At 37.6% G+C, this 72,089-nt stretch overlaps 4 protein-coding genes and 1 long non-coding RNA gene across 5 annotated transcripts in view; 4 read left to right on the top strand and 1 right to left on the bottom strand.

Moving 5' to 3' along the window:
- Positions 1-13,798, bottom strand: part of LOC140514536 (uncharacterized) — a 14,216-nt gene extending 418 nt beyond the window's left edge. Inside the window, exons 1-2 of the long non-coding RNA XR_011970716.1 lie at positions 13,607-13,798; positions 10,916-11,087 (exon numbers count right to left, since the gene is read on the bottom strand). This is a non-coding gene — a long non-coding RNA (uncharacterized lncRNA). The remainder of the gene's footprint in view (positions 1-10,915; positions 11,088-13,606) is intronic.
- On the top strand, positions 4,368-5,321 carry LOC140514297 (olfactory receptor 11G2-like). The gene has a single exon (XM_072624478.1). The coding sequence runs from the start codon at positions 4,383-4,385 to the stop codon at positions 5,319-5,321; it is 939 nt and encodes a 312-aa protein (XP_072480579.1). The 5' UTR covers positions 4,368-4,382.
- A 7,551-nt stretch (positions 13,799-21,349) lies between the features above and the next one.
- Positions 21,350-22,318, top strand: LOC140514570 (olfactory receptor 11G2-like). Its single transcript, XM_072625056.1, has one exon. It carries the CDS (start codon positions 21,380-21,382, stop codon positions 22,316-22,318), a length of 939 nt encoding a protein of 312 aa, XP_072481157.1. The 5' UTR covers positions 21,350-21,379.
- Positions 22,319-42,891: 20,573 nt separating this feature from the next.
- LOC140513553 (olfactory receptor 11G2-like) lies at positions 42,892-43,833 on the top strand. Its single transcript, XM_072623306.1, has one exon. The coding sequence runs from the start codon at positions 42,892-42,894 to the stop codon at positions 43,831-43,833; it is 942 nt and encodes a 313-aa protein (XP_072479407.1).
- Positions 43,834-63,563: 19,730 nt separating this feature from the next.
- On the top strand, positions 63,564-64,514 carry LOC140514891 (olfactory receptor 11G2-like). Its single transcript, XM_072625361.1, has one exon. It carries the CDS (start codon positions 63,564-63,566, stop codon positions 64,512-64,514), a length of 951 nt encoding a protein of 316 aa, XP_072481462.1.
- Positions 64,515-72,089: the final 7,575 nt, after the last annotated feature.

Below are 72,089 nucleotides of genomic sequence, written 5' to 3'. Positions count from 1 at the left end.
GCCATTATTGCAACAAATTCCCAAATGGCCTCCTTGTTCCAACCACTCTCCTTCTGTACCACCTATACTACACACTGCTGCCAAATGGATTTCTTTAAAGTACCACTAATCTATTATGACATTGATCAAAATCCTTTATTGATTCTCCATTATTTTCAAGATAAATATATACTTTCTTATAATGATATAAAGGTCTTCCTTAAAAGGTCTTAATTCTATCTTTCTACCTATATTTGTATAGAAAAAAAACTCTGGATTAGAGACCTGTTTATTCCACTGACTGTTGTTTTTATTGTTTTAGAGATACTTCTGCCTAGAACTTCAACTCTGCCCCATTTTCTGGAACCCTTGCCCCCTCCCCATCAAAAGTGTTCTGTGTCTGGAAACAATTAGGTTAAAAACTTCTCACTTCCTACCTGATTAGCACTCCCCAGCATATGATTTTGTAGGTAGGAAATCAATAAGATTCACCTGAATGAGACTCCACCGCTCACTATAAAGTACTTGGCCCTCGTCCACTTTGCTATTTAATCACGTTATTTAAAACAGGCATCTCTCAGCAAGGACATGGAGGAGTCACCAAGAACCTGGCATACACTAATAGTAAGATAGTGGAGTGATTTTTACACAGATCATCAATTTCCTTCTTCCTTCTACCTGAGAATGGTTGTACCTAAGAATAAGTACTTCAACATCCTCCCCTTCCTTCCACCTAACCACATAATAATGCATCGCAGATGTTGCATGTTTCTTTCCCTTGTGTAAAGTAAACTATGCCTATAATTTTAAGAAGTCTAATGCTTTTTTAGCACTATTGGTTGGCATATTTCTTTTTTGGGAATATCTCAATTCTCCGGAAAGGAACTGCAAAAACTTGAAATATGATTCCCTACTCCTCATCTAGGCCAACTATATTAGTTTACTTACTATCCCCTTAATTTATCAGGTGCATTTTGACTCCATATCACTTGTTTGGAAGAAGAAAGACCATGGGTCTTTAAGTCAAGATGCACAGGAAACTCACATTTCAATCCCAGGCCTGCCATTTACTATTTGACCTTGGGCAAGTCATTTCCATCCTCTGGGCCTTAATTTTGTCATCAATAAATAAAATGAGGAAATTTGACAACATGATCTCTTGGGTCCCTCCCAGCTTTGATGTTCTCTGATCCCCTGTGATTCTATACTGGAGGACTGGGATGGAGAAAACGAAGAAAGGAGGGGGTGGTTTCTTGTAATGCTGATTGAAGTTCTATTGTTTTCTTTATTACTACTCAATGAAAATAAAATCTACCTACCCAAGAGAGCAATCAGTAATTTCTCCTGGTGCTCCTCTGGAGAAGTCCCTAAAGGGTAAAAGCAAGTAGGAAGAGGAAGGAAGAACTATCATAAGAAAGCAAGAACTTCCAGAGAACACAGTCTTCTTAGAGCAATCAATGGTGCCTCTTCTAATAAAAGTCAGATGTTGGTACTGCTTTAGGTGGCTGGAGCATAGGAAGGTGGTATCTAACACTGGATATAGATTGCTGGGGTAAGTAGTGATAAGGCTCTATATCTCAATGCCAAATTCTGAAACATGCAAAGGCTATGGGAAAAGACAGCTCTACTTTAGGGAAACACTTTGATGTAGTGGGGAAAATATCTGATTATAAATAGACTCAGAGAATATGGCATCATATAACAGATCTTCCACTTAGTACCTGTGTGACCTTGACTGTGAACCTAACACTTTTGGTCTTAGTTAAAAGATCTGTAAAGGGATGGGAGTTGGACTAGATAGTTTCTATCAATAAATATATGGTCCTTATTCATTTCACATAATTAAGAAAGGAATGGGAAATACCTCTTGAAACTAGAAGGCTAACAAAGATGGCATGATCCCTGTCCCCATACCAAAAAAAATTATGAAACATATGACACCTAGGTTTTTCAACCCTCCTGTTCTACCACTGGCAGCTTTCCAATTCAATCCAAATGAAACTCTGATTTTGGAATTAATGATGAGTCTTATAAAATTGCATCAAAAATCATAACAGGACATATGCCTCATTCAGGTTGCATATGAATAAATGAAGGAATTTCCTTTGTCTTTATTGTAGTTTCACTTGCATGGAGTTACCATGGAAACCAACATTTCTTCACTCTCATAAATATTCCATCCAAACAAAGAAGCTGACCTTTCTCCAGGCACTTATATTTCTCCTGGACTTCAGCTTTCTCTCTTGCCAAGCCTTTCACCTCATTATCAAACACAGGCTTTACTTGAATGTCACAATATTCTTGGTCCTCAGTTCCTGCCATGCTCAGTCTATTACACATGAAACTACTAGTCCTCTTAATGCCCATTTTTTTTTTATTAGATTCCATTTATAAAGACTACCCACTCCACATTTGTTGCATCGGCTTATGTGCGGGGATATTATGGCTTAAGACATTGTTAATCCATAAGATCATGACTCTAGAGCTGCAAGAGATCTCAGAGATGATTTAGCATTACCTTTTCACTTTACAGATAAGGATACTGAGGCCCAAAGAAGTTAAGTCAATTACCTAAAGTCATCTAGATTGTAATCATTAATGATCACGAGTATATGAACTAAGACGAAATTATTGATTACCTGTCCTTATTCTTAGCACATCTCACCTTCTCTTATGCCAGACATTGATCCAAAGGATTTTAAATACACAAAGGAAGAGGCACAAGGCATTCTCTGTGTAACTACAGAGAGCACTTTGATTAAAAATAAAGAAAACAATGCAGAGTGCTAAAGAGAGTTGCCCTTATACCAATTAAACCTGAGTTGAAAGGGTTGTAGTGAAAGTGATTGTCTATACTGGTAATGGAATGAAAATGGAAAACTGCCTCTGGGAATTCCCTCTGGCAGTGAAATTGAAAGTCAACCTCTATTCTTTATTCTCCTTCAGACTTTCATCTAACTTAGATGGCCTAACACCTTGATGAAATCTGTTACCCAAGAGAAAGAAAAGTTTGTTTGGGAAATGGGATAATTTAACTTGAAGAAAACACATGAGAAAGTGGAAAGGGCTCAGGCTCAAGTGACAGGGGAATAGATTCAAATTTGTATTTAACTTTTTAATTGCCCAAATGTAATTTTGAGCAAATCACAACTTCCCTGGGCTTCACTTGTTTCATCGATAAAATGAAAGGTTTGGGGACCTCTGAGGTATTTTCTAGTTCGTGATCTATGGTTACCAGTCTTTATACTTTAACATAAAACTTGAGTCTTATCATTAATAATGCTACAGGAATGAATCTTTTCTTCTCTGATGATTGGAATGAGAGACTCAAGTGACCTCAGCATTCCCCCTGTTACTCAAACACTGTTGCTAACTTTCTCTGACATGCTAGCTATTCTAGAGAATGAGTTCTTTCACTTGGAAATAAGTAGATTCTCATTCAATCACCATGTGCTCTTTTGAAAGACGGAGCATTTGAAATAACAGAATTGTTGTTGTGTTTGTCCTTCCTGCTTGAAGAGGACCATGACATCAAGATGATGACATGACTTGCAGATGACTTTGATTTGAGTGAGGGAGAGCTGTGCAAGGTCACCAACCTCACATTCTTCTCCTGAGGCATTGGGATCCAGTGGACTGATATTCATCAGGATGGCTAGAGATGGCCCAGGATGCAATGTTAGACCCTAACCCTTTCAGACTAAGGCCTTATAGCATTCTTACTTTGGGTGAGATATACCTATTCAATGAATAGTCTTCTTTAAATAGTTGCTCAAGGGATGGCCTCTTTAATTAAAAAAAGAAATCAAACTAAGAGGAGAAGACTCAGGGTTCCTGGGTAAAAGAGAAACAATTACTATTAAAGAACTCCAGGGAAGCCCTTCTTCTGTGATGCATTGTGGCATGAAGATGATCCTGAATTCTGATAGATAAGACCAGTACAGCAAAAGTCCTGGGTATTCCCATCAACCTGGAAATGTTCTTTCTTTATAAACATACACACACACATACATACACACATATTTTCATATATACATGCATACATATGCACATGCACATATGTACACACACAAATTGTGCATGTATATTTGCATGTACATGTGTATATACAAAAAAAATGTCACATTGCTTCTCTGAGGACACATTTTGTGAAATATAAAAATACGTGTTTCACAAAACACTGGGAACAGAGAGGTTGAGATAGATAGACAGACAGACAGACACGCAGATGAATGGATAGATGAACAGATAGATAGATAGATAGATAGATAGATAGATAGATAGATAGATAGATAGATAGACGGACAGATATCTAGATAGGCTGATACATACATATATATATACATATATGAATACTAATGATAGTCAAATAAATCTATGTCCATTTAAAAGGTGATGAAGAAATGACAATCTTAGGTATTCAAAACCTGTCTGGGACTGTAAGCGAATTCATCCTCCTGGGCTTTTCATGCAGCCAAGAAATAGAAATCCTTCTCTTTGTGCTGTTCTCCATTACATATACACTTACTCTGATGGGGAATGGGACAATTGTCTATGCTGTGTGGTGGGACCAGCAGCTCCACACTCCCATGTACATCTTACTGGCCAACTTTTCCTTCCTTGAGATCTGCTACATCAACTCCAATGTACCCAACATGCTAGTCAACCTCCTCTCTGAGACCAAGACAATCTCCTACAATGGCTGCATTCTCCAATTCTACATCTTCTTTTCTCTGTGTGCAACAGAACTCTTCTTCCTAGCCCTCATGGCATTTGATCGTTACATCGCCATCTGCTACCCACTCCACTATCCCACCATTATGACTGGGAAGCTCTGTGCCACTCTGGTGTCTGCCTGCTGGGTGGGTGGTTTCCTATGGTTACTGACCCCTGTCATTCTACTCTCCCAAGTGCCCTTCTGTGGTCCAAATATCATTGACCACTATTTATGTGATCTAGGGGCAATGCTGGCCTTATCATGTACACCTGTCCCTAAAACTACTCTAACCTGTGGAGTTGTCAGTACCCTTATCACCTTTATCACTTTAATTTACATCCTTGGGTCCTACACCCAGGTGCTAAGAGTTGTGCTGCGAGTGCCAAAGGGCTCTGGAAGACAGAAAGCCTTCTCCACATGTGCTTCCCACCTAGCTGTGGTCTCATTATTCTATGGCTCACTCATGATAATGTATGTGAGCCCAGGATCAGGCAGCCAACCTGAGATGCAGAAATTCATCACCCTGTTCTACTCAGTTGCCACTCCACTCTTCAATCCCATGATCTATAGCTTCCGTAATAAGGAAATTAAGGCTGCTGTGAAAAAAGTCCTGGGGAGAATTTGAATATCATCTTGACATATGAGGGATGCTTGATTCTGCACTCCTTGATCTCTGTTTACAAGGTATGTTATAGTAGGGATTGCTGTTGTATGTGGATTAAATAAGATGACCTCTGAGTTCGCTGCCAATACTAGGAATCTATGATGTATGTGAAAGTGGGTAAAAGGATGGGGGGAGGGGGCGGGAACAAGGGAAGGAAGAAGCATTTATGTGTCTATTGTGTGCTAGGAAGTGTGTTAATTTAACTTTGAAATTATTAATTACATTTGATCTTTGCAATGGCCCGGGGAGGTGGATGCTATTGTCCTGTTTTACATTTCAGGAAACTGTGATGGGTGTAAGATAAATGACTGCCTATATTGTACCCATCTAGTGAGTGTTCAGAGATTGAATTTAAACTCAGGTAAACATGTCTATAGATCCAAAGCTCTATCCACTGTACCACGTAGCTGCCTCTGCTTCTTATGGGATAACTCCTATTCACCAGTGAAACACAAAGAAACCTCATGGTTATGTTTAAGGAAAGATGTTATCTGCACCAGAGTCAGGAATCAAATACAGAGGCAAACCCAGTCCCACCAAAATGGGGCTCTGACCAGGTATGAGCATCATTCCTGTTTTCTCTACTATACTTACTTTTTTTACAAGGTAAGTGGGCTATTCAGTCCCTCCCATGTTTAAACTCTGCTGAAACACTTTTCTCCCTTTCACCATGTAAATATACATCAGTGCCTGAGGTCGATTTCAATTTAGCAACACATCAAGGATATATATGCTCCATTACTGACTGGACATTTATCAGAGAGGGACATAACTGTCTTTGTCCCTCTTCCTGCATATATGCTTTTTACAGTGAAGAGGGGGATGGTATAATTTAGCGCTAGGTGGAACAGGGCAGAAAGAGTGGCACACATCTCTTCTGTGACTATATATTCCCACACCGGCATAAAGCATGAAACATCTATAAGGAAAGATGATGCCCACAATGACTCAATCTTCCTGACTTTCTATGTTCAAAGCTCCCTTCCGAGGTTGTTTTCTCTGCTTCTTCACTTTTCAGTCTCCAGTTTGGACTTTTTTGAATTTTAATTATTTAGGATAAGTGGGGCTCTCTCTTTGCTTCACTTCTGTCTTCACATTGAGTGTTTGGGGCCATATTAATTGATTGAAGGAGCAGTGGAGTCTGGTTCTGCTTTGCCTGTTTTCACAAGTTATCCCACAAAGCTCACATATCAAGCATCACTTTTGTAATCCCTGAAGTAGGCATTATGCAATATTGTTGTCCTTGAACTTGGGTTCAAGGACTCCCAGAAGGATAGATGGAGAGATTTCAGGTTTATGGAAAGCAAACTATATATTTATTTACACTTAACCTCTCATTGAAATTTAGCATTGCCCTCAATTATTTAAAAACAGTTCCCTGAGAAAGGTCCCTAAGTACCAGACTGCCAAATGGATATATGGCACCCCAAAAGGTTAAGAGCCCTGGTCTAATACTTCTACAGAATTCTATGTGGTGGGCACCCTGTAGAAATTATAAAATTCGCAAGTACAACAAGGAAACAAAAGTGTTAGACATGTATGTTTATCTCTCTTGTATGCATGGGTACTATTTAATTTCAGCATTTTGTTTTTAGTTAAAATCACTTAAGGGTCATATTTTTAGTTATATGACATGAATATTACCAAAACTCATGAATAATAGTCACTTATTTGAGCTTCTCCAAGATGATTTCTCAGTGGAGATCTTCCTGTAGGGTAGACATTGTTGAAAACCAATGGAAACTCTGTATAAAAGAGTTTTGCTTGTTACTGTTAACCACCCCCCCCCCCCCAAAAAAAATCTGTGAGCCTTGAGTCTGGATTTCACTCTATACTATGCCAAAGTACTTACGTAAAAAAAAGAGATTTTATATGAAAGCTATCCTAGTTAAATAATTTCAAACACCTTCTATGATAGGGCAAATGTCACTCAATTAACTCTAGTGCTTAATTGTCTCATCCTAATGTTGACATTGCACAAGGATTTCCTACTCGAGTATTATCTTCTGTGTGTGGTTTAAGTCTGGGGTCTTGTTTCAACTGCTGGTGTTGTGGGTGTTCATTGAAAATAAAATATCAATCTCTTCATGTTCATTGTGTCTTTCTTGAGGCTATCAGCTCCTTTCAGACCAAAACCATATTGTCTTTTTCTTTAATACTATACCATATCACAGCATAGTGTATCTTACATTTTTGATGATTTTAATATTGAATGAATAAATGAAGGAAGGAAGGAAGAATGGAAAAAAGAAAGGAAGAAACAAAGAAAGGAAACTGTTTACTGTGTGCAAAACACTGTGCTAAGAGCTAAAGATACAAATAGAAAAGTAGAAAAGTCTAGCAGTATTAAAGTAGAATAATAGAATAGTCTAGTTCTCAAGAAGCTCATATTTTAATGGAGGAAACAACATACATATGTTTGCAACTACAAGTCATATGGAAATGTTTAACTGTCCTTAGGGTACAGCAGTAAATAGTAAGGCCTCTTATTTAATGTCATTTCGAAGGGAAAAAAATCACATCTGTTTCTGATGTTGAAATACAAAAATAATGGAAGGTTCCCATAATGTTTCATTAGTAGCTCATCCAAAGTATTACCTGATTCAGTGTAATAATATATCTGTATACCCCTCTTCACTCTTGGTTGACTTTTAATGTTACCTCAATTTTAAAGCGTATTTTGCACATGGCTTCTGCATCCACTCAATTCCATTGTTCATAAGCCTGCACTGATGTGTTTCTTTCACCAACCAACCAGAGAGCACATTTCATAAAAGCAAAAGCCATCCAATTAACTAACAAGATAAGTGTTCAAAAAGGTTTCCTCTATACATATAAGGATACATTCTTCCATGAATACTCCCTTCTCCAAAGGGGGTGACATGACATATGCCAAAGTACACGACTAAAGAATATGATCAGTGAGAACACATCTGGGGACCACTTGTGGTAAGGTAAAAATGTCACCAACTGAGTTGCATTCACTACTGAGATTCTTTGCTCTACAGTTCTCTGTGCTATACAGATTGCTGTTGACTACCTCCACTGACAGATATCACTGATCTAGGATATATCCTGACTGCTGTATGGAGGGTGCCATCAAACTCTGGAAGAAATAAGGTTTCTCAACATGTGCTTCCCATTTCACTGCTGTTTCTCTATTCTATGTGTCAGTCATGGTGATGTATGTGAGTCCAGGATCTGGGAACCAGTCTGGAATGTTAAAGCTTGCAAACTTGTTCTACTCCATTCTTCAACCCTCTGAACCTTCAGAAGAAAGATATGAAGAAAGCTGTAAACAAACTCTTTGGTGGCTTGTTACAGAGATTCCCTAAAGTACACAAGAAGTAATATTTTATTCCATAAGTTTTTTACCATAACAGAGAATTATGGGACAAAGTAGGAATTAAAAAAAAAACCCTTCAAATATAAGTTGGCTGAAATATAGATAACATTATATAGAGCTATAAGACCTTCAATGGACTTTACATTTGTTATCTCACTCACAAACAATGATAGTGTGATTACCATAAAATAAAATTAGAAAGTTACCCTTGGGATTCAGGCTATGAAGGGCTGAAACAGAAGCTGTAGAAAATTTTTGTCTTATTATAGAGTCAACAGAGAATCAGAGAAGGTTTTTGAGCAAAGAATATTATTTTAGCAACTATGGGAAGGATGGATGAGAGAGTAGATTGTAAAAATGGGGGAGCTGGACTTACTATAGTCCAAATAATAGGTGATGAGTTCCTGAATTGGGTTTATGACTCTGTCTGGAGAGCAGAGAGATACAAGGGATATGACTTAGAATGAATCAGTAGGACACAAGAAACGTTCCCAACAAATACAGAAGTACAGCAAAAATGCCTATTATCCCCACTGTTGTTTGATAAAACTCTCTATTTGATTAAAAACTTCTGGGAAAAATGCAAAACATTCATTCAGAAATTAGGCTTAGACTGACACCTTATTCCATTTTCCATAGCGCATTCCAAATGAATTCATGACCATAATGATGTGGATACAAGGGTGCCTTAAAGGTTGAACTACCCTTTCCTGAATCATCCTCTGGAAGCACCCTAAAGACTCTTGATACAAAGGCACCCTAAGACTTGAGTTGCTCTTTTCCTGGCACCTGAAAAATCTCCCCTTTCATTTGGAATACCATGAAACTTCCCTCTTATCCTGGATCATGGAATTCCTTGTCCCCACCCCATCTTTATCTCCCTTATCTTGTGTCCTTCATAGTCCTCATCCAGTGTCTTTATCTTGCAAGACTTCTTTATCTTGCAAGACTTACCCTAGGTCTCTGACCCCCATAAGGAAACCCTAAAATCATCCTATATAAGTTTGATCCTTTTTCTCTGTCACTGCCTTTGTTGAGCTCCTTGTTAAATCTCAGGCCTGATGCTTTTGCATCAATAAAGCTCCTTTTGGCTAAAGAGGTCTAAGTTAAGTCATTCACATTTGAACTAGTTCTCTGAATTCTCCCTTCAACATTATGCTGCAGAAACCCAGGAGTCCAAATATTAATTGGTCTGTGATAATCTTCTCCTAGATACTGGGATAAGAAGTAAGTTCCCTTTGTCCTTTTCCCCAGACCTTTCTGCTCCTGCTGTCTCCCTAGCAGTGAGACCCCTAGAGTTCTCAGTCACTGCCAATGGTGTCTGAAGCTCCATTGACTTCTGGGCAGTCAGTCAGACTGTGAACCGTCTTATAAGAGGACTTCCTTGTACTGGGTGGATCACATTTTTTTTCTCCTGTCTTCCTGGATCCTGGGAAAAGTGTCAAGAGGTTGCTTGGAGAATGCTGGGAGGGGAATTTGGGAAGATCTTAAGGAAAACATGTTGTGTTCTTTTAGAACACAGCCTGACCTCAATACAATCTGCAAAAGTAATTTGGAAGGGAGTTTCTAAACAAAACAAGCTGAGTAAGAAATCTGGTATCCAAAACTTAAAGAAAAGGCACCTTTCTCTGCTTGAGCAGACTTTTTACACTGTTGTTCCCCCTACACCTTGGTTTACCCTGTTGTTTTTCTTTCCCCTCCCCCATGGGAAGTTAGGGGAGGTGGATAGGTGGGCCACTGAACCTGATTTTCTTTGGGTGTTTCTGCATCCCAGTTTCAGCATCTCCATGCCCTGTGTTGTTCCCCTCCCCTGTGGGATGTTGGGGAGGTGGTTAGGTGGTCCTCGGAGCCTGAAAAAGCTGCCTAGATGTAAGCCTTCTCTCTCTCCCTATGCTTTTCTTCCCCTCCCCTGAGAAATATGCGTTTTCTAGTCTGATGAGTCTCAAAAGTAAAGAGACAAGGAACTGCAGGTCCAGTCAACACTGGAAAGTATATAAGCCTCCCCTCCCTTCCTAACACTTTCTCTCCCTGCAGTAGGGGTCCTGCTCCAAGCATTGAGGAAGGCTTGGAGGTGCCTTTTGGACCTGACCTCTCAGGTCCCATTAGAGCAGACAGTTACAAAGCAGTTTCCCACTTGTCCTGACACTCCCAGGCTCTGGGTTCAGCAATTGGAGGTCCATGGACCTGGGCACATCTTCAAAAGTCTTACCTGGAAGACGAAGTCCAATTCTTTCAATTCTCTTGTCATTAGGAAATTGGCAGAACTCTGGGGGCTCCCTTCCTTCTGCACCCCAATACTTCCTGTCCCCACACCCATGCCTTCAGGATCATCCTTGTCTTCTGACCTTTTGGCCACCAGATCTCTTTGCAGCAGGACTTCCCTGAGAGTTGCCCATAGGTAAGTAAAAACAAAAAGTGTGAATTTATGGATAATAACCTTTTCCTTTAAAGTGCTAAGAATATTGGGACTTAGAAAATGAAATGTTATCACTAGTGGTTATGAATTCAGATTTGATTTGCTCATTCAACTATGTTACATCTGATTAGTAATTAATTGGTTCTGTTTCAAGTTTTAAATATGTGACAATTGCTTGTGTTATAATTATATTTCTAAATTTTCTCATATTGTATAATTTGGTTAATGATTGTATTACCTATATTGTTAGAAACACAATTTCTCTTAAAGTCCAGATGTTGTTAGATTAAGAAGTGTACTATCATAGAGGGGGGAGTAGAAGGACAGACCTGTAGCTCTCCCCCCACAGCTCATGAAATACCTGTAAAAAAATGACTCTAAACAAATTCTAGAGCAGCAGAAGCCACAAAACAGTGAGTGAAAGAGATTTCCAGCCCAAGACCACCTGAAAGGCTGAAAGGAAAGGTCTATTGCACTGGGCTCAGGTGTAGCTCAGCCCACAGAGCACAGCACAGCCTTGGCCTTTCAGCATGGCAGGGACAGGACTAGAGCATGCTTCAGGACACAGAATCCTGGGTAGCAGCTGCAGTTCCCAGATTACTCAACCCACAAATGCCAAAGACAGCTTCAAAGGACAGTGAGAAAGCTCTTTCACCTGGGTGAGAAGGGAAAAGGTTCCTGCCTTAGGCCCGGCCTCAGGCGACTGCAACATCCATTTTTGGAACCCTCCACCTAAAGACCCTGGAGGAATTGAGCCACTAATCTGGATCTCAGCCCTGAATAGCAGTCCTGGGGTGACAAGGAGTACTGGCTGATGGAGCTGTTGGAAGCTCTGGAGACAGAATCCTACTCACAGATCCTGGGCAAAAAGGAATACTTGTGATTGCACACAGGCCAGAGCACAGGCCAGAGCACAGGCCAGGAGAGGAGTAAACTACTCTCTCTTGATTGTGCCACCTTGGAGAAACTGAGAACTTACACCTTCCTACTGTATACCCTCCACTTGACAAAGGACTCAAAGTCAAGTAACTGGCTGAGAAAATGCCCAAAAAAGGGGAAAAAAAGGATTATAGAAGGTTATTTCCTTGGAGAATAGGTATTTTCTTCCATCTTTTCAGACAAGAAAGAATAATGCATACTATCAGAGGAAGTCGTAAAAGTCAAGGCTTCTGCATTCCAAAAATAAATATGCAATGGTCTCAGACCATGGAAGAATTGAAATGGATTTTGAAAATCAAGTAAGAGAGGTGGAGGAAAAATTGGGAAGAGAAATGAGAACGATGCAATAAAATCATGAAAAGTGAGTCAACAACTTGCTAAAGGAGACCAGAAAAAATGTTGAAGAAAATAACACTTTTAAAAATGGACAAAGTCCAACAAAGCCAATGAGAAGAAGAATGCTTTAAAAAAGCAGAATAACCCAAATGGAAAAGGAGGTTCCAAAGCTCACTGAAGAAAATAGTTCCTTAAAAATGAGAATGGAGAAGATGAATGGTAATGACTTTATGAGAAACCAAGAAGTTATGAAACAAAACCAAAAGAAAGAAAAAATAGAAGACAATGTGAAATATCTCACTGGAAAAACAACTGATCTGGAAAACGGAACCAGGAGAGAAATTTTAAAATTATGAGACTAACTGAAAGCCATAATAAAAATGAGACACTAGACATCATCTTTCATGAAATTATCAAGGAAAACTGCCCTGATATTCTAGAACCAGAGGGTAAAATAAATATCAAAAGAATCCACTGATCACCTCCTGAAAGAGATGCAAAGAGAGAAACTCCAAGGAATATTGTACCTAAAGTCCAGAGTTCTCAGGTTAAGGAGAAAATATTGCAAGCAGCTAGAAAGACACAATTTGAGTATTGTGGAAATAAAATCAGGATAACACAAGATGTAGCAGCTTCTATATTAAGGAATCAAAGGGCTTGAAATATGATATTCCAGAAGTCAAAGGAACAAAGATTAAAACCAAAAATCACCTACCCAGCAAAACTGAGGGAAAAAATGGTCATTCAATGAAATAGAGGACTTCCAAGCATTCTTGATGAAAAGGCCAGAGCTGAATAGAAAATTTGACTTTCCAACACATGAATCAAGAGAAACATGGAAAGATAAACAGGAAAGACACATCATAAGGGACTTACTAAAGTTGAACTGTTTACATTCCTACATGGAAAGATAATATGTGTAATTCTTGAAACTTTTCTCAGTATGTGGGTAGTTGGAGGGATTACACACATACACACACACACACACACACACACACACACACACACATACATAGACAGAGGGCACAGGGTGATTTGAATAAGAAGGGATGATATTCAAAAAAGTAAAATTAAGGGTTGAGAGAGAAATATATTGGGAGGAGAAAGGGAGAAATGGAATAGGGGAAATTATCTCTCATAAAAAGGCAAGAAAAAGCTTTTTCAAAGGAGAGGAAAAGGGGAGTGGTGAGAGACAAAAGTAAAGCTTACCCTCATCATATTTAGCTTAAGGAGAGAACAACCTGTGCACTCAATTTGGTATGAAAATCTATCTTACACTACAGGAAAGTGGGAGAAGGGAATAAGTGAGGTGAGGGGGGATGATACAAGGAAGGGCAAATGGGAAAAAAGAGGGGGCATTTAGAAGTAAACACTTCAGGGGAGTCTAATTAGACTTTCTGATAAGAGTTTAGTATCTGAGATATATCAGCTATATACATATGTGCGTGTGTATAATATGTACGCATAAATATGGATGACATCATCAAAACGATTATGACAGAACATAATACAGAACCCTGAGAAACATCCACACTTATCATTTTGAAGGAAAATGAAGACTCAGCAAAGGAATCCAAGAAAGATGGGTACGAAGAAAGCCAGAAAAATACAGTCTCAAAAACCAAAAAGACAGTATCTAGGAGGCTTACTGATAGGAAGTGTTTGGTCAGACAAGACTCTGGGCAGCTGCTAAAGAGCCTCCCAGCTTTGAAACCCAAGATGTTGGTGCTTCTCTCTCTGGTAACCAATCACTCCAATATGTGCTGTTTTCATACCTTATTTACTTAGTGAATATTATGGATGAGAAAGAACCATCTTGAGTAACAGAATATTTTTGAAAAGAAAAATAGGAAGATGAGAAAAAGAAATCAGTGTAATCGATCAACATATTTTAAAAGTCTGAAAATGCAATGTTCTACACCCATAAACCTCTCGTATCTGCAACTTCATTGAACATGAGTTATCTTCCCTTCAGCAGAATATCAACTTCTTGAACATTGTACACAGTTACAGTCACATTATGTGACAACTAACTTTGATAAATGTGGATCTTCTCAGCCCTGCAAGATTGTAAGACAACTCCAAAAGACTCATAACGGATAATGCTATCTACATCCAGAGAAAGAATTACAGTCTGAATGAAGATTGAAGTATATTATTTGCCCTCTCTGTTTTTTGTTTAGTTTCTTCTTTCTTGTGGTTCATTCCATTAGATATAATTCTTTGCAACACACCTAATATGAAAATAGGTTTAATATGAATGTATATGTAGAGCCCATATTGAATTTCATGCTGTCTTGGGGAAGGGCAGAGGAGGGAGGGTAGGAAGGAAGAGAAAATTTGGAATTTAAAAGAAATTGAATGTTGTAAACTAAAAACAAACAAACTAACTAACTAACAAATAAATAATATTAAAAGAATAACTCCTTGAAGATGGAGACAGAATTTTTTGCTAACCTTTCTATCCCCAATACTTTGCACAGTACCTGTTACATAATGTGATAAATGATGCTTGCTTTCCAATCTCCATTGCAATCCTCATCTTTCTGCTTACTGCCTGTATGGTTGGAATTAAATGACTTCACCTCTAAAAAAAAAAAAAAAAAAAAAAAAAAAAAAAAAAACAGCATCCAGGAAGCAAAAACAAATTCTGCAGAGATGTGAGAGAAGTTATCCTGCAGACTGAAAAAGACTATCACCTTACTAATTAAAGAGTGATTTGGTGACCTTAAAGGAAACAGCTCCATTAGTATTGGATCAGAAGTCAAACTACAAGGGGCTCAAGAGTGAATGAGTGCTTGTGATGTCATAGAAATGAAAATTTATTCTAAGCAGTAAATGACTTTACTTTTACCCTTTACTGTAGTTGACCCAATGGATCAATTAATCAATATTATCTCACTGATCTAACCATGGAGTCTTCCTCCACCTGCACAGTTGCAAAGGGAACTTGCAATCTTGCAAACAATCTTTCTGATTGTTTCTTTCTAAAAGGGAAGAGTGAGGGGGACAGAGCCAAGAGGGCAGAGCAGAAGCAGAGACCTGCTGTAGATCTTCCCCAAAACCCCCCAATAAAACTGTAAAAAATGATTCCAAACAAATTCTAGAGCAGCAGAAGCCACAAAATGACTGACTGAAGCAATTTCCAGCCCAAGACAATCCGGAAGGTCAACAAAAACAGTCTATTGCACCAGGCTGGGAGTGGAGCACAGTTCAAACATGCCAGCACAGACTGAGTTGGTGTAGGCCTTAGGGAACTGAATTTCTGGGGACTGCTGTGCATTCCTGTTTTCTCAACCCACAAATGCTAAAGACAACTTCAAAGGTGAGTGGGAAGGGTCTTGCATCTGGCTGAGAAGGGAGATTGGTCTAGCCCCAGCACCAGCTCCAGTGCCAACCCCACTACCAGGGCAGCTGTAAGCACTGCAGAAGCAGAACCTGCTTGTGGAGCCCTCTACTTAACAAAGCTCAAAAGTCAAGTAATTGTCTGGGAAAATAAGCAAACGAAAGAAAAAGAAACAGACTATAGATTTTCATGTTCTCAGTGAAGAGATATTTTCTTAGGTCATTGGTAACAAGGAAGATCAAAATATACAGCCAGAAAAAGATAACAAAGCCAAAGTTCCCAAACACAAAGGCACAAGAAAAATATGAATTGGTATCAGGCCATGGAAGACTTCAAAATGGAATTTGAAAATAAAGTTTAAAAAGTAGAAGAAAAATTGGGGAAAAAAATGAGAGTGATGAAAGAAAACAATGAAAAATGAGTCAACAGCTTGCTAAAGGAAACCCCAAAAGATGCTGAAGAAAATACTACCTCTAAAATTAGACTAACCCAAACGGAAAAAGAGGTTTATGAAGGCAACGAGGAGAAGAATGCCTAAAAATCAGAATGAACAAAATGGAAAATTCTATATCCCATTGCTTATATATCTTATTTCCTAGTTGCATGTAAAAACAACCTTCAACATTAATTTTCAGAGTTGTATTTGAACTTCCTACTTTGTCACTTAATTCTCTGTTATACTAAAACCTCATGGAATAATATATTAATTCTTGTGTACTTTGGGAACCCTCTGGAACAAGCCACCAAAGAGTTTGTTAACAGCTTTCTTCATATCTTTCTTCTGAAGGTTCAGGGGGTTGAAGAATGGAGTAGAACAAGCTTGCAAGCTTTAATATTCCCAGATTCTGGGCTCACATACATCACCATGACTGACACATAGAATAGGGAAACAGCAGTGAAATAGGAAGCACATGTTGAGAAACTTTATTTCTTCTAGAGTTTGATGGAACCCTCCATATAGCAGTCAGGATATATTCAATATCAGTGATAACTATCAGTGGATATAGTCAACAGCAAGCTGTATAGCACAGAGAACTGTAGAGCAAAGAACCTCAGCAGACAATGCAACTCAGTTGGTGACATTTTTACCTTATCACAAGTGGTCCCCAGATGTGTTGTCACTGGTCATATTCTCTAGTCATATGTGCTCTTGGCGTGTATCCTGTCACACCTTGTGGAGAAAGGAGTACTTGTGGAAGAATGTGTCCTTGTATGTATAGCAGAAACCTTTCTGAACACTTATTTTATTAGTTAATTGGATGGCTTTTGCTTTTAAGTAATGTGCTCTCTGGTTGGCTGGTGGAAGAAATACACCAGTGCAGGATTATGAACAATGGAATTGAGTGGCTGCAAAAGCCATGTGCAAAATGTGCTTTGAAGTCGAGATAACATTAGAGGTCAACCAAGAGTAAAGAGGGGTATATAGATATATTATTACATTCAATCAGGTAATACTTTGGATGAGCTACTAATTAAATATTATGGTAATCTTTCATTACTTATGCATTTCAACATCAGAAATGGATGTGATTATATGATCAGAAATGACATTAAATAAGACGCATTACCATTTACTTTACTGCTGCACTCCAAGGACTGTTAAAACTTTCCATGTGATTTATAGTTGCAAACATATAATGTGGTTTCCCCCATTAAAATTTGAGCTTCTATTTTTTCTTCTTTAATACTATTAGACTCTTCTACTCTATTTCTACTTTCTTACAATATTCTATATTCTATTTCTACTTTTCTATTTTCTATTTTTATTTTCCATTCATAGCACAGTGCTTTGCACATAGTAAACATTTTCCTTTCTTCTTTCATTCCTTCCTTCCTTTCTTCCTTCCTTCCATCATTTATTCATTCAATATTAAAACGATCAAAGATGTAAGATATACTATGGTATATGAATACTTTCTTATAATGGCATAAAAGTCTTCCTCAAATTGCCCTTAATCTATCTTTCTACCTATATTAGTATAGGAAAAAAAAATTCTGGTTTGATATCCTGGTCTATTTATTCTACTGCCTTTTGTTGCTGGTGTTCTAGAGATACTTCTACCACCTACAACCTCTACTCTGCCCATTTTCTGGAACCCTCACCTCCTCATCATCAAAAGTGTTCTATGCCTGGAAACAATCAAACTAAATACTTTTCACTTCCTAGCTGATTAGTACTCTCTACCCTATGATTTTATAGATCGGAAATCAATAAGGTTCACCTGAATGAGTTGCCACCCCTCCCTATAAAGTACTTGACCCTCTTCCATGTTACTGTTTACATGAAAGAGTCACCAAGAACCTGGCATACACTTATGCTAAGGTAGTGGAGAGATTTTTACACAGATCATCAGTTTCCTTCTTCCTCTTACTTATGAATGGTAGTACCCAAGTAAAACTCCTTAAATATCCTCCCCTACCTCCCACCTAACTACCTAATAATGCCTCCCAGATTTTGCATGTTTCCCTTGTGTAAAGTAAACTATGTCTGTAATTTTAAAAAGTCTAATGCTTTTTTTTTGTTTTTACCACTATTTGTTAGCATATTTCTCCTGTGAAAATATCTACATTCTCCAAAAAAGAACTACCAAAACTTGAAACATGCTTCCCTACTACTCATGTAGGCCAATCATATTAGGTTACTTACTATCCCCTTAATTTATCAGATGTATTCTGACTCCATGTCACCTGTTTGGAAGGAGAAAGAGTAATAGGCTTAGAGTCAAGAAGTAGAGGAGATTGACAATTCAATACCAGCCCTGCCACTTACCAGCTATTTGATCTTGGGCAAGTCATTTCCCTTTTCTGGGTCTTAATTTTGTCATGAATAAATAAAATGAGGGAATTAGACAAGATGACCTCTCATGTCCCTCCCTGCTTTGATGTCCTCTGGTCCCCTGTGATTCTATCCTGGAGGACTGGGATGAAGAGGAGGAAGAAAGGAGGGTGTGGTTTCTTGTAATGCTGATTGAAATTCTATTATTTTCTTTATCACTGTTCACTGAAAATAAGGTCTACCTACCCAAGAGAACAATCAATAATTTCTCCTGGTGCTGCTCTGGAGATGTCCCTAAAGGTAAAAGCAAGTAGGAAGAGGAAAGAATAACTATCATAGGAAAACAAAAACTTTCAGAGAACACAATCTTCTTGCAGTAATCAATGGTGCCTCTTCTAATAACAGTCAGATGCTGGTACTCCTTTAGGTGACTGGAGCATAGGACGTTGGTGTGTAACACTGGATATAGATTGCTGGGGTAAGTGGAGATAAGCTCTATATCCTAGTGCTAAATTCTGTAGAACACAAGGACCATTGGAAAGAACAGCACTACCTTAGGGAAAACAGGGTGAAGTAGTGGGGAAAATATCTGATTATCCGTAGAGTCAGAGGACCTGGCATCAAGTAACATCTGCCACTTAGTACCTGTGTGACCTTGGCTGTGAACATACCACTTTGGGCCTCAGTTATCACATGTGTAAAACTAATGGTAGTTGGGCCAGATAATTCCTATCTATAAATGTGTGGTCCTTGTTCTTTTCATTTAATTATGTGATCTCACCCATTAAGGAAATTAAATTTTCATTACATATTAGAGAAAGGAATGGGAAATACCTCTTCAGTCTAGAAGGCTAACAAAGTCGGAATGATTCCTGTCCCCGTACCAAAAAAAAAAAAAAAATTATGAAAAGCATGACTCCTGGACTTTTCAACCCTCCTGCTTGACCACTGAGGTCTTTCCAATCCAATCCAAATGAAAGTGTGAGGTTGAAATTAATGATGAGTCTTATAAAATGATATCAAAAAGCACTTCAGTACATATGCCTCATTTCAGTTTGCATATGAATGAAGCAACTTCCTTTGCCCCCATGGTAGTGTGATTCAGATGAAGTTATCTTGGGAACTGAAGCTTCCTCATTCTCATAAATTTTCCATCCAGTCATGGAAGCTGAACTTTCTCCTGGCACTTATATTTCTCCTAAACTTCAGCTCTCTCTTCCCAAGCATTACTTGAATATCACAATTTTCTGGGTCCTCAGTTTCTTCTATGCTCATTCTATCAAATAAGAACCTACTGGTACTCTTAATGCCCATTCTTTATTTTTTTTTTTAAATCTGATTTAAAAGTATTAAGCCTACTCTTTCTAATATATTTGTTGCATATGCTTATGGTCACACTGTGCAGGGAGTTCACATCTGAAATCAGAGATGAAATTATTCATTGCCTGTCTTTCTTCTTAGCACTTCTCACCTTCTCTTATGCCAGACACTGAGCCAAGTGATTTTAAATACAAAAGGAAGAGAGACAAGATATTCTCTGTGTGGCCACAGAAAACATTTTGATAAAAAATAAAGGAAACAATGAAGAATATGACAGTGTTAAAGAGAGTTGTCCTTAAACCAATTAAACCTGAGTTCAAGGGTTGTAGTGAAGGTGCTTGTCTGCTTTGGTAATGGGGATGGAAATGGAAAACTGCCTCTGGGAATTCCCTCTGGCAATGAAATTGAAAGTCAGCCTCTATTCTTTATTCTCATTCAGATTTTCATTTAACTTAGATGGCCTAATACCTTGATGAAATCTGTTACCCCAAGAAGAAGACAACTTTCTTTGGGAAATTCGATAAGCAAACAGGTGAGAAAGTAGGAAGAAGTCAGGCTCTAGAGTCAGGGGCATAGATCCAAATTTGTATTTAACTTTTTAATTATCCAAATGTAATTTTGGACTAATCACAACTTTCCTGGGCTTCACTTTTCTTATCTATAGAATGAAAGAGTTGGGGACCTCTGAGGTTTTTTTTAGCTCTTGATCTATGGTTATCAGTTTTTCTACTTGCACATAAAACCTGACTCTGATCATTAATAATGCAACAGAAATGATTCTCTCCTTCTCTGATGATTGGAATGAGTGACTCTAATGACCTCAACATTCCATTTGTTATTCAAACACTGCTGCTGACTTTGTCTAAGATCTAAGCTATTCAAGAGAATGAGTTCTTTCATTTGGAAATGAGTAGATTCTCATTCAGTGATTTACCATGTGCTCCGTTGAAAGATGGAGCATTTGAAGTAACCAAATTAGAGAACTCCAGTGAAGCCCTTTTTCTGCGATGCATTGTGACTGGGAATTAATCCTGAATTCTGACAGTTAAGGCCAGTATGCAAAAGCACTGGGTATTCACACCATTCTGGAAATGGTCTTTATTTATACTCCCATGCAAAAACAGCCCACCCTCACTCAAAAACAAAGCCAAGTCCAAGTCATGTCATTATCTCTCTGATGGCATGGTCTTCTTCAGGCAACGAAGGACGAGCACACATACACAAACACAAACACACATACATACATACATATATAGATTCATATACACATATTTTCAAATACACATTTACATTTATAAACACATAAATTGCACATGTGTGGATGTATATGTGTATATACAAGATCACATGTCATATTGCTGAAATGTAAAAGTATTTTCTCCCATAAAACACTGGGGACAGAGAGAATTTGAGATGATAGATAGATAGATAGACAGATAGATAGATAGACTGACATATATACATGTGTATATATGTGTGTGTGTATAAATACTAAAAGAAGTCAAATAAAATCTATTTTCATTTCAAAGGTGATGAAGAAATGATCATTTTGAGCAATCAAAACATCTCTGGGACTGTAAGTGAATTTATCCTCCGGGGTTTTTCGTGCAGCCAAGAAATAGAAATCCTTCTCTTTGTGCTGTTCTCCATTACATATACACTTACTCTGATGGGGAATGGGACAATTGTCTATGCTGTGTGGTGGGACCAGCAGCTCCACACTCCCATGTACATCTTACTAGCCAACTTTTCCTTCCTTGAGATCTGCTACATCAACTCCAGTGTGCCCAACATGCTAGTCAACCTCCTCTCTGAGGCTAAGACAATCTCCTACAATGGCTGCATCCTCCAATTCTACATCTTCTTTGCTCTATGTTCAACAGAACTTCTCTTCCTGGCCCTCATGGCATTTGATCGTTATATCGCAATCTGCTACCCTCTCCACTATCCCACCATTGTAACCGGGAAGCTCTGTGTCACTCTGGTATCTGCTTGCTGGGTGGGTGCCTTCCTTTGGTTACTGACCCCTGTCACTCTCCTTTCCCAGGTGCCCTTCTGTGGTCCAAATATCATTGACCATTATTTATGTGATCTAGTGGCAATGCTGGCCTTATCGTGTACACCTGTGCCCAAAACTGCTTTAACCTGTGGTATTTTCAGTACCCTTATTACCTTTATCACTTTAATTTACATCTTTGGGTCCTACACCCAGGTGCTAAGAGTTGTGCTGCGAGTGCCAAAGGGCTCTGGAAGACAGAAAGCCTTCTCCACATGTGCTTCCCACCTAGCTGTGGTCTCATTATTCTATGGCTCACTCATGATAATGTATGTGAGCCCAGGGTCAGGCAGCCAACCTGAGATGCAGAAATTCATCACCCTGTTCTACTCAGTTGCCACTCCACTCTTCAATCCCATGATCTATAGCTTCCGTAATAAGGAAATTAAGGCTGCTGTGAGAAAAGTCCTGAGGAGAATTTGAATATCATCTTGACCATCATATGAGGGATGCTTAGTTCTTCACTCCTTCATCTCGATTTGCAGGGTACGTTACAGTGGGAATTGCTTTTGTATTTGGGTTAAATGAGATGACCTCTGAGTTCCCTACCATTGCTAGAATTCTGTGATTTTGGTGAAAGTGGATAGAAGGAGTGGGTAGGGTGAAGGAACAAGCATTTATGTGTCTGTTGTGTTCTAGGTAGTGTGCTAATTTCGCTTTATAATTATTAATCACTATTGATCCTTGCAATGGCCCTGGGAGGTTGATGCTACTGTCCTGTTTTACATGTCAGGAAACTGTGATGAACATAAGTTAAGTGACTTGCCTATGTTGTACACATCTGGTAAGTGGTCATAGGCTAGATTTAAACTCAGGATTTCATGAATATAGATCCAAAGCTCTTTCCACTGTACAACCTAGCTGTCTCTATGTCTTATGAAAATAGTTCAGTTTTTAACTCCTATTCACCAGTGAAACACACAAAAACAAAACCTCATGGTTAGGTTTAAGGAAAGATATTATCTGTCCCAGAGTCAGGAGTTAAATGCAGAGTCAAATACAATTCCTGCAAAGTGGGTCTCTAACCAGGTATGAGCATCATTCCTGTTTTCTCTACTATGCTTAGCTTCTTTGCAAGGTAAGTAAGCTATTCAGTCCCTCCCATCTCCAAACTCAACTGAAATACTTTCCTCCCTTTGACCATGAAAATGGATATCAGTGCCTAGGGTTCCTTCAATTTAGCAACACATCAAGTATATATATGCTCCATCGCTGACTGAATCTTTCTGAGATGGAGACATGGCTGTTTTTGTCCCTCTTCCTGTATATATGCTTTTTACAGTGGAGAGGGGGATGTTATAATTTAGGGCGAGGGGGAACAGTGCAGAAAGGGTGGCACACATCTCTTCTGTGAGTATATATTCATACACAGGCATGAAGCATGAAATATCCGTAAGTAAAGATGATGCCCACAGTGACTCAATCTTCCTGACTTTCTATTTTAAAAATATTCTTTCCTGGGTTCCTTTCCCTGATTCCTTACTTTTTAGTCTCCAGTTTGGATTTTCTTGGATCTTATTTATTTAGGATATGAGATGCTCTCTCTTTGTCTTCGCTTCTATATCTTCACAGTGAGTGTTTAGGGGAATATTAATTGATTGAAAGAGGAGTGGAGTCTGACTGTGTTTTGCCTGCTTTTTGCCAGTTGTCCCACTCCACATATCAAGGATCACTTCTATAAGTCTCATGTAATATAGTTATCCTCAAACTTGGGTTCAAGAATCCCGGTGGGATAGATGGATAGATTTCAGGTTGTATAGGAGACAAGTTCCATATTTATTTGCATTTAACTTCTAATTGAAATTTAGTATTTCCCTCAATTATTTAAAAATATTTTCCTGAGAAAGGCTTGCTAGGCAAGCCTGTCCATGACACCAGAAAAGGTTAAGATTCTTGGTCTAATACATGTGCAGCATTCTATGTCGTGGGGACTTTGTAGAAATTATAAATTTCACAAGTACAGCAAGGAAACATAAGTGTTATAATATGTATGTTTATTTTTCTGTTTGTGTGTGTGCTATTTAATTTCAGTATTCTGTCTCCATCTGAAATCTCCTTTTAAGGTCATAGAGTTACAGTCACATCACGTGCATATTATCAAAACTCATGACTAACAGTCACTTATTTGAGCTCCTTCAAGATGACTCCTCAGTGCAGATCTCCACGCAGAATGAACATTGTTGAAAACAAATGGAAACACTATGTTAAAAAGTTTTGACGTTTGTTGGATTGTTTTTCCCCAAAAAAAATTATGAGTCTTGGGTCTGGACTTCATTTTATACCGTGCCAAAGTACCTGAGGGAAAAAAGCAGTTTATAGGAAAGTTATCCTAGTTAAATAATTGCAGACACTCATTATGACAGGACAACTGTCACTACATTAACTCCAATGCTTAATTGTCTCATCTTAAGGTTGACATTGTACAAGTAGTTCCTACTATCTTCTGTCTGTAGTTTAAGTTTGGATTCATGTCCCTTACCTGATGATGTTAAGAGTATTCGTTGATAATAAAATATGAATCTCTTCATGTGTATTGTGTCTTTCTTTATGGTATCAGCCCCTTTAAGATGAAAACTATATTGTATTTTTTCTTTTATACCTCTTTTGAATGTAATAGTGTTCTACATACCATACTGTATCTGATGGTTTTCATATTGAATGAATGAATGAAAATGCTTAGTATGTGAAAAAGCACTATGCTAAGAACTAGGATAGAAACAGAAAAGTCTAGTAGTAGAAAAGCAGAAAAATAGTAAAGTCTAATTCTCAAGAAGATCACATTCTAATGGAGGAGATAACACATATATATATATGGTTGCAACTACAAGTCATGGAAAGTTTTAATGGTCCTTAGGGTACCGAAGCAAAGTAAATGGTAATGCTTCTTATTTAATGTCATTTCCAGAGATATAATCATATCATTTTCTGATGTTGAAATGCATAAATAATGAAACATTCCTATAATACTTCAATAATAGCACATCCAAAATACTAATTCAAATATAATAATGTATCTATATAACCTTCTTCACTCTTTAGCACCTGTTAATGTTAACTGAATTTTAAAGCACATTTTGCACATGGCTTTAGCATCCACTCAGTTCCTTTCTTCATACCTTCTCATTGATGTGCTTCTTTTACCAACCAACCAGAGAACACATTATGCAAAAGCAAAAGCCATCTAATTAATTAACAGGATAAGTGTTCAGAAAAATTTCCCCTAAACTTTAAAGGGTACATTCTACCTCAAGTACTCACACCTCCAGAGGGGGTAAAAAGACACATGCCAAGAATATACATGACTAGAGAACATACCCAATGAGCAACATGTTGGGACCACTTGTGGTTACTGCATATTTTCCATGACAATTATAACCTCTAACCCTGCAGGTGTTAAGTTCTCCAGTAATGTCACCAACTGAATTGCTTTCTTTACTGAGATTCTTTGCTCTACAACTCTCTGTACTACATAGCTTGCAGCTGACTATGTTCACTGACAGACATCCCTTTTCTTGGCTATGTCTTCCTTTGGAGTTACCTGTTATCATAAATCCCACTGGATTGTTCTCTAGTTTTTCACTGGTCTTCCCTATTCTTCATTTCCTCTGTTCTCTCTGCAGTCATCTGCTTGAGAAAAGCTGGACAGCTACTAGGCAGTGTTTCCTCACAGTAGGACATAGCCCTTTTAGTCATAATCCCAGATTATCACACAGATCTAATACTGTCAACCTATATCACACTCCTCTGGTCTTTAGTTTGTGTTCTTTCCAAACATCCCAGGAATACCATTAGCAAAGTTATAATTGAGCTATGTGAAGTGGGGAAACCAGACTCTTATCAAACTCCTTCAATACACCTGTTTGCTATGGAAAGCAAGACCAAAGGTCTCAAGTAGAGACATCGAAATAAACCTCTTCCCTAGTTCCTTTATATTGTTCCAGATCCAAGCCCTTGTTATACATTCCTGTCCTCTTATAACTCAGGAAGATCTTCTCTTCTTCTTTTCTCCATATCATGTCATTTTTACAGAGGGAGTGTTCTCATGTCTCATGGTAAGGTAGATTAAATGCCTAACAAGCATGGACAACCTGGGCTAGGCTCTTGAGCTGTAGGAATTCCTAGAAGGGTTGCACTCTCAGTTCCAGGCTCTAAATTCCATTTTGTCCACGAGAACCACTGATACCTGAGCCAGTGCCACCACCATGGAGTCAGCTCTGAACAAATTGGGATTTCCCTGAAGCCTTCTGGATCTAAGCTAGCTTTATTAAAAAGAGCTTTGTTCCCAGATGATGTGATAATCAAGATATTACTGGATATTGACACATTCTAGGAAGTTCTCATTAAGCATTTTTAAGCCTTTTCTAGATGCCATGCTGACGGGGGTCTGTCCTAGGCGCCTGGGTGGATAGGGGCCTCCCCGGGAGTGGCAGCCCACCAATCCGAGGGAGACACGGCTCCCATAGAGGAGTTGTGAGCCCACGGGATTGGTCGGGTGGGCTGGATCCAATCGGGTGGTAGGCCTCGCCCTCGGGGCGGGTTAGGATGGCAGCCCGGAAGAACCTCCCTATATAAGACAACGCCCTGAACTGCTCGGGGGACTCCTCCATGCAATAAAGCTATGAACCTCCTGCGCATTGCCTGATTATTGCCTGCCGCCGTGTCCCCCGGGGTAGGGCCGGAGACGTCCGAAGCGGTGCCCACCGAAGGGAGATTCTCACTCGAAGGTCCCGGGGACAGACCCGGGACACCAAGCAGTATTCTAAATGATGAGGATACAAAAAATAAAGGTAAAAAGAGTTATTTCCCTGAAAGAGTTTACATTCTAATGAAGCAAACTACATACACATGAATAATTGTATGCAGGATGCAGATAGAGTCAATGGAAGGTAATTTTAGAGGGCAAGACTCTAACCATTGGGAGGACTCATGGAAAAAGCTTCCCGGTGAGGGTAGTGTTTGAGCTAAGTCATGAAAGAAGGCAAGTACTTCACGGGGTAGAGGTAAGGAAACAGAACATTGCAATCATGAGGGATAGTCAGAGCAAAAGCACAGAGATGGGCTTTGGACCATTGTATAATAGGAATAGGAAGCCAGTGTGGCTAGAATAAAGAGTACATGATTGAGAGTAATGTGTAAGAAGGCTAGAAAGATAGAAAAAGGACAGTTCTGAGGAGCTTTAAAGTCAAAAAGAGACAATGATGTTTGAATTTATATTGTATTTAGGTTTGACAGGTAGGTGATGCAGTAGAGCACCTAACCTCAGAAAAGAAGAACTGAGTTCAAATTCAGCCCATGGCACTATCTGAGACACCATAGGCTAGTCAGTTAGTCACTCTCTGCCTCAGTTTCCCCAGCTGTAAAATAGTGCTAGTAATAGCACCTCACATGGTTGTTCTGAGGATCAAATTAAAGTGCTTGTTACAGCACCTTATCACATGACATAATAGACATTTACTAAAGGCTTGTTCCTTTACCGAGCCTCCCCTTTCCTTTCCTTTGATGCCAGAAATAATAATGAGACACTCAATTTTATTGATATGGCATGGTCATACCATGCTTTAGGAAAACTGCTTCCTTGGAAGTGGAAAGAATAGATTGGAATGTGGAGAAATGAGGTATGGCGGTTTGGAGGTTGTGGTACTTGGGGACCCATTTGTGTAAAGGCCAAGAGACAAGAGATGGAATTGTTTTGTAAAAAATAGTCAACTTGCCTGGAACAGAGAATGCTTGAAAGGAGATAATATGGAATACAACTAGAAAGGTAGGTAAGAACCGTTGTGTTAAGAGCTTTATACTCTAGATTGAAGATCTAGTATTTTATTCTAGAAGTGACAGGGAACTATTGAATAGAGTAGAGGAGTGTTAAAATCAAATTTCACTTTTAGGATTCTAAATTTGACAATTTTGTGAAGGATAGATGGTAGAGGAAAGAGATCGGAAGGGAGACCTTCTAGGAAGCTATTGCAATAAGTTAGATCAGAGGTGATGAGTTGCTGAACCAGGTAGTAGCAGTGTGAGAAAATAGGAGACAAATGTGAGAGAGGTTGTAGAAGCAGAATTACAAAAGGCTAATAACTGATCACTTAAGGAACCTTGGGGTGGTTCAAAAGATGGCAATACGGCAGGAAGACTATAAACCTGGATGGCTAGAAGGTTGGTAGTACCCTCACCAACAAAAGAGAGGGAGATAATTTTGTTTTAGAAAAGTCATTCAGAAAATAGCTCCCTCATTTGCAAGTACAGATATCAAGTTGATGTTCAGAAGGAATAATTACCATAACACAATAGCTAACATTGTGGCTAACCAAGTCCTTTGCTTGAATCTTTTCATATAAGAAATTGATAAGCCAAGAAAGTTCTAAAGTAGACTGACAGAGTGACATAAAATGAGAGTCAATATATTGTGTTTCATTTAATCACAGATGAAGAAACTTGTTTTTAAACATGAGGTATTCATCATTTATTAATGTTGAACTTATCTTTGAATACACAAACACATACAAACACACACAAACACACACACACATTCATTTTTCCCCCAAAGGCTAAGTATGTTAGAACACTTGGTCTGACAATGGAAAAATTTCTCACAAAGCCTTATATTTTTTTTTAACAGAAACTTTAAAATGTCATTTTGATGCCTATTACTATTGTACCCATAGGACTCTGGCCCCTACAGTGTATTCACTGCAACCTGTGACAGGAGCACCTTGTCTTAGGCTGATTAGGCTTAAAATCAGGTAAATTGTTGGGTTTCATATTTTTCCAGTAGTTTGGTAAATTAATTACTTTTTGTTTTGGCTACTTGTACTTATTCCTTTCTGTTTAGACAGACATGCTAATTCCCTTCTCAAAATGTAAAGTCAATGAGAAAAAATTTTAAACACCATGTGAAACAGTCCTTTAGCAAGGCGCTTATTCTAATATTATGGCTAATTGTTTTCAGCTACACTACATCTCACTTTGTTGGATTTCTGGATTTAAGCCTTTCTTCTTATTTAATAATAAATACTGCTCTTGGAGGACAGAGCCAAGATGATGAAGTAAAGGCAGAGAACCACCTGATCTTGGTAAAGGAGGCACAAAAAATCCAAAGGAAGTAACACCTTAAAAACCGAAATAGGCCAAGTGTGAAAAAAGTCATAAAAATCCACGGAAAAGAATAATTCCTTAGAAATCAGAATTGGCCAAATGAAAAAGAAGTCAAGAGTTCACTGAAAAAAAAGAACTTAAAAAGTCGAATTGACTAAATGGAAAAGGAGGTACAAAAACTAATAAAGAAAATAATTCTTTTGGGTAGGTGGAAGCTAATGGCTCCATGAGACATCAAGAAATAATAAAGCAAAATAGGAAGTCTGAAAAAATAGAAGAAAATTCAAAAAATCTCATTGGAAAAACAATTGGCCTGGAAAATAGATCAAGAGAGATAATTTAGGAATTATTAGACTACCTGAAAACCATGATCAAATAAAATATATGCCTAGACATCCCATTTTGGGAAATTATCAAGGAAAATTGCATTGATTTCTTAGAACTAGAGGGTAAAATAGAAACTGAAAGAATCTACTGATCTCCTCCTGAAAGAAATCCCAAAATTAAAACTCCCAGAAGTATTGAATATTCCAGAGTTCCCAGGTTAAGGAGAAAAAGTTGCAAGGAGCCAGAAACAATTCACACATCACACAGTGATGATTAGGATAATACAAGATTTAGTAGCTTCTACATTAAAGGATTAGAAGGCTTACAATTTAATATTCCAAAAGGCAAAAGTACTAAGATTACCACCAAGATTCACCTACCCACCAAAGCTGAGTATAATCTTTCAGGGAAAAAGTAGATATTTAATGAAATGGAGAACTTTAAAGTTCCTGATGAAAAGTGGCATGTTTCTTCAATAAGGGCCTCATTTTTCAGATGTATAGAGAACTGAATCACATTTATAAGAATACAAGTCATTCCCCAATTGATAAATGGTGAAAGAATATAAATGAGCAGTTTTCAGATGAAGAAATTAAAGATTTCTATAATCATATAAAATGCTCTAAATCACTATTGATTAGAGAAATTCAAATTAAAACAATTCTGAGGTACCACTTCACAGGTATCATATTAGTTCATATAACAGAAAATGATAAATGTTGGTATGGGAAAATTGGGACACTAATGCATTGTTGATGGAATCATGAATTGATCCAACTATTCTGGAGAGCAATTTGGAATTATGCCCAAAGGGCTAAAAAAACATGCAAACCTTTTAACCCAGCAATAACACACTAGGTCTGTACACAAAATAGAGTTTTTTTAAAAAAGAAAAGGACCTATTTATTGAAAAATATTTATAGGAACTATTTTTGTGGTGGCAAAGGATTCAAAGTCAAAGGTATCCCCATCAATTGAGAAATAGCTGAACAAATTATGGTACATGATTGTAATGGAATATTATTGTGCTATAAGAAATGACAAATAGGATGCTTTCACAAATACCTGAAAAGACTTATATGAACTCATTCAGAGTGAAGTGAATAGCACCAGGACATTTTACACAGTAGCAGCAATATTCTGGAGGATCAACTCTGAATGATTTTGGTGTTCTCAGAAATACAATGATCCAAGACAAAGGACTCATGATGAAAAATGCTAACCACTTCCAGAGAAAAAACTCATGGAGTTTGAATACAGATTGAAACATGGTACTTCTCATTTTCTTTTGGTTTTTAACATTTACTTTTTTGTCTGTGTTTCATTTCATAGCATGACTCATATTAAAATGTTTTGCCATGATTGTGCATGTTAAATCTATATCAAATTGCCTGCTATCTCAGGGAGGGAGAAAGGAGAGAAAGGAGGAGAAAATTTAGAACTTAAATTTTCAAATGAATGTTAGAAGTTGTTTTTATATGTAATTCAAAAATAGTTCAAAATAAAAAAAATAATATCATGTGCAGAACAATGTACTCAATAATAACATGATCAAGTAAATACCTCAACATGGGAGGGAAAGAGAGTGGTTTGATGTATATTTTGACAGAAAGCTATCCCAGATCAGAAATGTGAAATTATATGTATGTATGACTATATGTATATGTCCATATGGGTAAATATGTGTGTGCATGTGTGTATATATGTGTGTGTATCTAAATGCATATAGCTATATAAATACATACTTTTTTCAACAGATTTGAGGAAGTGCATTTCCAGTGCTTTGATTGTTTTTAAACGTTTAGTTTTCTATTTCAACTTTAACTTAACCTAATATATGTCATCACAAACTTTACTTGAATAAAATAACGTGCATTTAAAATAATTGTCCCAAATTTCCATTATAATTTTGATTATCCATGTTATTGAAATATTGTTAACATTTTCATTTGAATAAAGAATAAAACCAAAAAAAGTACTATTCATTCACTTCATCCCTCCTCAATCTCTTCTACTATCCTATAAACTCTCAGAATGACTTCCTAATCCTAATGGACTAGGTTCTTTCTGAGTTTTCTTGAATGAACACCTAAGCTCATCCCTGGAGTGTGGTCTGCCCATATTTTTCATCTAATTAAAAACCTTCAGTTAGCTACCTGTTCCAGAAAGAAATACATATTCCTAAGTTTGGTGTTTAAACCAAATTTATTTCACATTTCTCACCTGAATGATTCTTTCATTCCTATACTCCTTGAAAAAAGAGTAAAAGAGAAAGGAAGAGTTATAAGGAAAGAAAAAAAGAAATAGAGTAAGAAAAATTCAATCTCTCTATTTCTTCACTTTTCCCTCTTTTTCTTCCTTTTAGTTAGTTTTCTCTCTTTTACTCACTTTCCTTTTTTGCTCTCTTTAGTTCTGTTTAGAGAAGTAAAACATAAGTGAAAACAGATTTATTTTTATGGTTCTTTGTTTCTCTTTTCCTTTTACTCTTTTTTTCTATTTCTCTTTTACTTTTTACCTTTTACTTTAATTGTCTCTTTCATTCTTGATTACTCTTCCTCTTTTTTCTTTGTTTTACCCCTTTCTGATTCTAAATAGAAAGACTACATTGAGGGAGTTTTTCATCACTCTTTCTGTCTCTTTCTTTCTTTGTTACTCTATTTCTCTAGGAATTTTGATTTTTCTTTCCTTTATTCTACTTTTACCTTTTATTCTTTCTTTTTCATTTTTATAAAAAAAGTTTCTATTTCACCCCTTTCCTTCTCTCTGTATTTTCCTCACTTCCTTTCTTCCTTCTTTCCCTTAATTTCCTTTTCAATAAAATCAAGGAAACGGACTAGATAATCCATAAGGCTTTTTGATCTGTAGCATGATATTTGGAAGGGAAAGGGAAGAAGGATGAAGTGAATTTCAATCCCTCTTTCAGCCCCTTTCTGGAAATCATTTATATGTTTTCTATAAATAGTACAGTTGCATTATAATCTCTTTTATCAGTTTTTATGCTTAAAATTTCAGTGAGATTTTTTTGGAACCATACACACATATGCACATACACCTAAATTTTATTTATATATATGTATGTTGCATAATTTAAAATATTGTTGAATTTTATAGAGGGAGGCCTTGTAAAGAGACAGAAGTAAATGTGTTCAGAAATACAAACAACAGTCAGTAATAATTAATAGTTAATATTTATTGAGCACTTTAAGTTTTACCTAGCACTTTGTCATACCCCACTCAGATTAAATTAACTCTGATTATCACTGCCCTTTAAAATACAACTAGTCCTTCAGGAATTCAAGAATCATGATCTTACCAACATTTACTAGTTTGGATGAAAGAAAAACCTGAAATTTTCTCACACCCTGATATAGAAAGAAGCTGGTGGAAGAGAGAAGATAGAGAGGAAAATTCAAAAGGAAAGGAAGAAATAAAGATAAAAATTCATGAATGTAAAAGATAAAGATAAAATGGAATAAAGGAGAGATCAAATCATGGAAAGGATTTGAGACACAGACCAGATTAATGATGATATAAATATTGTTAATAATAAAGAAAAAATTTATTTGTAGGTGTGAAATTATTTACTCATTAACTTTAATGAAACTTTTTTTATACTAGGTGGTGATTTGCAGAAGTTAATGCGGACTTGTTTTTGGAATCACTATCATTCCATGATCCAGGAGCAGTTTGTAGGATTTATTTCATGTTTTATACTTAAAATCAGAGGACATGTGAACAAAATGAAGAAAGTAAAAAGTTAAAAACTTGGACAGGCGGACTATTACTGATCTCAAGCAAATCCGAGATTGAAAGGGTAAAGCAAGGAGAAAGTAGAGGTTCATCATTCTACCCCCAAGACCCTAGAGTTAGATTGACCTACATTTGCCCCACGATTGAGTGCAGCAGATGTTTTGAGATGGTATTAAACTGAGATTTGGCAATTTTTCACTTGGATCAGAGTAGGAATCCCTCAGGGTAACCACAGTAACAACCTCACTAGGGATAAAAAGAGGACACAAATTTCCGTTCTCATCACTGAAGGAGAAAAGTCTTCATTGAACACCACATCTCTAATATTTCTTCCAGATTTCCCCACGTGCTTCCAAGATGGAAGCCCTAGGGAAAGAGTCTTGTGGACCATGGGTGATAACTAGCAGAGGAAAGTCATATTTGCCTGACACTCTTCTTCTTGTGAATCACAGTTTGAACTAACCCCTTTTCTCTTGGAAGAGCAGATAGGGACAACAATATTTGTTTTGAAGCAATAGTTTCTATTCTGGGAATATGAGTTTGGTAAGGGAACTTTTCTGCCTGTTTTAATTGAAAAGTGAGTATCAGTTACCATGTTTTAATTCATTATTGTAATCCCATCATTTCCGTATTCTTTGTTGTAGTTTTTTCATTAGCCAGTTAAAATTCATGTAAAGACATCTCTGCTATAGAAAACAATATTCCCACCTCCATTCAAATTTGAGCTATCTTTTCCTTTTTTGTAACTTTCAGAGTAAAGAATGATACAGAAGAAGGACTCTATTTTGGACTAAGAAAATGAGAATCAATGCAGGTCCTCTCAGAGAGCTGATATCTTTCATTCCTCAAAACTCTGATTACAATTCTCTTAAATTCACTTCAAATCCTGGGCCTGGTTTTATCAAATGAAATATAATCAGCACCTAAAAGAGAAAGAGAATTACTTCCATAATTTTCATGATAATCTTGTTCCCTTCTTCAGAAGCCAGTGCAGATGTATGGACTGTCTACAGTGGCTTTGAGTGGAGTTCGTGGGAAACTACAACGTGCATGGTAAGCTGAGGAAATTGTCTTTTGGGCATATGTAAAGGATCATCCAGTTACCCTTCAATCTTTTTATTTAGACTAGAACAGGAATTTGAACTAGGAATAGTTACTTTCATTTATACAGAACTTTATATGCACTAACTCATTTGATCCTCTCTACAACACTTCTGAGATAATTTTAAAGGAGAGATTTATTGAACTCATGTCATAGACAAGGTAACAGAGGCTCAGGGAACTGAAGTAACAACTAAGGACACACACAAGTAGAAAAGTCAGGATTCAAATTAGAAGTCAGGACTTCTGACTTTAAACATTTTTTTTCTATTATACCACACTTCTTCCTTCTGAAAGAAAACAGATCAAGTCAACAAACATTTATTGACCTCCTAGTATGTTCCAGGCAGTGTGCTGAACACCAGAGATACAAAAGAGAGTCAAAAATCAAATCAAATAAAGTCCCTACTCTCAGGAAGCTCACAGTCTAATGAGAGAGACAATATGTAAACTATGTACAAATAAGATATAAATAAAATGAATTGATAATAATAGAGTATTAACAGAAAGAAATTTTGTAGGAGACTCAGAAAACTGAAACCCTTTTGAAATTACCTTTCAATACATAAATCTGACAAAAATCACTCGACAAGGAGATCTAAACTGAGAAGTCCCTGTCTCCTAAATTCAGTAGTCAATGCTAAAAGTTCTAAAGTAGAATGATCTCTATTCAGATCCTACCTCTGACACTTAATAGATGTATGACCTTGAGCAAGTCCCTTAATCTCTGTAAAAATCAATTTCCCCATCTGTAAAGTGAAGAAGTTAGATTGTTTGTCCTCCAAATTCTACATTCATATGCTTGTACTCCTACTCTAAGATCTATATTTATAAGTTCCTACTCCCTTGACTCTCCAGTGAGACATTATAAATGTATAAAATTTGGAGTCATTGAGATTTTTAAGTAAGGTTATTTGGAAAACCTGATAAAGTATGTTTTCTGAGCACCAAAGAAGCCTCATTTCCAGGATAAAAAGTGGAAGGCATACTGCAAGGATCTAACCTCTTTCCGATACTAGTTCCCCTTTTTAACTAGTGGCTTGAGCAATAGAATTAAGAGTAAATTTATTAAATGTCCAGGAAATATTGAACTGAGAATGACGCAACAAATTTAATAAGTCACCCAAAGAGTACATTGCACGTAACAAGAAGATTTTTTTCACAAGAACTATGTGAAATAGGTAGCACAATTGTTTTTTATTTCCATTACTTCAAAGAAGAAACTATGGTTTAATGTGGTTAAGGGTTTTATGCTCACTCGCAAAACTTATAATGTCAAAATCAATTCATTCAGGTGCATGACTCCTAAACCATAGCACTCCTACCAAAGAAGACTACTTGTAAAGGTAGACAAGATGAATCAATGATTGGACAAAAAAGGTTACATATTGATGTGGACTTTTAGGAGGTACATTGTTCATCTCTGTACCTTTCTAGGAAGATGGTATCCAGAACGTTGAGACCTGAAACAGAGTTACATGTGGAACTCAAGGAGTAATCTATTAAAGGTTAGCCAAGTAAGACTTAGGAGAAGCATGATAGGTATCTTCAAAATTTTAAATCCTAGCACATGAAGCAAAGACTTATTCTGTTTGGAAAAAGAGGATGAACTCACTACCAACACACAGAAGTAACAAGGCAAATGTTTGGGGGTCAGTATAAGGAAAAGTTTCCTAATGAAGTGAAAGTTGGTGTTGTGTTAAAAAAAAAAAAAAAAAAAAAAAGACCTGGAATTGAATGTTGGCTTTTCAACTTACTACTATGTGATCTTGGATAGGTCATCTCACCTATTTTTTTCTCCTATAAAATGAAAAGATTGAAGTAAAAGGTCCCTTGAAGATCTACTAAATCAAAGATATATAAAATAAAATGAGTTGTCTTTTTAGGTGATGCTTACTCTATCACTAGAACTGTTCCAATAGCTACCTTTGATCCCATGTCAATAATGGTATAAGGGATTCCATCTTTGGGTAAGAATTTCTATTAGAAGTCTTTTAAAGTCTCTACTAATTCTTAGATTCTATGATGGTCCTTAGATGCAGTGTTAGAGGAATAGTGTAATTTAAGAGATTCTCTTCCAGTTCACGAATTTTGGGAGACTAGTCAGCATAAGAGCAAATTTTATTTTAGGTGGTTTTCTCATTTTCTATTTTCTCATTTCCTCCAGGGAACCTGAAGAAATAGGTGACCTGTGGATAGAATTCCCTTATTTCTTCAGGGATATCCTCATAATATTACCAATTAACATTATTGTCCCCAGTGTGGGGGAGGGAAGAAGAGTAAGGAGCAGAAGGAGGGTCAGGGGAGGAGTGTCCTGCTGAGAACCAGAGAGAACCAGACTGATGGGTATTCAGGGAAATAATAGAAAAGGGTAAAGGGGAAAGGAGAAGTAGCTCTAATATTTTTTTTTAAAAAATCAAATTACAGTCTCCTTCATCCAAAGAATAATAATTTACATTTATATGAGGAATAATTCGCATAAGGTAAAATAAAAAACACTTTAATATTTAAAAGTAATTTTTTGAAACCACATTGAGAAGCAAGCAGTATGATTATTATTATACCCATTCTACAGATGAGGAAACTGAGGTTCAAATCTGATCTTAAGTCTTCTAATGCTCAAAGCTTCTTGTTCAATTCTAGTAACCACATTTGCTCTGTTTGTCACCACCCCCAACCCCAGCCCTGCCCAGGATAGAAATAGAAGTAGGAGCAAAAGGTACCAGTTTCATAGGGGGCAGACGTAATCTTTCTGTCAGGAAAATTTATCTTGGTGATTAGAACTATCTGAAAGTAGAATGGGATGTTTCAGGAGGCAGTGGGCTCCCCCTTCATAGAGATCTTAAAGCAGCAGCCAGATGACCATTTGTAGAAGATGCTACAGAAGAATGCTTAGTCTGGTGCAAGCTGAACAGAGATTATTTCTGAAGCCTTTCTAGCACTTAGGTTCTATGGTTCTGTGACACCAGGATCAGTCTGTTTCCATCATATAACAACTTATCTAAGAAGACAAAATTGATGTCTACACTTCTGCCCTTTCAAATTACGTATGTGACTTCTTTCACCCTCTGAGATTGCTGCCTTTAATATTCGTTTAGTCTGTTCTCATCTGGATGAAAATTCTGGAAGGCAAGGAAATGAAGTTTCAGTAGCACCAGATCTGTTGTCAAAAACCCTGGGTTCAAACTACATTTCTATGACTTATTAACTGTATAAACTCAGAAAAGTCATTTAAGCTCTCTCAGGTATTACAGGGTCACAGATATTAGAGACTTCAGTGAGCTTAGAGATTGTCTAGTTCAACTTGTTCACTTTACAGATAAGGAAACTGAGACCCAGAAATGCTGAGATTTGTCCAAGTTCATATAGCCAATAAGTAGGAAGGTCAAGATTTGAACTGATGTTTTCTGACTCCAAATCTCATGTTCTTTCCACAACACAATAATACAGCCCATAATAAAAAGGTGCCACTTCAATGAAACCAACATGAAGTCCAAACAAGAATCTTCAGATCTATAGTCTGAAAAGTATGCCATTGTCCCAGTTTCTAATATATGAAATGACGGGGTTGGACTCTCTGATGTCTAAAGTCTTTTAGCTCTGAAATCCTATGACCTCAAATCCTGTGATCTACAAATTTTCTAGAGAGGTATCATATACTGGCAGAAAGACCTTAAGGTAGACCTTAAGTCCCAGAGGCTTGTACTGAAACCCTTCCTCTGACACTCATTAGCTACATGACCATCCACAAGACATTTAAACTCTCTAAGCCTCCGTTTTCACATCTATAAAATAGGGATAATAATAGTGTCTGAGAACTTTCCAAATTGATCTGTGAGGTTCAAATGAGATAACACATGCCAAGTGTTTTTTAAACTTTAAAGGGATACATATAGTAGTTATTATTAATAATAACATGCATGAAGCAGAAAGTTTTAACTGGGTGTATGTAATCCTGATGTCAGAAAGTCTATCTCCATACCCAAAGAATCATGAGCCAAAAAAAAAAAAAAAAACACCAATCTCCTGATATAAAGAATCTGAGGGCCATTTAATATCTCTCATAAACTCTCTCTGGTTTTTTTTTTCCTGTTATCACTATCATGTAACCTTGGAAAATTCAGTTTTGGGCTCATGTACTATAACTTAGGTGACTCTTAGGTGAATCAACACATTGTTCAGTCATTTCATTCGTATCTGACTCTTTGTAACCCCATTTGGAGGTTTCTTGGCAAGATACTACAGTGGTTTGTCATTTACTTTTCCAGCTCATTTTCCAGATGAGGAAACTGAGGCAAACAGGCTTAAGTGACTTGACCAAGGTCACACAGTTAGTAAGCATCTGATGCCAAATGAGTCTTCCTGATTCCAGATCCAACATTCCACCCACTACTCCACCCAACTGCCCCATCTAGGGCACATTCCACTTCCCCAAAAGGGTTGACCCAGTTCCCTTGAAAGCACTTAAGCTAACAAGACATCAAATATAAACTAGGCTTTAAGTTTTTCAACACCACAAAAATATGGGGAAAGTTCTTGAGTTCATAGACAGTCAAAAAAACACACTTAGTCTTTTCTAATACCCATCTCTAATTTCATGTATTCTTTCTTCACTGCTGCTGCCACCACTTGTCACTAATAGGTACTTCTGGATTCCTGTGATGCCAATATGCCTTATCATTATCATTACTGTTGCTGCTTCACAATGTCTATGAGACACATCTCAAAAAAGTGTTACAGTCCTTTTAGTATGAGACAATGAAGGTTAACATGCTTATGGACTCTGATGCATTTCTAGCTCTTTCAGTGAGGCCCAGTCATTTCCAGTCATGTCTGACTCTTCATGATTCCTTTTGGGGTTTTCTTGAAAAAGATACTGGAGTGATTTCCCATTTCTTTCTCCAGCTCACTTTACAGATGAGGAAACCAAGGCAAACAGGGTTAACTGACTTGCCCAGGGTTACACAGTTAGTAAGTATCTGAGACTGATTTGAATTGGGGAAAATGGGTCTATGTGACTTCAGGCCTGGCACTTTATCCACTTTGCCACCTCCGTGCCTTGAAATAATGAACAAACTTCTACCATTTTCTCAGTCCCCCCAGCTGTTCCCTGAACCCAGAAAAGTCTTTTAGACAGGTGTGAAGACCTCTGACTCATCCTTCTCACGCAAAGATCACTGGTTGTTACCCCTAACCAAGCTAAAGTAATTTGATTCCATTAATCCTTTGCCTGCCTAGTCATTTTCTCTCATTGATTCTTTTGGGGACTGATGGAAAGTGCTCACACACTTTTCTATTTGCCCTTCTTTGTCTCCCATAACCCCTCCCAGGGACTGGGGAGGAAGACTTTCAAAAAAGCCTCAAGAAAGCATTAGAAACACTAGGGGTAAAGGGCCAAGCTGATGGCTGCTACCTTAATAAGCTCCTGTAATTATCAAATTGGGTGGTGAAAGTGGCACAGCCAATATTCAAATGCAGATATGGTGACAAACATGCATGCTCTCATTATATGGGTCTCACAGACACACTCTACACTGGTGTTGACATCTGCATTGACTCCCTAAACACAACATCTAATTTTGGAATCTTCTCACGTCTATGGGAACGAAATGGGGGTGAAACCCATTAGCAAATGAAGAAGAAATAATCTACCAAAGTGGTTTTCAGATTCAAAGTGCTTGGTAACCGTACAGTGTGAAAATGAATCTGTTTAACCTAGGTAAATTTAGCAAATGCTTTTTAACATAAACTCTGTACAGACCACTGTGCTCAGCACTAGTACAATTCAATCCATAGTCTCATAGAAATCTAAGTCATTTTTTTCTCCAGTAATGGCTATCTGCCAGTATCATTATTTAGACACCTACATAATAGCACATTAGATCTAGAGAAAAAGACCTGGGTTCACATCCTGTCTCTGCAATTTACTATCTATGTGACTTTTTACAACTCATTTAACCTCATATCGCCTCAACTTCCCAATCTGTAAAATGATGTGGCATAGCCTATGAAGGCATGGACTTCAATGGTAGGAGCAGCAGGACAGCAAAACCCACAATGCAGTATCAAAACAAACTTTTAGGGGATGAGCATAAGGTTAAATGGCAGTCTGCAGGGGAACCTTTCCAGCATCATTGACTTCAAAGGGCCTATTTAGGTTTGGCCCTTTTATTTAGATCATCCCTGAGTATGCTACCTAGACAGTCCCATAAGTCTCCAGGCAGTTATTCCAGTTAAAGGGGTATCACTTGTTGACTAGGCTCAAGCTTTGTCACTCCCTTACTGAGCAGATATTAGGAGTTCTCCTGACAAGTTGCAGACAGCTGTCAATCCTATGATCAAAGTGAGTAATACCCTTTTTATTCAAGATATCATCCCATGTAAAATCTTGTGCAAATTTTGTCTCCTCTTTGAAGATATTGGAGATGCAGTTGGGCTTTAGGCAAGTGGTTGCGTAGGATGACTTCCAATCTGAACTCTGCAAAGTGTCTCTAGTTGTAGCCAGCATCTATCCTCCATCCCAGCAGTTTCCTAGGGTTTAAAAGTTTAACCTGATGAAAGGGAATTGGGCAGCAAGTTTCTCTTCACAGAGAAGTACACCAGCAGTCCCCTGTGCCAGTTGTAGCCCTGCGGGGGATTCTTAGAACAAAATCCTGTAGACTGAAAAGCAGTTTCTCAGTGGTCAGGATGTCCTAAGAGCACTTCTGAAATAATATTTTCACTTCGCTCTCATTAGTGACATTTGTTCAGGAGGTAGGAACACCAGACTTTCACCCCTGTATCCTACATAGGGCAGCCACATTTCAGCCTGAGTGTAATCTCAGGCACTCTTTGGAGGTGCTCTGAGGGTGACTTTACCAGGGGCCTCCTTTTCTTTAACAGCTACATCCTCGTCTTTTTCATTCCCACCCCAAGCCCCACTGCTCAGCTCTCCCCATGGCATTCTCTGCTATTTCTCTATGTTTGTACTATTTTCTACAAGCCTCAGTATCTCTCTGAAGTTATCTGCCCCTAACTTCTGCTCAGGGAAGCGAGGTGGTTCAATGAGAAGAGTCCTGGACCTGGAGTCAGAAAGACTCACCTTCCTGGGTTCAAATCTGCCGTAAGACACTTACTAGCTGTGTGATCCTGAGAAAGTCACAACCCTTTTTGCCTCAGTTTCCTCACCTGTAAAGTGAGCTGGAGAAGGAAATGACACACCATTGACCAAGAAAACCCCAATGGAGTCACTGAAAGTTGAACACAACTGAAATAACTGAACAACAAAAAAGCTCCAGCTTGGGGCTAATATTGATTTCAGTGGCAGAATGAAGCCCAGATACTTCTCTGCCATCTGTTCTACCCAACCTCCATTTCCCAATCTCTAATCCTCTACTTTGGGCCCTGTAACTAACACTGCCTTTGACTGTCTGCTCTTGGCTTCTGCTTGGGATAAAAGATCCCTGACGTGGCAGATAGAAACAGGACTCAGGCCAGATCCCTTTCTACTTTCAGCTCTGTCTGGCCTCCCAACTCCTACTCATGAACCTGACCAGCTATTGACTGGCAGTGTTGCAGCTTCCTCCAGCTTGGACAATGCAGGGGTCTCCCTGTCATGATGCAAAGAGATTTTACCTATGAACAGACAAATACTAGGGCCAAATGTTCTTTTGAATATCATTTCCCACTTTTTTATTTGTAAGAATTTCCCTTTACCCTCTTTCTGCTCTGAAAAACAGAGTGATCTAGGCCTGGAGACCTCAAGATCCCATCACTATTATGTGTTTGTAACTCAAGAAGGGTTTGAATCACGGCAGCATGGTAGGAGAAAGACCTTTTATTGCCTCCATTTAAGGCATCATGCACGGGAGACTCCAGGAGACACCCTACCAAACTGGAGCCTGTAGGGGAAACAACCTGTGATTATCACTGGTTCCATTGGAAAGAGGCTTCAAAGTACCTAACTGAAATGATGTCTTTGATTCCGAGAGCCTCTGAGCATGCTGCCTAGAGAGTCATGCTGGTTTCTAGGCAAATGTTACGTTTAAAGGAGTTCGGTAGGCATGTGTAAGAGAGTTAAGTTGTCCAATGGATCCAACACTAAACTTGGATTTACGAAGACCTGAGTTCACATTTTGACACAGGTACTTTCTTGACACTGTGACCCTCGACAAGTCCCTTACCCTCAGTTTTCTAGTTTGTAAAATAGGAATAAGAATAATAATAACAGAATCCACCTCGCTGAGCTATTGTGAGGATAAAATGAGATGTATGTAAGGCAATACTGCTGGTCATTATTATTAACACTCTTCTGCCTGGGAAGGGGTCAATAGTTCTCTTGGATGGGTGCAAACTAAAAGAGGGAGAGAAACTTTGGTTTACTTTTCTTAAAAGAGATTTAGAAAATTCCCTAATTCCAACAGGGGATAAGACCAAATGATTTCAGTGGTCTCTTCCAGGACTAAATTCTATGAATTCAGTGAAAGAGAATTCCCCAAAGTGCAAGGCTCTTACTTTTATTCACCTTAGTCTAAGAACCACTATGCTTACTCTCTTGTTGAATGAATAACCTGTCGATCACATACTAACTACCCCAAAACTCAGAAAAGCTATTATATTTTTTACCCAGTTCTTTTCTTTCCCACTGAAAATCACACTAGATGTCTCTGACTTACAGAATATGAAACAACAAATGTATGGAGATGGAGGAGCTAATCATTCTTGTCACCCTCACAGGTTAGGAAGAAATGGTCTCACAGGCCAGGAACATTTCCCACACAGTAACTGAATTTATCCTCCTGGGCTTTCCTAGCCCCTGGGAAATTCAGGTGCTTCTTTTTTGTCTCTTCTCTTTGACTTATGTTCTGACTATCCTTGGAAATATGGCCATTGTCTGTGCTGTATACTGGGACCTCCGGCTCCACACTCCCATGTACCTGCTGCTGGCCAACTTTTCCTTCCTAGAGATCTGTTATGTCAACTCTGATGTGCCCAATATGCTGGCCAATTTCCTATCAAAAACCAAAGCCATTCCTTTTACTCAATGTCTTCTCCAGTTATACTTCTTCTTTTCCCTGGGTACCACAGAATGTTTATTTCTATCCATCATGGCCTATGATCGTTTTCTAGCTATTTGCCGCCCACTGCACTACCCCACCATCATGACCACTAAATTCTGCAGTAACCTGGTCATCTTTTGTTGGGTATATGGTTTCCTCTGGTTCTTGGCTCCTGTAGTTCTTGTCACTCAACTACCATTCTGTGGTCCTAATGTTATTGATGACTTCTTATGTGACTTAGGGCCATTGCTGGCCCTGGCTTCAGCTTGTGTCCCTATCCCAGGGACAGTTCTCATATGTGGCTCCATGAGCTCTCTTCTTATCTTTGCCACTTTCTTCTACATCATTGGATCCTACACCTTAGTGCTGAGAGCTGTGTTACGAGTACCCTCAGTGTCAGGAAGACGGAAGGCCTTCTCCACCTGCTCTTCACATTTGGCTGTGGTTCTTCTGTTCTATGGCTCTGTCATGATGACATATGTGAGTCCAGGCTCAGGTCAAGCAGAAGGGATGCAGAAATTCACTACATTATTCTACTCTGTGATGACCCCTCTCTTCAATCCCCTTATTTACAGCCTCCGGAATAAGGAGGTGAAGGAAGCCTTGAAAAAAGTCCTAGGAAGAGCTTGAGAACTGTCCATCATCCTTAATAGGCAATCCCAAGGACATTTATATTCTTTCATATGGATCTGTGATTTTATCACTGTGAGGAGCTCCCTGGTATGAAAAATCCCTTCTCTGATATATATTGGCAACTCATCTCTAGCTGATGGTTTTAGAGAGTTATCTGGGACATTGATAGATAATGACTTGCCCATTGTTACATAACTAATATGTATCACAGATAAGACTTCATCTTGTGACATACTGACTCCAGGGCTAGAGCTCTTTAATAATAATAATAGCCAACATTTATATAGCACTTACTCTTTGAAAGAAACTGTGCTAAGCACAATTATTATCTCATCTGATGCTCACAACAACACTAAGAGATAGGTACTTATTGTTATCCTCATAAGGAAACTGAGGCAAAAAGGTGTAAATTGATTTGCTCAGGGTCAAACAGCTACTAAGTATTGAAGTCAGATTTGAACTCAAGTATTCCTGACTCCACCAGTATTCTGCACACTATGGTACCACCTATGCATCTATTTCCTCTGTTCCATGCTGTCTCTCAACTCCAAAACAAATCCAAGCAGCTCCTCTGTTAGGTGAAGGATGACAGAATCAATGAGCAAATGTTTTTGCCCAATATAAGAAAGAAAAATCTAAACAGTAGACTTTGAGATTCCATGTATGCATCACTGACAATCCTTTATCTAGAAGAAAAAGATAACCTGTACCTATATGTTGTGGGAGAACTGAACTTGGTTTGTAATGTTTGACCCATATGTCTGCCTTGGCCCTTCTCCATGCATTTGGACACATCATTGAAATAGTGTGCATTTATGCATTTCTTCTAGAGAATCTAAATAAACTACATAATGCCCCATCTTAATTATCCCTGTGGACACTCATAGTGAAGAGACTTTGAAGAAAAAGATGGCACCAATAAAAGGAAGGGTTAGATCACCCATTAGATACTAAGCAGTTCAAAAAATATTTTTTATTACATCCCTACCAGCACATTTGAGGAATGTTTCCAATTGCCACCCTTGCACCTGCACATGAGGCTGCTGAGAAAAAGAGGAAGTCATAGATTGTGAATATAAGCTCCCTGAAGGCAAGTTCTATTTTGCTTTTGTATTTTCATCTGCAGGACCTATAACAAGTTTAGGTGCATAGTCAGTACTTTATGTTTGTTAAACTGAAACAAATTGTGTGTAATACCTTCTGTACTCCATCCTATTGTTAATAAACCTTACTTATCCTAGACCTTTTTCTCCATCACTCCTTCTATCTTCAGGTATTCATAAAGACTGGTTTCTCTGAAAAGCCATTTCAACCTTCAGTTTTCTCTCCAGGAATGCACCATCTTTTATGTACCTCGATATACTGAAGCAAGAGTAGTAAGCAGATCTCGTCCTCCCTATTTCCATTTAATATGCACCCAGGAGGTCATCATCATTCAGCAAACTTCCCTTGGAGATTTGATCTCTCTAGATATATCATGTTTATCAAACTGGCAGTTGGCTGCTTGTCCTTCTCCCTCCTTTCTTAGGTTCAGCACTAGATTCACAATCTTCCTCTCCACAATAACCCTGGTCCCTATATCATATCCCTCTTGCCTCAAGGTAAAACATACAACTCTTCTCTTTTGAATTTAAAATTCTTTTCTGTCTGACTCCAATCTACCTTTCCAAGTTTATTAGATATAACATTCCCTTCATGAACACTACCTCCCAGTCAAATTGTCTACTTGCTGTTCCCAAATAAACTATTTTTTATCAGCATGCCATGCCCACATCAGAGAAGGTGCTATGTGCTCTATGAGCAAAAGAAGAATTGAAACAGCCCAAAGGAAACACAGGATGTGCTAATTTAGAGTATCCACCCCAAAGGTTCACTCTGACTGTTTGGGCCCGATCTGTGCTAAAATATTCTGAGCTCATATTGGTCTGATCAGTCACAGCTGGACACATTGAAACTTGACTCTAGCAAAGTGATGTCATTTTGGTCCTCTTTGAGAATGAGGGACAACAATAATCATTTTCATTTCATATCTGTGAAATAATACTTGTAAAAACACTTAACATAGTTCCTGTCCCATTTTCACCTCTACATAAATGCTTCCCCTTCCCTAAGTTGTACCTCATTCCTAGGATGCATTCCATCATCATTGCCAATTTACAGAATCCTACCTTTCTTTAATATTCAACTCAGTTGTCATCACTGTCTTTTTGAGGCTTGACATGGTTTTTTCAATTACTATTGCCCTCCTCTCCCCCATCATCAAGAAGTTACTTTGACCACTTGACAAACCAAACCAAAGCTTCAGGATATTCTTATTTTTAACATATTGTCTGAAGGCAATCTAAGAGTATTAAAAAGGGCTGTCTCCTTTCTGAACAACACTATCTCAACCAATTTATCCCACTTGTTGTGGTAACACCAAAGTGTCTTGACAATGGCAAGACCTCTAGAAGGATTCTTTCTAGGATTGTCTACTATTGATCTTTTAGCCATACTTTGGGAAGCTAGGACATCATCATGAGAGAGGAGTCACTTTGTGTTCAGATAAGCTAATGAAATGGAACTGTCTGGCATTGATATATCCAGTAGCGTAAAGAAAATATAGTCTTAACAAAAATAAATATAAAAATCAAATCCCCTTGCTGGTGAGATTATGTTATATAGAAAGAACAAAAACAAAAAATTGACACATAAATATAATTTTAATGAACAAGATGGGTCCAACAAAGAGAGGTGAGCATGCACCTTCCCTCTCTTTCTTGCAATTATCTAAAACTGTGAATGTGAAACACTGTATTTGATGTTGAATTCAACAGACATGTTGGTTAACTTCACTGAAGAACTTCTTTTACTCTTTCTTTTTTAGTCTTTGCTCTATGGAACAGTTCTCTAGGTGAAGTTTGAGGAAGATAAATTGAAAATTAAGTTTATACAAAAGCAGAATGTATCAATACATTTTAAAAGAACAAAAACACATTAGCTAAAAGGGGTGTTGATTATTCTTGGAGATGTAGTCAAAAGGATTTTGTTCCCTTTGATATCCTTGGCATTTTGTATGTGTTGTGTTCCCATAATTATATTTTCCAATGATTTTATGGAATTCAAGAGCTGAGAGAGGTCTCAGCATCATCCATTCCTGGCTATATCAGAAAAGAAATTCCATCTGTAAGATCCCCATCAATAAGTTACCTATTTGCACCTTAAATTTCTCTATCAATACAGAACCCTGCTTGGCTGAAGTTGGATTCACTGAGATAAAATGAGAAAGGAGGCTCTCATTGTTCTGAAATTTTTCCTCATATTGAGTTAAAATCTTCCTCTGTACAACATTGACCCTTTATTCTTAGTTCTGTCCTCTGGGATCAAGCAGAACAATTCAAATCTTTGCTTTACATATCTGCCTTTCAAATACTGAAGCAGAGATATCATGCCCTCCACCTAAGTTCCCTTCTAGTGAAGTTTTTCAGCCAAAAATAGCTTGTGCAGAAGTTCAATCATGTTTAAGACCCTCTCTACTTTTACCTGTTTACTGATGTTCAACACAGAGTAACATGTTGATTAGAATTCAATTCAGACAGAAAGATAGATAGATAGACAGACAGACAGACAGACAGACAGACAGATAGATAGGTAGGTAGGTAGGTAGGTAGGTAGGTAGGTAGAATATTTAAGTACTTATTATGTGACAGGTGCTGTGCTAAGTGCTGGCAATATGAATTGAAAACACGATGACCTTAACCTCAAAAAACTGACATTCTAATGGTGGGAAACGAAACACAAAGTGGGGCAGGAAAAGGTGTTGGGTACAAGGAGAATACTCATGTAGGACAAGAGAGCTTAGAGGGAAGTAGATCATTCTAGACAACTGTTCCATAAAGCAAAGACTAATAAAAAAAAAAAGAGTAAAAGAAGTTGTTCAGTGAAATTAATCAGCATGTCCATTGAATTCAACATTAAATGCAGTGTTTCACAATCATAGTTCTAGATAATTGCAAAAAAGAGAGGGAATGTGCATTCTCGTATCTCTTTGTTGGGCCCATCTCCAGATGAGTGAGCTGATTTGTAAGTGAAGTGAGCTGCACGGCTGAAGCCTCTGAAGAAATGGCAAAATCTTAAGACATGACTCACCAATCAGAAGAGCAGATCTCAGGACAGAATCATCCTTTAGGTGGGCAACTCAGTGTAGAGGAGAGAGACAGCAGCCCCAAAACCTATAGTACTAAAAGCAATGCCATATCCAGTAAGTGGTTAGTGATATTAATAAATATTGTTGATAAAGCAACAATGTCCTCTCCTTTTCTTCCTTCCTTCCTTCCTTCCTTCCTTCCTTCCTTCCTTCCTTCCTTCCTTCTTTCCTTCCTTCTTTCCTTCCTTCCTTCCTTCCTTCCTTCCTTCCTTCCTTCCTTCCTTCCTTCCTTCCATCCTTCCTTCCTTCTTTCCTTTCTTTCTTTCTTTCTTTCTTTCTTTCTTTCTTTCTTTCTTTCTTTCTTTCTTTCTCTCTTTCTTTCCTTTCTTCCATCTTCCCTCAACATAATTGCTAAAGTACAATTTCATTTTATTCAGTACCTATTTAAGTGATCTTGGACAAGTAACTTAATAGCTCTGAGTTTCATTTTCTTCTACTGTAAAATGAGTAAGCTGGATTTATTTTTTAAATTTCCTTCTGGATTTTTTTTCTAATCTTTGACTTCTGACAGCTAGCCCCACATCTTATTGTCTTCTTTTCATTGATACTCTTCCTCTTTCCTCCCAACTCTGTGCTTTTCATAGATTTAGAACTAGAAGAGACTTTAAAAATGATCTAGTCCAAACCCTTCATGTTATAGGTGAAGAGAATGAGGGATAGAGAAGTTAAGTGGTTTCCCAAATTCACATTGGTTATAAGTGACAGAAGCTGGAAGTTCAGAATTCTTCCATACTCTGATCCCTCTCTTTGTTGTCCCACAGGTCACTTATACAAGAAGATAAATCTACTCTATATTTCCACCAAAGTATCCATCCAATACCTAATAAAATACCTTTACTATGATATACTGACTACCCCTTGAAGCAGGCCCTTCTATTTTGGGATATCTCCAATTCTCAGTTCAAATTAAATTTAATTCAACAAACTTTCAAGTGCCAACACAATGTGCTGGAACCTGACAATAGAAAAACACAGAAAAAATAGTCTCTGCCTTCTAGCATTTTACTTCTAAGAATGGGAGGTGAAAAGAAAAACTGAATGCAAAACATGAGCAGAAATATATAGTGTCACAGGAGGACGATGTTTAAAAGACATTCTTTCATAGTATCAAGATTTATTTGAGAAAAGAATTGGGAAACTCTGGGCATGTACAGAATTGATTAACATTGAAGAAGAAGAAAGAAGAAGAAGAAGAAGAAGAAGGTGAAGAAGAAGAAGAAGAAGAAGAAGAAATGATTACATATTAACAGACAGAAAAAGAATTATTAGTATTAGGGGAGGCTTGCCCCTAGTAGGTGTTCAATAGATGCTTGCCAAATTAAAAATGTTTTAGAATCATTCTCAAGATTGGACCTCAGGGAGGGTACATACTCAAGGAAAGGAAATAATGGCACAATTTGTCCATTGGTGCTGTGCTTATTGAGACAACTAATTAATCTCTCAAAGAGAAGAGTTGGAAGAGGAAATAAATGATAGAGATTACTATTCTATTTTCTACGTCTTGTATCCAATAAAGTGGGAGATCTTCACATCAATGTCTTCACACCAATGTCTTCACACTCCCTACTCCAGGAAATAAAGGATTGTAACCAGAAATTGAGCCCGACAAAAAATTAACAAGATATTTCTTCTTCTCTAGCCCTTCACTCCTACCTTCTATACTGGCTATTTTTCCAGTATGTGGTTGTAAAATCTGGAATTCCCTCACCTAGGGAATCCTACTTCTCTCTCCAAATTCAATACCAAAAGCAAAGGCCAAGAAGTTCCATATTGATTATAGATAATAGTTTAATCAATTATTATAAATATTTACAAACAGAGTTAATCTGAGATGACTCACAGACAATTCAATGAATCCTCACAAAGATGCCAGGAAAGCCCAGTACTACTTATAGAAATCAAACAAAGGTGGAACAATAGAGTAAATCACTATGGACTGGTGAATATTTTGGGTTTTCTGCTTAGTAATGAGCTCTGTGTGTTAAGTCAATGATTTGTCCAAACAGAGTTACATGTATTTGATCATGAACAGTCATAAACTAGTCACTGTGTTCAGGATATGGCTTTCATATGTCAATAGCATCTAACCTGTGACTCAGTGTCTAAAATACGATTCAATATCTCAGCCACCATTTTTTAACAGGTCACCATGTCAAGGCTTCCACATTTCATAGAGTTTAAGTTTCTGTCTTTCATTTCTTACTGTGTATTATGACTTTCACCAATCAGGACCCCACAGTGATGCCAGTGATTAGAAAATATAAAATAATTTCCTGCTACCAGCAACTGGGAAAAATACAGGTGGTGAACAACCACACCTAGATAAGCTGCTAGCTTCCTGTGAGAGGACATTTAGTTGACAGATTCTGATGCCATTTCTAAAGGACATAGTGAAAGAAATATTGGAGAACTAGGTGCAAGGTTTCACTGACCGAAGGCATTTGGAATTTAATTTTCTAAGGCCCTCTTAAAGAGACCGATTCTCACATCCCACAACTCTTTACATTGATCCAAAATTTGCCTCCAAGGGTACTGAAGGCAGCTTAAGACTCCTTTACATATTTAACTCTTTAGTAGAAGTAAGCTAGCCTGAAGAGAACCAGAAGTTTTCTGGCACTGGCTACTTAACACACCCATAGTGACAACTGGAGACTTTGAAGAATACTTTGTGGTCCAAAATCTTTTCTCATTTCACTAATGCTTTGGGTGAAAAGGTAAAGAAGCTGATGTCAAGGAAGAGGCTGAAAGGATAAGGTTCTCACATTCAATTTAGGGGAATTAGGAAAGGGAAGGGAAAAGGAAAAACAAAGATGAGAAAACAAAGAAAAAAGGAGATGAAGAGGAAGAAAAAAAGGAATTTTGGAAATTTCTTAGTGACTATAAAATCCAGCTCTCTCATTTGACATCTGACAGAACCAAAGACTCAAAGAAATCAGGTATACATTGTCTGATCTTCCAATTAGCATGTACTTAGCACTTTAAGGGCTGAGTCATTTTACATACCTCATTTGATCAAACAAATAGGTATGATTACCGCCTGTGTCCCAGAAGAAAAAACTTAGGTCCACACCAGGGCTGTCCGTGTTCTGAGGCAGGATCTAAACTCTGTCAAGCTTTCCTAATTGCAAGTACAACTTGAAATATGTTGTCACCTAGAGTCCTGAGTCCTCTGATCAGACCACCTTCTCCCCTTTGTAACAGCAAGCAAAGTAGGATATTTGGAGTTTTTTCTGGATTGAGTTTTAACCTATCAGATAGTTGCATGTGAGCTTTAGCCAATAGCATACATACCTGTAGGTTCTAGCCAATCAGATGTAGAGTAGAAGTGTTGAGAGTGCTAGTGCTGAAAAAGTAGACATGAAGAGAGCCAACAATGAAGGGGTTAGCCAGCATTAAGAAGAGAGCCAAGAGGAGACCTCTGAGAGGTGAGGTAGACGACCTGGCAGATACTTGCTGAAGGAGTCTTGGAACTTTGAAAATGAATAGAGCTGGCAGAATAGTGTGGCTGAATAATATGGCAGAAACACATCCATGAGAAGGAGGCTTAGCTCCTTTTGAAAGCTATTAAAGTAAACTGAGATGTTATCATAGAGCCTTTGAACTTTGGAGATAAATTGAGATGATGGTGCTGGTGGTGTGGGGCTTTGTTTTCACAGAGACACAAGCTGTGGAGTGGAGCAGAAGCAGAAAACTTCCTACGTGTGAATCTAGGTGAGAATCATAAGTGGTCAGCCCACAGAGGAAGAGTCATGGGACTTGGAAGTCAACCTCAACTTAAGATGAAAGAGGACCTTACTTGGACACTTGGTATTGATTAAGTAGGTTGTTATTGTTATTACACAGACACATACACACATATAATATTTGTGTATATGTATATATGTATATGCACATATACATATATATTTGTGTGTATATATATATGCATATATAATTATGTTTTACTTAAGGATGTCACTATGAATTTTATGTTTTACTTTATTGAACAATTTTTAGTTTATTGCTGAATAGAGAGTTTATTATACTATCTTATTAAAGCCCTGAAACTATTCACAGCAGAAGTCCTCAGCTGTGCTGCTGTGATTACACCCATCTAGAATCCCAGGTCACTTATCAACAAATCAGGAAGCATCTTGATCAAAAGATGACCTTTGACATTGTATCCGCTTTCCTACACTGGCTGACAAGGTGTCTCTTCTTTCTTGGTACAAACTGGAGAAAGTATTGGAAGTATTTTTTTACAACTCTTTACAGAGATTTTTATTGTGGGTATTAAAAGTGTGTCTACATCCATTGAATACATGGGTTTGATATGAAATATTGTCCTCCCTCAAAAAGAATTAGTTTTGAAATCATATTGTTCTCACATTATATGCGCAATTTGCTTTATTGAAATAATACAAGATATGCTATTTGTATTTTTTTAAAAACTACACTGAGGGTGAAGCCAAGATAGTGGAGAAAAGCCAGGAAGTTGCCAGAGCTCACCCCAGTTTCCCTTGGAAACAATATTAAATCAAACTTCTAAATGAATACTGAAGTGACAGAACTCACAAAGAGATGTAGGGAAACAATTTTCTACCATAAGACATCTTAGAAGGACTCTCTTACTTAGGTAAAAGGGGAGCACAACCCAGTGCATGTAGTGTCTGAGCATGCTAGCAGGAGACTCTTAGCCACAGCACAGATCAGCAATAAAGGCCCCAGGTCCTGGTTCATCAGGCCAGCTGCAAGGCCTCTAGCCCTAACACAGAAGACAAATTGCCAACCCTGCAACTCCCACAAAAATAGTTACAACTAGGTCAGAGTACACCAAAGAAGTGTACCATCCCCTAGCTCCCAAGGCCCCAGGAGAGAATGCCCATGACCAGGCCCTGGGCCTGTAGCCCAAGAAATTTGTGACAGCACCCACTGTGACCCAGAAAAAGAGCTTAACTTAAAAAGTCATAAAATAGGCTAGAAAATGAGCAGAAAAAACCCAAACACCTAACAGTCCTGACCATAGACAGTTACCGTGGAAATAGGGAAGATGTAAAAACAAACTCAGGAGGAAAATGTCAAAATGACTTCAAAATCCCCTCAAAGGGAATTATGAGTTGGTCTCCAGCCCAAAATATCGTGTTGGAAGAGTTCAAAATGATTTTAAAGAATAAATAAGAGAAGGAGAAAAAAGTTACGAAATGAGAAGATGAAAGAGAGAGTCAACAGTCTGGAAAAGGAAGGACAAAAATTGACTGAAGAAAACAATTCCTCAAAAAATAGAATTGGCCAAATTTGGGGCAGAGTGTGGGGCTGAATCCACTGAAGAAAACAGTTCTTCAAAAAGTAGAACTGAACAAACGGAAAAAGAGTTACAAAAGCTAACTGAAGAAAATAATTCCTTAGGTCAAGATGGCAGAATAGGAGGACTGACCTACTCTAGTTCTCCCCCAATAACCTATAAAATACTTATAAAAAATGACTAAACAAATTCTAGAGCAGCAGAAGCCACAAAATGATGGGGTGAAACAGATTTCCAGTTCAAGACAGCCTGGAAGACTGACAGTAAGGGTTTATCGCACTGGGCTCAGAGCAGAGGTTAGCTCAGCCTGAGCCATGAAGCACAGACAGGATCAGAGTAGGCTTCAGGGAGCGGAATCAAAGGTAACAGCTGCAGTTCCCAGATTTCTCAACCCATAAACACCAAGACAGACTCCAAGGTCAGTAAGAAAGCTCTTTGACCTGGGTGAGAGGGGAGCATTGTCTGGCCCTAGTCCCAGGGTGGTGGCAACCACTGTGGCAGCAGCATCCACTTCTGGAGCCCTCACTCTAAAGACCCTGGGTCAAATGGACAGCTGATCTGGGTCTCAGTCCAGAGTGGCAGTCATGGAGTGAGGAGGAGTACTGGAATGGTGGAGCTGGTAGTGACTGTGGAGAGGGAACCCTACTCACAGTTCCAAGGCAGAAAAGAGTGCTTGTGGTTGCTCACAGGCCAGCATGCAGGCTAGGAGAGGAGTAAACTCCTCTCCCTTTATTGTGCCACGTTGGAGGGGCTGAGAACTTACAGGTCCCTAGAGATATTTCAGAGAACAGCTACATAAAACCTCTGAAGCTAGGTTAGAATATCATCCACTTGACAAAGGACTCAAAAGTCAAGTAACTGGCTGGGAAAATGCCTCCCAAAATGGAAAAAATAAGATTGTAGAAGATTACTTTCTTGGTGAAAAGGTATTTTCTTCCATCCTTTCAGATGAGGAAGAACAAAGCATAACATCAGAGGAAAACATCAAAATCAAAGCTTTTACATCCAAAACCTCAAAAAAATATATACAGTGGTCTCAGCTAATGGAAGAGTTCAAAAAGAATTTTGAAAATCAAGTAAGAGAGGTGGAGGAAAAATTGAGAAGACAAATGAGAGGGATTGAAGTAAACCATGAAGAAATGCTGAAGAAAATAGCAGCTTTAAAAACAGACTAATCCAAATGGCAAAAGAAGTCCAAAAAGCTAATGAGGAGAAGAATGCTTTAAAAAGCAGAACTGGTCAAATGAAAAAGGAGGTTCCAAAAGCTCACTGAAGAAAATAGTTCTTTAAAAAATAGAATGCATCAGGTGGAAGATAATGACTTTATGAGAAACTTAGAAATTATAAAACAAAATGAAAGAATGAAAAAATGGAAGACAATGTGAAATATCTCATCAGAAAAACAACTGACCTGGAAAATAGATCCAGGAGAGATAATTTAAAAATTATTGGTCTACATGAAAATAATGATCAAAAAAAGAGCCTATACAACATCTTCCAAGAAATTATCAAGGAAAACTTCCCTGATATTCTAGAGCCAGAGGGTAAAATAGCAATGAAAAGAATTCTCTGATCACCTCCTAAAAGAAAAACTCCTAGGAATATTGAAGCCAATTTCCAGAGTTCCCAGGTCAAGGAGAAAATATTATAAGCAGCCAGAAAAAAAAACAATTCAAATATTGTGGAAATACAATCAAGATAACACAGGATTTACCAGCTTCTACACTAAGTGATGGAAGGGCTTGGAATATGATATTCCAGAGGTCAAAGGAGATAGGATTAAAACCAAGAATCACCTACCCAGCAAAACTGAGTGTAATACTTCAAGGGGAAAATAGAATTTAAGTTAGAAGATTTCCAAGCATTCTTGTTTAAAATACCAGAGCTGAACAGAAAATTTGACTTTCAAATACAAGAATCAAGAGAAATATGAAAAGGTAAACCGGAAAGAGAAGGCTTAAGGAACACATTAAAGTTGAACTGTTTACATTCCTACATGGAAAGATGTTATTTGTAACTCATGAGAACTTTTTTCAGTATTAGGATGGTCAGAGGGAATATATGAGTGAAAATAAATCCATATCTATCTATCTATCTATCTATCTATCTATCTATCTATCTATCTATCTATCTATCTATCTATCTATACATGTGTTTGCATGAGTATGGGTATGTGTGTATGTGTGTGTGTATATATACATATACATATACATGTGTGCGCATGAGTATGGGTATGTATATATATGTGTGTATATATGCATATATAGATATAAATATATAGATGTAGATATATATGCATAGACAGAGGACACAAGGTAAACAATATGAAAGGAGAATACCTAAAAAAATTTTTGTTGAATGGAATGTACTAAGAGTAAGAAAAATGGAAAGGTGGAATGTAGCAAATCATCTCACATAAAAGAGGGAAGAGAGAGCTTTTACAATGGATGGAAAGAGGGGGGAAATGAAAAGAAATGTGAGTCTTACTCTCATAGGATTTGGCTTAAGGAGGAATGACAGACAAATATATATGGAAATCTATTTTACCCTCGAGAAAGGCAAGGGAGAAGGGAATAGGAAAAGGAAGATAACAGAAGGGAAAGCAAATTGCGGAAAGGGATAATCAGAAGCAAACACTATTGTGGGAGGACAGATCAAGGGAGAGAATGGGATAAATGAAGGGCAAAATAGGACAGAAGGAAATGTGATTAGTCTTTTACAAAATAACTATTATGGAAGTGTTTTGCATTGTTACACATGTATGACCTATATTGAATTACTTGTTTTCTCAGTAAGGATGGGTGGGGAGGGAGGCAGAGAATGTGGAACTCAAAGTTTTAATAATGAATTTAACAAATTGTTTAGCACAAATATGGAAATTAAAACATACAGACAATGGAGTATAGACATGTATTTTGACCTACAGAAAAATAGAGGGCAAGGGGAATGGAAGAAGTGTGGGCAATAGAAGGGAGGACAGACTGGAGGATGGAGTGGATGAGGTGTATGCTGTCCTGGGGTCAGGGGGTGTGGAGAGATGGGGAGATAATTTTGAATTTAAATTCTTGTAGAAGTAAATGTTGAGAACTGAAAAATACATAAATTATATATTTAAAAAGTTCCTTAAAAATTAGAAGTGTTCAAGTGGAAGCTAATGACTCTAAGAGACATCAAGAATCAGGCAAGCATGATAAAAAGAATGAAAAAATAGAAGAAAATATAAAATAGTTCATGGACAAAAAAAATAACTAACTGAAAAAATATATCTAGGAGATCCCAAAATGAGAACTACAAGGAATATGGCAGGCAAATTCAGAACTATGAAGTCAAAAAGAAAATACTGCAAGCAACCACAAAGAAGCAATTCAAAATAAGATCTTCAAATACAAGACTCAAGAGAAGGATAAAAAGGAAAACATAAAAGAAAACAAAGCCCATTGGTGAAAAAATTTGAATTATTTACATTCCTAAACAGCAAAATAATACTCATAATTCTTGAGAACTGTGGGTATAAGTTGAGAAAGGGTATAAGGTTAAAAAAAAAAAAAGATTGTGCGAGGAGAAGAGGAAAAAGCAGGCAGAATGTGAGAAATTATACCATATGAAGAGACAAAACAATTACCAAGCAGCGAAAGAATGGAAGGGATGAGCATTATTTGGATATTCCTCTCATCAGATTTGACTTAACAAGGAAATAACACAAACTCAGTTGGGTATAGAAGTTTATCTTCTCCTACAGGGAAATATGAGGGGAAAGGGCAAAGAAAAAAGAGGAGACCTGAGAGAAGGGAGGGCAAATTGAGGAAGGTGGTGGTCAGAAGTAAAAAACTGATAAGAAGGAAGGGGAGGAAGAAGGGTGAGAACTATAACCAGGGGTAAATGGGATGGAGGGAAATATGTGGTAATCAAAACTGACTGTGAATGGGATGAACTCTCCCATAAAAGAAAAGAAAGTATAGTGGATCACAAGCCATAATCATACAATATGCTATTTAGACGAAGCAGAGAGAAGTGCAGAAAGTAAAGGGAAAAGGCTTGGGCAGAATGTATTATGATTCAGCTGAAGTTAAAAAAAAAAAAAACAGGGGTAGGAATCCTAACCTCACACAAAGAAAAAATAAAAATAGCTCTAATTGGAAGAGAAAAGGATGAAATTACAACTTGCTAAAACATACCATAGACACTGTGGTATTATCATTACTAAACATAGATGCACCAAATGGTATAGTATCTAAATTATTAGAGAAAACATTACATGAGTTGGAGGAAGAAATAGACAGCAAAACTTTACTACTGGGGGACCTCAATCACCTGCTGTCAGAATGAGATAAATACTAACCACAAAATAAAGAAGAAAGTAGTTGAGGAGGTAAATAGAATCTTAGAAAAGTTAGATATGATAGACATCTGGAGAAAACTGAATGGGAACAGAAAAGAGTATACCCTTGTCTTAGTGTTACATGATACCTACACAAAATTGACTCTTAGGGCATATATATCTCACAATTAAATGAAAAAAGGCTAAATATTAAATGCATCATTTTCAGATCATGATGCAATAATGTTATGTGTAATAAATAGCCATGGAAAGATACAATAAAAATTACTTGGACACAAAATAAACTAATTCTAAAAAATAAAAGGCCAAATAACAAATTATATAACAATAACATCATCAAAGAGAATGACAATAATGACACAATCTACCAAAACTTACAAGATGCAGCCAAAACATTTTGTAGGGGAAATTTCATATCTCGAAATACTTATATGAATAAAATACAGAAAGGGGAGATCAATGAATTGGGCATGGAATTTTAAAAGTTAGAAAGAGAAAAACTAGAAATATCCAATTAAATGTCAAACTAGAAATTCTGAAAATTAAAGGAGATTAAAAAAATTAAAATTAAGAAAATTACCAAACTAATAAATAAAACTAAGAATTAGTTTTACAAGAAAAACCAATAAAATAGATAAACATTTGGTTAATTTGATTTTTAAAAAATGAAAGAAGAAAACCAAATTACCAGTATCAAGAAAAGAGTGAATTCATCACCAATGAAAAGGAAATTAAAACAAAAATTAGGAGATATTTTGCCCAATTGTATGCCATGAAATCTGACAATCTGGAAAGGTAAAAAGGGGGAGTTTTAAATGCCCAGCAGAGGACTTTTTATTTGATACTGGAAATAACAGGGAGCCACTGGAGCTCACTTTAGAATGGCCATTTGGAGAAAAGGGAGTAATATGTTCACACTTCATCTTTAGAAAAATCACATTGGTAATTAAGTGAAGAAAGGATTACTGTGTATCAGGAAAACTAGTTAAAAGGTGAAAGGAACAGACTTAGGAAAGGTGAAGAGGGCCTAACGTAGGCACTACTCCCGACTGACAGTTCAGAGAACAACATTTGTGAAAGATGTTGGGAAGGTACAAACGACAAAATTAAATCAAACAAATCATATGAGCTAGCACCTATATGGCACTTAATGGCTTAGAAAATATCCTACATATATCATCACATTTGATCCTCATAACAACATTGTGAGGAATTATCTCCATTTTACAGATGATGAAACAAAAGCTGGCAGAGGTCATATAACTTGCCCACATATCTAGAAAATGTGCAATGCCAAATTCAAGCTCAACTACTGTTGACCCCAAGTCCAATGCCAAGACTTCAATTAAAAGCAAACAAAGAAAAGGATAGATAAATAATGGAAAATGTGGTTCAAGAGTAAAGAATGAGAAAATCCATACACTACACAGAAGCCTCATTCTCATACATCAAGAAGACTTTATTCAAGGAAAGAACCGGGGGACCCTGGATATGGCCAACATTGATTGGCATCACACACAAAACAAGAGAAGAAAACCATGGTAGCAAATAGAAAAGGGCTCATTCCTATTGTGGAAGTCCTCCATATAGTGGGTATTCAATGGATGCTTTTCTAATTAAAATTGCATTAAAATAATTCTGAAAATTAGACTCTAGGGAGATGAGGTACAAAAGGAAAAGAAATAATTGGCAAAATTTGTCCCCTGACACAGTTCTTCTTGAGATAATAAATTAATCCCTCAAGGAGAAGGGTTGAGGGGGGCAGTATAAAACGGAGTATGACCATAGCCTTATATTATCTCCCTCCTCTAGCAAACACAATGCAAGATATTCACACAAATGTAATCCCCGTCTTAACCATTTTCTTTCTTTCTTTCAGAATCTCAAGGATACAAGGAGAACAGAAAACTGAGAATGAAGACTATGGGACTCCTTACCTTGATCCAGTAAACAAGGGGTTTAATCCGTGATTGATTCTGACAAGGAAAAAGGGAAAAGCTTCTTCCTCTCCAACCTTTCACTCCTGTCTTGCTTAGTGAACAGTTTGTGATTCCAAGTAAGTGGTGCTCCTCCTGACCCAATTTAACAGTCAAATTCCTTCCAAACATATCCTGCTTAACTTTTCTACATCCCCATCAGGTCCTTCGATATTACTAATGTTCACATCTGTATCCTAAGATTGAGAATCACTGATTTACACTATTATCATTACCACCATCTTAGTTTTGTACTCCTTACTACTTTTTGGGAACATCTGACTCTGTTCCCTATCTCTGTGGTCCAAAGACCAAAATGCTTTCAATTTCTTTTTCTGCATGATGAAAATTATCACACTTTCTTGTTTCTCTTCTTTTTTCTTCTCTTCTCAGGGAAAAGGGTGATAGATTTCTTTTCAAAGACATTGATTTGTATCACAGCTGTATTTCTCACTATTTGGGGGCAAGGTACCTCATATCTCTAGGTCCTTTGTTCGCTCAGATGTAAAATGAATAAGCCGAATTTGGTAGTTACTAAAAACCCTCCAAAATTACTTTTTATTTTTTTTTCTCCTCTTCACCTTTTTTTTTGTTTTTATTCATCTTCCTTTTATTTTTCCCTTCTCCTTTCCTATTCCTCTAAATTGGATCCTAGAATCTTAGCCTTTCAGCCTCTGTTTTGATAATCAGCTCCTTTACCTATTCCCCAAAAAACATTAGTGAAAAGGGAGAAGATTCTGCATGTTTAGTAGCCAGTGCTAGAGGACTCTGGGTCCCTGCACACCAGGTTACATTTACTAAAGAGCCAAAAAATGACTAAGTTACTTTCAATTAACAGCATACTCTAGGAGGAAAGTTCTGGATGAATAGAAAATTGTAGGATATAAGAATCAGTCTCTTTAAGATGCCTCAGTAAGTGGAATTTCAAGTACCTTCTGGTGGTTGTTAGAGAGATAAAATAATTTCCAACTTCCTGGAACCAAGAACCATATCACTGGTTTACAAACACATCTAGAGAGGTTTTTAGTTTCTTGTGAGAGGACATTCAATTGGCAGATAATGATTTAATTTCTCAAGGACTTGGGAAAATATTGGAGAACTAGATGCAAGTTTGGTTAAGGAGGACTATCCCTGTTCTACAAATACAGAAATGACTCTTCTCTTCCTGTCTATTCAACCTTTCCCATTGGTGGAATAGTGAGCAAAAAGTCAACAAAAAAGTATTTCCAGTTGTCCTCTCCCACTAGGCTTGATCCATAAGTGAATAAAAATGGGTGGGCAAGCTATAAGAGGGACAAAACGTGAACGGTAATTTTCAATAATTCTAACCCTAAGAAGCTAATTTTGAGGTAGCATAAATTATTGAAGCAAAGGAAAGCCCAACCTCCTCAATCCATTGTCCTTTCGAACAATTATGGTTGATTCAGTAAGAAACTTTACTGTGTCTGTAGCAAAAATGCACAAGGATTTAGATCTTGGTCTCAAGAATCATAGAATTTAGTAGACAAAAATGTTTACAATTGATCGTAGTATAACTTAGAAAGGAGTAAGTATGTGGCAAAGAGAGAAATATTAGAGTTGGGGAAAAGGAAATTCCTAGGAAAGAAATCAGCGCAGAACTGGGTCTTGGGGGAAGAGATGGATTTCAAAGGACATCATCAGGCTTGGAGGGAGTCCATTGCAAGGGCAATAACACTGAACTGCAGAATGATGAGAAAGGAAAGGATTTGATCAGGGAACATCAAGTAGAACAGTTTATTTTAAACTTAGAAAAGGAAATTCCCCTTCTTAGATGGATATCATTAGATGATGACAAGGTAAAAAGCAAAAAAGATCTTGAGTTTCTCTAGAGATTTGCCTCTTCAAAGGAGAAACCCTATTATGGCAACATATTTGTCTAGAAGCAGGATCTCAGGAGGTAAGTGATAGCAGTCCCCTGAATGAAGGTTACTCCCAGATACCATTCTGGTGATGGCATGAAACATTCTGCAATCCTTTTACCTCCCTCTGAAAGAAATAAGGGTTTATTTTGAGGGTATGTGGAGTAATGTGATCATAAACTTGAAGCTGGAAGGAATCTTACACATCAATGAGTCTGGATTTGTCACTTTACAAAGGAAAAAGAAGCACAGAGAGGTTAAAGGTTCTTTTCCAAAGTTATACATTAAATGCCTAAGGTGTAATTTGAACCTAGGTCCTTCTGTCTCCAAATTGAATATTCCTTCTCCTCCCTGGATTTGCACATTAACCAACAAACCCCCATGCATTCTGTATGTAGGAAATATGTCTGAAAGGAATAATAAAATATCTGAACACTTACTGAATCTGGTTCTATTTCCTTTTCTCAGGTAATAAAAACAGTGAGCATGATGACAAAAATAATATATTTGTATAACATGTGTAGGCTTGGAAAGTACTTTACACATTATATCATCTGATCCCTAAAACAACCTGAGAGATAGGTGTTATCACAAATCACATCTTAGAGAGGAAGAAACTGAAGCTTATTGAAATTCTCTGTTAATGTTAACAGAGGCAAAATTGAAAGTAGAAATTCTCCTTACTCTAAGTCTAGCATTGTTTCCTATAGTTGGGGGTCTTTGTACTTGTCTCACCCAGAAAGATTATCCTTACATAAAAGACTTATCAACAAAGAGCATGTAAAATGGCCCGGGAACGTGTAAAACGTCAGTTTAATAAGGAGTATATGGCCCTATATATCATGAAAGTGAAGAGAGCACAGGATATACCTTGCATTGCCCACAAGAGGTATCCTTGGGAATCTTTCCAATTGAGTAGGTAAAGAAGGTAGATTATGGGAAGACACCTAATGAATCCAATGCCTAGTACCCAGGTATGAGACCGTTATAGGGTCTAAACCTGGCAGTGATATACGTGGTAAGAATAAGGTGAGTATGTTCAAGGCAAGAAAAATTTGAGGTAACAAAACACAGTATAGTTGCATCACCTCTTCACACACAGTCTTTTTCGTGCAGTTACTGGGATCCATAAGGAGCTTCACAGGTTCCTGTGATCAGCTGAGTTCTTTTGTTTTGTTGTTTTGGAGCATATACCTAACTTTCATCAAAATGGTAGAATGAATGAAAGTTTGATCAGATATAGATTATCACTGCATGTCTGAATTGTGCAACGTTCTCCATATTTAGCATTGGTCAATTAACATCAATTAAGTGCCTACTATGTGCCAAGACCTATGCTAAGTTCTATACCTGGAGTAAGTAAGCATGGTTTTATTCCATCAGAATAGCCCAAATTTAGTGAATATGAAGGTGAAATAAAATTATTTTTAAAACTGCTTATGATTCTGGAAAAACCTGTAGCTTATAACAAGAAGAGAGTTAAAGTTAATAATAAGAGCAATCCAAAGTAAAGAATTAGGAACAAATCATTAAAATGAATGTCACCAGTGATAATATTCATGTAGGAAAAGAGTTTAGGCAAATCTTTCCCCTCAACTTTCAGGAAATGAAGGTCTGTACTTTCTAATATAATAATACCAATATTGGACATATTTACAGATTACCCTGAAAGCCTTAGTGCTGTTTTAATCTTTAATAGCTGAAAATTGCACTAAGACTTTTGAGACATCCTGTCTAGCAATTTGAAGCTTGAAAAGTACTTCATATGTGCTATTTCACTGGACCTCCCAACAACCTGGACACTAAAGTTATTACCTCCATCTTTCTGATGAGGAAACTGAGGCTCAGAAAAGCTAAGTTATTTGCCCATGACCACACAGTTAGTTAAGTGCAAGAAGAGGAATCCAAAATCAAATATTCTTGACTCTATGTCCAACATGATATCCAGGAGCTCCTTGCCTCTATAAAGATTGAAACTTCCCTCCCAATCTATGAATCTATTTATCAATAAGCCTGTATATTAATCAATAAAGCAGATTTCTGTTTTCCTTTACCTTATAGGCAAATGAATACTTACAGCATCTACAACATCTCCTATAGTATTGCTGGTTTCATCCTCCTTGGGTTCCCCTGTCTTAGAGAGAACCAGATCCTCTTCTTTTCACTGTTATTGATCATCTACATTCTAACTCTTTTGGGAAATGGAGCCATTATCTGTGCAGTGGTCTGGGATAAGAAACTCCAAATTCCAATGTATATACTCCTGGCCAATTTCTCCTTCTTAGAGATTTGGTATGTTACTACCACTGTCCCTAATATGTTGGTCAATTTCCTCTCTGAGACCAAGGTCATCTCCTTCTCTGGCTGCTTCCTCCAGTTCTACTTCTTCTTCTCATTGGGTATCACAGAATGTTTTTTTCTAGCAATTATGGCATTTGACAGATACTTAGCCATTTGCCAGCCTCTGCATTATCCAACCATCATGACAAGCCATATCTGCACCAGACTGATCATTAGCTGCTGGGCACTTGGCTTCCTGTGGTACCTGGTCCCAATCATTATCATTTCTCAGATGTCCTTCTGTGATCCCAAGATTATTGATCATTTTCTCTGTGACTTTCGGCCACTGTTAGCTCTCACATGTACCCGAGTCCCTATGATGGAGCTCACTTGTTCTATTTTGTGCTCTTTGGACCTCTTACTCCCTTTTGGATTCATCGTGGTAACGTATGGCCTTGTTCTGAGAGCTGTGTTCAGAGTCCCTTCCACAGCAGGTCGGAGAAAAGCCTTCTCCACTTGTGGCTCCCATTTAGCTGTGGTGTCACTGTTCTACGGATCTGTGGCGGTGATGTACGTGAAACCAACTACAGAGCATGATTCTGGAACCCAGAAGATTGTGACTCTCTTTTATTCTGTTGTCACCCCATTCTTAAACCCTATGATCTACAGCCTTAGGAATAGGGAAATGAAGGATGCCATGAGGAAAGTCCTGGGGAAAAGAGAATTAGAATCTTAATATGAGACCCTTCAGGGATCACCTAGGTCTTTAACATTCTCCTCAAGTGAAATAGCAAGAAAAAATTGATTTCTTTGCATACATGATATGACTTGCCCAGGATAACATAGTAAATATATCTCAGAAGAGGGAACCTAGGTCTTCCTACACTGGAGGCCAGATTTTTATCCAATAGACCACCTTGGCTCTCAAGGTCTTCTGACTATAGACGTCTATTGCATTTCTGGAGCTAAAGAAATCATAAAGCAATAAACATTTTCAAAAAATATGGTGTGCATAAATCAGGATTGAATGTGTGGTTCTGCTTTCCATACGTAAAAAATGGTATAACATCTAGAGAAAATATAAAATGATCAGAAATGATTAAAGGAAAGAGAGTGACAAAGGGGAGGAGTTGCTAAATAGAGACAAACTTAATATTAAATTTACAGTCAGAAAAGAGAAATAAGTTAAAATGTACTTTTTAAATTAAAATTATGTTAGTCTACAATAGACAAAGAAGGTATGTAAAATTAAAAAGATAAGGAAAGAGAGTAAGAAGAATGAGCATATTAGGTCAATGAAAATAAAAATCAAGAGATTGCAAATTCCTGTACAAATAAATTCTGTAAATATTTTTATTTTCACAAATACTAACCCTGCCCTAAAACATGATTGTATTGAGGGACTGAAGAACTAGAAATATTCTCAAAGATTGAAAGTACAGAATTATAGTCAATGCAATAACCATTGATGACTTCAGAACACTGGTGATTAAACACATATTACCTCTTATGAGAAAGATGCAAAATGAAATATAAATTGTCTAATTTATATGAATCATTAATTATTCATTATGTTACTCTTATGTATCTACACATGGAGAACAAAGGAACATTATTCCAAGGACTAAGAGATCTGGTGTTATAAATGAGATCAAAGTTCTGTTTTAGAGCATCCCAAATAAGGATCCAGACTCCCAAAGTGACGCTGTGATTGTTCCTGACCCATAGAGCATAGTGAGCTGGGGAATCCATGAAATCAAAACAATTTTGCTATGATGATGGAAGGAGAGTATTACGGTAATCACTTAGAAGACGGAATCTTGAGAAGGAGAACTAGTTGGGATAAGATAAAAAAAAACTCTCCCCAACATAATCCTACATTTTGAGCCCCTAATAGATTTGATTCTTGAAGAATGGAAGACATAAAGGTTTCTGTGAGAATCTTCAATCTTTCATGACATGTGCCTAAGGTCAGTCCTGGGGCAAACATTCCACATAGCTCCTTAGATCATCTCTGTGTCTCCTTTCATTCCCTTCTTCAGCTATCAGTTTTCTGAAATTTCATATGCTCGTAAGCTCAATCAACATTTCACTCTAAGAAGAAAAGGCTTTTTGGAATGAGGAAAGCAACCACCAACAATTTCTCAGAGGAAATGCACTCAGAACATAGACGGATATAAAAGCAATTCTCTCAGCTGTTTTTTTTTCTATCTGGTTGTAAATAAATGTGTTCACGAAGTGAGTTCACAAAATGTGTGCATGATTTGGTCAACCAAATGGGAGTCACATTTCTTAGAGATATGGTGAACAACAGTTGGAGACATGAGTAAGAAGGAATGCTTAGACTCTGGATTTTTGCTTTCTTGTGCACTTAAGAACTTCCCAAGGTAAGAAAATTGACATGTTCATGAGAACACAGAAGATAGAAATATGGATTCTGAGAAGGAAGAAAGAAAAGAGTAATAATGGCATGAATTTTTAAGGTCAAGTAAGTATAACTATGATATAACATTGAATCAGATGCCTAGAGAAAAAAGAACCAGATCTCAGAAGACCACACATAAGCAAGTAGAACACTTGCTAATTTCTTGGAGGAATATTGTACTTTTATTCTGAAAAACGAAGCCTTGCAAAGGACCTTGTATACCATAGAGGTAAAATAAATGTGTTGCATTTATGAAGAGTTGAATCTGTCTTATGTGTATTTCTCCCCCATATATTATTCATATTTTTATTTCTATTCATTCTATTGTTCCTGCTTTGTCTTGAATTGCTGAAATCCTGATTGCAATTTAGCTTCCCTGGTGCACCAAGGTATGTTTTTATTCTCTTGAAAGCATCTGGTCTACATCACCTATAATTTCAATAGACAGATCACTAAGTGGCATTCAGGGGACCAGGTAGTCTCCCTTGCCCCCAAAATACCAATCTACCTACCTCAGTCCCTGGTTTCCAAAATTTTAAGCACTAGTGTCACTTTTGGGAATGATGGCTTTATGCAACCTTCTATTCATGGAGTAGCACATATTACAACCTGGAAGAGATTCTAACACACAGAGGGGGGAAATGGCTTTAAAGAAGGAGATATTAAGTATTTTCATTAACCAAATTGTTAGGACAGTTGCCATTCTTTAACTTTAAAACCCTGTTCATAATTACTGGCCATCTAAGCCAAGCTGAATAGTCCCAGAATTTCTGCCAAGTTTTTGAGTGAATTACCTTCTGATTACTTTTTTAAAGTCACTCTTTTTCTACATCTAGTTCTTATTATCTGTTCCCACTCTGAAATTTTAGTGTACTTTGTACTCACAAGATATTTATCATAAGGTAGATAATCTTATTGAGTAAGTTTCAGTGGTCTTTCATGCTGTGGTAAGGGTTGGACTAGAACACTTCTGAAGCTTCTTCCAAAAACCAAGAATTCTCCCTACATATACTCTCACCTATTCTCATGTCTTTACATTTAAACTTCTTGGTGTCTTAAAATATTTCCTTCTCTTTCTTCATCCTCTTGTTAGTTGTTATCTAGGACTACTTCTCACTCCTATTCCATTACTACTTCTCACTCCATCTGAGGCTGGTGTGTGGTAGTAGGACTGAAGGGAGAAAATAGAGAGAAGAGGAGATTTTAAATATCCAAGGCTATTCTCCTGCTACCACTGCCATTGGTTTCCCAAACTGAAAAGAAATGGTGCATCATACGTTTTTACATTCAACAATCTTGTTCTACCCTGCAGATTTCCTAACTTTATTTCACATCCTCAGAACAAAGACCTATTAGCCAGAATCTGGCTTTCCTCTGAATCGCAAAAAAAAAAAATTGTAATTTCATTTGTTTTTTTGGACGAAGACCCAATTTGTCTTTCGTGACAGGATCCAAGTAAAAAACAAAAGAAAAGTGGAGGGAGAGTTGGTATTGAAGGGATTCTTTATACATTCGATTTCCCCTTTGTTCTTAGCAATTTAAACAAAAAAACCTTTAGGATATTAATAATGGGTCATATATATGTTGTAGAGGCAGTTACTTAGGGGAAATTTTGGGAAAAAAATTCAAATCTGCCCTGATCCAGTAAGGAAGAGGAAACCTTAATTAAAAGCAGCAAGTATTGCCAGAGTATATGAGAGTAAGCAGATCAACCCCTGAGACCAACAGCAGTAAAGTAAAGTCAACAGCAGGATAGAGAAGTACTCCTGGAGGTTATATTGGCAGAAGATTCTGTTTTTCCTTACTTTCCTTTATGACTGGAATCTCTGGCCCTACCATTTACTCTCTACCATTTCGTTATTTCCCATTTTCATCATATACAATGACCATTCACAGTCCTTTCAAAATTGATTTCTTTAGGAAGTACCAATAAAGGCAGGTATCTTCAGGAGGCAGGACACATAAAAGAAGGGAAAATCCAGGATTACAATGTGTTCATATGGTCAAATATACATATATACATATATTTATGTATATTTATATAAATCTTATGTTCAAATAGATTTAAAATTGAAGGGAACCTCACTTTTGTTCTAAGCATAGGGAAACTGGAGCCAGGAAGGTTAAGTACACACTTGCCCAGGGTCACACAAGGAATAAAGAGGGTATTCTAAATTTAAAAGGGTTCTATGACTTTGGTTCAGTGCTTTCCCACTTAAAAAATGGAGATTATGGAGACAGAAGAAGAGACAATAACAAAAAAAGAGTCTATCAAGAAAGCCTATATTGGAGGTATTCACTGAGACAATTTCAAAACATCCTCTTGAACAATGAGCAATTTTAATCAGGCAAAATTAGCTCTGGGATGTTTGATAATAACCTCTGTAACCTATGATTCACTGGGAAGATCATTCTAAGTACAGACTGGAAATTCCTTCCTTGATATCAATAGCTCTGCCTACTTGGGGATCAGTAGAGAATCAATCAGTCAAAAAACTAATATTTGTACTTGAAATGAAACAAACTACCTATGAAATGAAAAAAGATTCACAGTCTATTGACATGAGATTTGCAGGGTCATCCATTCATTGAACAAATGCTCATTATGTGCATTGTCTGTTCAAGTCAGTGTGCTAGGCAATGTGGGAGGCACAAAGATAAATAAAAGACTTGAACTTCAAGTAGTTTAAAAATAGAAAATGATAAACAAGCTAAAATAAAATAACTAACGTTGCTATGAAAGTTCATAATAAGGAAAGATACTTCTAATTTGTGCTTCATGGAGAAGGCAGGTTTTGAGCTGCCCTGCAAAGGATTTTTATTTACAGAGATGAATCACCAATTTATTTGTATGGAATTGCAAAAAATTAAGACATCTAGGTAGGAAACCGTAGAAAATTTTTTGAGAATTGCAAACAGTCAAGTTTTGCTATCCTATAACTTATGGGATGAGGATTGGTATAAGATAAACTAAGGCTAATGAGCATATTTGGAACCAAATTGTAAAAATCTGTCCATTTCAATACTGCATGCAACATTTTGTATACCAGCATAAGTAATAACAGCTTCAGCAAAAGTATTTGTATCATTAACTCTACATTAGTCAAAAATAAATCTAGGAATCTAAAGCCTTTGGGGAGGAGAGAATTCTTGTCTTCTAACTGTATCCTAATGGAGGTCTCTTTTCAGAATCATCCATGTAGCTCATATGAAAGGAAGAGGCAAAGAAATTCATTCCAATACAAACGTATTCATCTTTCCTTTTCCCCTCTCCCTCTTCTTCACTAAATATAATGGTAGCTGTGTGATAGTTGGTAGCACATATATAAAGCACATAATTTAATGAGTTTTTATATATTGCTCTGAAATTATCAGCATACTCTGATGCTCAAAGATAAACGCTGAGTACCTGCAACACCTGAAAGGGAGAAGATTTTCTCCGCTTGTAGTTGTTACTTAGATGATGTAGTTTCTGTTCTATGAAACACTCATAGTCATGTACATCAGCCTAACGTCTGGAAATCCAGTTGGGAAGCAAAAACCAAATGTGACCTTATTTTATTCAGCTCTGACTACAACTTGAAAACCATTTGATTTATAACTCACAGAATAAAGACATGAAGGCTGCCCTGAGAAACGTCCAGATGGGGATGAAAATTTGCCAGAGCACATAAGAAAGTTCTTGGTAACCAGATTCAGTCTTCTAAGGCCTCTCACGTCATTCCCAATAATATTCAGCTACTTAGCTATTTGTTGGCTCAAAACCACCAATTCTCCATTATTGGTCCACAGTAGAAAAGTATATGAGAACACTTTGTCTGATCTTGACCTTGGTTCTACTTGGTTCTTTGATCTGGGTTATAAATAGAGGACCTTTGCCAGGGGAGGGGCTTATCACTTTTAATAGATTTCAGACCCTTTCCGCAAAATGATTTCTGATGAATTCTCACCTCCTAAACTACTTGAACTCATGATATTTTATCTATTGTTGAGTTTCGTTAATTTCATACTCAATTTCAATCTTGAGTCCTGGGATCAGGACTTTTGATAGTAGCATGATCTGATGCTGATGCTTCATTCTCTAGCTGCTAAATTTTTCTTAATGGGCATTACTTGCCAGTGTCATGGATGTAGTTCAACAAGCATTTCATTTCATCCCTCTAAGCTAAAGGGGAAAAAAGTGCCACCTAAAGGGCATTAATTAACTGGTGACTCAGGTACTTTGGCATAGGATTATTAATTTGTTTATTAATTAATATTAATTTATCTTCCAGATTAATCTTCCAGACCATGCACATTTTTTGACTGGAATGGGAAATACAGGTTAGACTGTGGGAATCTAATTCTAATTTTTCAGTTTTTAACATCACAGTTCCTAAAATACTGGCCAATTTCCTCTCTGAGAACAAGACCATCTCCTTCACTGCTTGTTTTCTGCAGTTTCACTTCATTTCCACAGGTGCCACTGAGATGTTCTTCGTATCCCTGATGACTTTTGATAGGTACCTGGCCATTTGTCGGTTTCTATACTGCTCCACAGTCTTGACAGAACATTTTTGCATCAACCTAGTATTCCTCTGCTAGGTGAGCAGCTTCCTCTACTTTCAAGTCCCTATTTGCTTCGTGACTCAATTACCTTTATTTTTTTTGATGAGAAGCATTTATTTAGACCTACTGCATAATGGGCCCTGTGCTAACTGTTTTACAGATCTCATTTGATGGTAACCCCTCCAACATCCTCAAAGAAGGAGGTATTACCATCACAGGTTACAAGGGGAAACTGTGGCAGACAGAGGGGATGTGACTCGCCCAGTAACACATAGCATCTGAGGCTGGATTTTAACTTCGTCCAGCCCTTTCTGTTCTCTGCCACCAGCTGCCTTCAGAGAATATGAGTGGGGGGAGACTTCTGCATTGCAAGCTCAGGGCTGGCTAGGTCTGTGGTGTTTGGGGCATCCTTGAGGAGATCCTCACTTGAAGGGGGTGGAGTTTGCAAGAAAGTTCCTGTACCTCACGGGGTGCCTACCCTATGGGGGTGTCAGCCAACTAGCCAGAGGTCCAGGGTTCTAGCTCAGCTCTGGTGCATGTAGAAGGTGGACAAGTAGACTCTTGACTTCCTTGTGACTTAGATGTTCCTATTTGTGTTCAGAGAATTCAAGCCAGAGCCTGACCCTCCCCCCACCTTGGCAGCTCTCTCCCTTCTCAGACCTCTCTCAAAGAACCAGATACTTAGGCAGCTCTGGGTCCTGTCTCACACACTTCCCAGCCTCTCCGTTTCTTCATCTGTAAAAGAAGGAGCTGAAAGAAGGGGGGGGAAGTATGAACAGGGGGGAAATGGGATGGAGGGAAATATGTGCTAATCAAAACTGACTGTTAATGGGATAACTTCTCCCATAAAACAAAAGCAGAAAATAGAGTTGATTACAAGCCATAATCATAAAATATGCTGTTTACAAGAAGGGCATATGAACGAGAGAAGCACAGAAAATAAAAAGAAAAAGGCTACAGCAGAATGTATTATGATTCAGCAAAATTTAAAAATAAATCAGGGATAGTAATCCTGCTCTCAGACATAGCAAAAGTAAAACTAGATCTAAGTAGAAGAGAAAAGGATGAAACTACAACTTGCTAAAAGATACCAATACTAAATATAAATGCACCAAGTGGTACAGAACCTAAATTCTTAGAGAAAAGTTTAAATGAGTTGCAGGAAGAAACAGACAGGAAAACTGGACTAGTAGGAGACCTCAATCACCTCCTCTCGGGAAGGAGATAAATATTTACCACAAAATAAAGAAGAGAACAGTTAAGGAAGTTAATAGAATCTTAGAAAAGTTAGATATGATAGACATCTGGAGAAAACTGAATGGGAGTAGAAAAGAATAT

This window comes from Notamacropus eugenii, chromosome 7 (genome assembly GCF_028372415.1).
Source record: "Notamacropus eugenii isolate mMacEug1 chromosome 7, mMacEug1.pri_v2, whole genome shotgun sequence".
Lineage (NCBI taxonomy): Eukaryota > Metazoa > Chordata > Mammalia > Diprotodontia > Macropodidae > Notamacropus > Notamacropus eugenii.
Note: the sequence above shows the minus strand (reverse complement) of the source record. Positions and strands in the feature narration are given on the sequence as shown.

Bases quoted from the DNA above. Each gene is read 5' to 3' on its own strand.
- LOC140514297 (XM_072624478.1), top strand. From the start codon at position 4,383: ATGACAATCTTAGGTATTCAAAACCTGTCTGGGACTGTAAGCGAATTC.
- LOC140514570 (XM_072625056.1), top strand. From the start codon at position 21,380: ATGATCATTTTGAGCAATCAAAACATCTCTGGGACTGTAAGTGAATTT.
- LOC140513553 (XM_072623306.1), top strand. From the start codon at position 42,892: ATGGTCTCACAGGCCAGGAACATTTCCCACACAGTAACTGAATTTATC.
- LOC140514891 (XM_072625361.1), top strand. From the start codon at position 63,564: ATGAATACTTACAGCATCTACAACATCTCCTATAGTATTGCTGGTTTC.